This window comes from Phaseolus vulgaris, chromosome 3 (genome assembly GCF_051622355.1).
Source record: "Phaseolus vulgaris cultivar YP4 chromosome 3, ASM5162235v1, whole genome shotgun sequence".
NCBI classification, from domain to species: Eukaryota; Viridiplantae; Streptophyta; class Magnoliopsida; order Fabales; family Fabaceae; genus Phaseolus; species Phaseolus vulgaris.
Window position 1 is genome coordinate 45,811,641 of NC_143500.1, and position 69,781 is coordinate 45,881,421.

The 69,781-nt window shown below is 32.6% G+C and overlaps 9 protein-coding genes across 17 annotated transcripts; 3 read left to right on the forward strand and 6 right to left on the reverse strand.

Moving 5' to 3' along the window:
* Positions 1–1,247: 1,247 nt before the first annotated feature.
* ARK3 (armadillo repeat kinesin 3) lies at positions 1,248–6,614 on the reverse strand. Of its 3 annotated transcripts, XM_090299616.1 has the most exons (11): positions 6,427–6,614; positions 6,062–6,178; positions 5,619–5,750; positions 5,377–5,508; positions 4,683–4,842; positions 4,499–4,591; positions 2,996–3,121; positions 2,758–2,883; positions 2,272–2,415; positions 2,008–2,136; positions 1,248–1,922 (listed from the first exon to the last, which is right to left on the reverse strand). In XM_090299616.1, the coding sequence occupies exons 1-11, from the start codon at positions 6,610–6,612 to the stop codon at positions 1,756–1,758; spliced, it is 1,512 nt and encodes a 503-aa protein (XP_090155742.1). In that variant the 5' UTR covers positions 6,613–6,614; the 3' UTR covers positions 1,248–1,755. The 3 variants fall into 3 exon arrangements, with proteins under 3 accessions (XP_090155742.1, XP_090155741.1, XP_090155740.1); XM_090299615.1 differs by lacking the exons at positions 1,248–1,922; positions 2,008–2,136; positions 2,272–2,415; positions 2,758–2,883; positions 2,996–3,121 and having other exon boundaries at positions 4,499–4,845; XM_090299614.1 differs by lacking the exons at positions 1,248–1,922; positions 2,008–2,136; positions 2,272–2,415; positions 2,758–2,883; positions 2,996–3,121 and having other exon boundaries at positions 4,499–4,845; positions 6,412–6,614.
* Positions 6,615–11,259: 4,645 nt separating this feature from the next.
* Positions 11,260–11,899, reverse strand: LOC137805947 (zinc finger A20 and AN1 domain-containing stress-associated protein 7). Its single transcript, XM_068605822.2, has one exon. The coding sequence runs from the start codon at positions 11,821–11,823 to the stop codon at positions 11,380–11,382; it is 444 nt and encodes a 147-aa protein (XP_068461923.1). The 5' UTR covers positions 11,824–11,899; the 3' UTR covers positions 11,260–11,379.
* Positions 11,900–24,467: 12,568 nt separating this feature from the next.
* On the reverse strand, positions 24,468–28,019 carry LOC150028870 (uncharacterized). Its single transcript, XM_090300161.1, has one exon. It carries the CDS (start codon positions 28,017–28,019, stop codon positions 24,468–24,470), a length of 3,552 nt encoding a protein of 1,183 aa, XP_090156287.1.
* Positions 28,020–31,157: 3,138 nt separating this feature from the next.
* On the forward strand, positions 31,158–35,207 carry LOC137808029 (uncharacterized). 2 transcript variants are annotated; one of them, XM_068608923.2, is made up of 4 exons: positions 31,158–32,145; positions 32,360–32,596; positions 32,685–32,902; positions 34,669–35,207. In XM_068608923.2, the coding sequence occupies exons 1-4, from the start codon at positions 31,876–31,878 to the stop codon at positions 34,844–34,846; spliced, it is 903 nt and encodes a 300-aa protein (XP_068465024.1). In that variant the 5' UTR covers positions 31,158–31,875; the 3' UTR covers positions 34,847–35,207. The 2 variants fall into 2 exon arrangements, 1 of the variants encoding a protein (XP_068465024.1); XR_016519213.1 differs by having other exon boundaries at positions 31,211–32,145; positions 32,669–32,902.
* A 539-nt stretch (positions 35,208–35,746) lies between these two features.
* Positions 35,747–37,779, reverse strand: LOC137808030 (chalcone--flavanone isomerase 1B-2). Its single transcript, XM_068608924.2, has 4 exons — positions 37,407–37,779; positions 36,952–37,110; positions 36,158–36,381; positions 35,747–36,053 (listed from the first exon to the last, which is right to left on the reverse strand). Exons 1-4 carry the CDS (start codon positions 37,513–37,515, stop codon positions 35,871–35,873), a joined length of 675 nt encoding a protein of 224 aa, XP_068465025.2. The 5' UTR covers positions 37,516–37,779; the 3' UTR covers positions 35,747–35,870.
* A 3,346-nt stretch (positions 37,780–41,125) lies between these two features.
* Positions 41,126–48,231, forward strand: LOC137808031 (protein TPX2). Of its 4 annotated transcripts, XM_090299620.1 has the most exons (18): positions 41,136–41,471; positions 41,673–41,828; positions 42,658–42,744; positions 43,372–43,513; positions 43,816–43,921; positions 44,586–44,636; positions 44,992–45,089; positions 45,176–45,251; positions 45,345–45,407; positions 45,564–45,647; positions 45,792–45,847; positions 45,936–46,014; positions 46,978–47,040; positions 47,130–47,192; positions 47,373–47,450; positions 47,574–47,618; positions 47,790–47,866; positions 47,994–48,231. In XM_090299620.1, the coding sequence occupies exons 1-18, from the start codon at positions 41,282–41,284 to the stop codon at positions 48,010–48,012; spliced, it is 1,533 nt and encodes a 510-aa protein (XP_090155746.1). In that variant the 5' UTR covers positions 41,136–41,281; the 3' UTR covers positions 48,013–48,231. The 4 variants fall into 4 exon arrangements, with proteins under 4 accessions (XP_068465027.2, XP_090155746.1, XP_090155744.1 ...); XM_068608926.2 differs by lacking the exon at positions 47,574–47,618 and having other exon boundaries at positions 41,126–41,471; XM_090299618.1 differs by lacking the exon at positions 47,574–47,618 and having other exon boundaries at positions 41,160–41,471; positions 44,586–44,728.
* A 2,305-nt stretch (positions 48,232–50,536) lies between these two features.
* LOC137808032 (Nucleotide-sugar transporter family protein) lies at positions 50,537–53,863 on the reverse strand. The gene is made up of 3 exons (XM_068608928.2): positions 52,373–53,863; positions 51,300–51,377; positions 50,537–51,166 (listed from the first exon to the last, which is right to left on the reverse strand). Exon 1 carries the CDS (start codon positions 53,504–53,506, stop codon positions 52,448–52,450), a length of 1,059 nt encoding a protein of 352 aa, XP_068465029.1. The 5' UTR covers positions 53,507–53,863; the 3' UTR covers positions 50,537–51,166; positions 51,300–51,377; positions 52,373–52,447.
* A 2,833-nt stretch (positions 53,864–56,696) lies between these two features.
* NUDX14 (nudix hydrolase homolog 14) lies at positions 56,697–60,362 on the forward strand. The gene is made up of 7 exons (XM_068608929.2): positions 56,697–57,083; positions 57,385–57,490; positions 58,388–58,465; positions 58,964–59,056; positions 59,146–59,238; positions 59,401–59,499; positions 59,938–60,362. The coding sequence occupies exons 1-7, from the start codon at positions 56,878–56,880 to the stop codon at positions 60,172–60,174; spliced, it is 912 nt and encodes a 303-aa protein (XP_068465030.1). The 5' UTR covers positions 56,697–56,877; the 3' UTR covers positions 60,175–60,362.
* Positions 60,363–60,678: 316 nt separating this feature from the next.
* Positions 60,679–67,056, reverse strand: CCS (copper chaperone for SOD1). 3 transcript variants are annotated; one of them, XM_068608920.1, is made up of 6 exons: positions 66,668–67,056; positions 66,558–66,584; positions 66,399–66,471; positions 65,706–65,840; positions 63,240–63,463; positions 60,679–61,210 (listed from the first exon to the last, which is right to left on the reverse strand). In XM_068608920.1, exons 1-6 carry the CDS (start codon positions 66,872–66,874, stop codon positions 60,947–60,949), a joined length of 930 nt encoding a protein of 309 aa, XP_068465021.1. In that variant the 5' UTR covers positions 66,875–67,056; the 3' UTR covers positions 60,679–60,946. The 3 variants fall into 3 exon arrangements, with proteins under 3 accessions (XP_068465021.1, XP_068465022.1, XP_090155743.1); XM_068608921.1 differs by having other exon boundaries at positions 66,266–66,471; positions 66,668–66,872; XM_090299617.1 differs by lacking the exon at positions 60,679–61,210 and adding an exon at positions 61,514–61,659.
* Positions 67,057–69,781: the final 2,725 nt, after the last annotated feature.

The window sequence follows — 69,781 nt, forward strand, 5'->3', positions numbered from 1 at the left end:
AAAGTAATACGAATATAGAAAGGAAAAATGTGGAAAGAATAACACACAAGATGAAAATATATACTATTATTGTAGTCGTAAAAGGTATTGGTCTCATAGTTGTCGTAACCCAAAAAAATATAAATACATTTGGCTTATGAAGTATGATGATTTTGATTGTGATTCTATTTTTTTAGGATTTTCTAGACCCTTTTACAAATACCACCAACAATTTTTATTAGGTAGCTTAAGCTAAAAATATAGCAAACTGGAACAAGCTTAGACTTCCTAAAAAATTCTACAACCCACACCCAGCACACAAACTTTTCCTGCAGAAAAAACCAGCAAGATTGATGTGATCCTATGGATGTTCTTTACCATGATTTTGTTAATTTTTATGTTGATCAGGTGAAAAAGTTGTCAACATATAAATGGATATATTCAGAAATTAAATGTGATGAGAATCTATGAAACTTTATCATACTATGCCTTTTTTTCCATGTTGATTAGAGAAATATTTTATATTAATATTGGTGGCTTATAGTATTCCTATATATGATTAATAAATATTTACACTAACGACAATAACAAACATATGTGTGTGGTTAGTGGAATAACTTTTTCAATTATTAAGAATAATAAAGCTTCTGTTTTTAATAATGTAAGCAGTCATTATTACTATTATGATAATGCAAATATAATTGAAGGCTCCATGTGAACCTAAGTTGCATGTTAAAAATATATTCTATTATCTGAAGTTTCTAAAATTTATTTAAGTTTCAATGATATTTAAACAAATAAATACATGCTGAAACAAACATTAGAAGAAATATGAAATATCTTTTTATCGCTACTTAGATAAAAAAAATTGTGTAGTAAAAAAACGTGTAATGTAAGTAAACACACATGTTATCGTAAGGAAAAAGTTTACGAATCAAAATAAGTTTATTTATTTTTACATTTTTAATTGGTTAAGTTAACCTAAGTTTTTTATGATGTAAAAAATAGTTGATAATTCAAAGTCTTGTTTATTTCAAATAATTGAATAATTTTTTTAATCTAGAGATTTATCATGTATAACTTGTTTTAAAGGAAATTAAATAATTAAACTATTGTTAATAAATATTGGAAAGAGATTACACTTCTACAGTAAATATATGATGATATTAGTGGATATAGTTAATGTGTGATCTAGTTTTACTTTTTTAATGATTTTTTTCTACCTTTTTATCACAAAAAATTAATAAAATTAGTTAGAGGATTTGTGTGATCTTAACTCTAATATCAAAATTGTACTCAAAATCCTATAAAAAAACTTAAGATCATTACATCCAACAATGCTACCAAACAACACCTTGCTGATAAAAAAAAAACACCTAATAAGCTCAACAACAAAAAAAAAGAAGCTTCTATGAACAGCAGAATGTCTCCAACAAAGATAAACAAAGTCTCTTACATAGTACTCTTACATAGTACTCATTTTAAACAACTTCAGCACATAACCAGTGGTGCTCTTACATAGTATTCTTCTCTAGAAATTGTTTTGGTGACTGGAGTAAGGTGGTGGATTCTCCAAGCATACAACATTGCACTCCTCCCCTGCTACATACAACATTGCACTCCTCCCCTGCTACATGTATTTTGCTTGCTGGTGTGTATTGAAAATTCCAGCAAAAAATACTGAATAAAGATGCTTTAGTTACTACAAATGAAGATTAATTAATCCAAAGCAATTAAAATGATGAGGAACTTCTTTGAGTTTCTACTGCACTTAATTTATTCAACATTATTCTGTTCCGAACGCCTAATTTCAGGTTGGAATGCGGGGTTGGAGATTAGTGTTTCACGTGCAAGAATCCTTATGTCTTCTCTTGAACAATCTCTTGAGACTCGAACCAACTCTCCCATTGCACCTCCACTAATCATGTCTCTTGCATTTGCTTCTGTATCGTATCAAACAAAAGCTCTTTGTGACATGCCATGTTTAGTATCTAAATCGTAACTAGATATGATGCATTTAGTGCTCACCATGTTTTGCCAAGTGGCAGAGAGCAATCTCAATGTCATGCCTCACTAACGAGACTTCATTACTTGCGTTTTGCACTATCCATGGAAGCAAACCGTCCACAATAAGTGAAGATCTTCCAACCTTTGTCCCTGTATAGCGCACCAAAACTTTGACTCAAGCAATAACAATATCATCGATAAAGAACATGGATATATACTATGATAAGATACTGGAAGTAATGCATCTATCTATCTATCTATACACACACTTATAAAAGTTATTACCTTGAATAGATGCTTTAGACTCGCATTTTGCAAAGTTGGCTATTGCGCGGGCAACCTGGGTATGTACATCGGGATGCTTGCATCTGGTCATTCCCAACAGTGCCTTCATACCACCTTCATCCCTTATCTTTATTTGTAGTTTATCTAAATAGAGGAACACCGAACTTGTAATGTTATACCAACAATATTCTACTTGATGCCTACACTATAATTGCATCCTTAAAGATAAATTTAATTTATCCCATATACAGCTCCAAGATCTATAATGAAACAACACTATCACATCTAGCAAGTGAGATTCTTACACCACTAGATAAAAGACTTTTAACAATAGATTAGAAGGACCGTTTACTGTTGTTGTTGATTTAGTTGTCGTTAAAAAGTCAAACAATGTTTATTCTGATTTTTTTGTGAACAGTATAATCTCAATCTGCAGTTCAGATAAACACGGCAACATAAAAAATGATGAGATAAGATCAATAGTACCATTGCCAAAAAGATTAGCTATTGCTCCAGCAACTATTCGAAGAGTCTGAGGATCTTCAGCATTGGCTGCTGTCATGGATAGTAAATTAATGCCTCCTTGAGCCGCAATGAGATCTTGATTGGTTTCTGTTCAGACACCAAATAAGGTTGCACATACCAGGAAGAAAAAGAAATGAATCAGTGGAAGTAAATACTTATTTAAGTTACTAGTTGCAAAGAAAAGGATGTGGAAGTTTACCATTCATTGCCAAATTTGCTATGGCGCTTGCTGCAATTCTATGTGTGGTTTCATCTTTTGAGTTCTTAAGCAGTGTAAGCAAGGACGTAAGTCCACCTGCTTCTACAATCTTCTTCTGGTTTCTTTCTGCAACATCAGGGTTGATAGATGTTATGGCTAATTTATTTATAATATCAGTTGCAACAAATAGACTTTCAAGTTATGTTTGTTGAAATATAAACTTTATTTTAGGCCTAAAAGGCCCAATTTCTGTAAATATGTGTAGCATGTTCTGCCAGGAGCATGGTTGAAAGCGAGAGATTACCAGAGGCATTTTGAGCAAAACCCGTGGGTGGTGCAGTTTAACTTTCTAACAGGTCTCCAACAAGAAGTGTATGGGGAAAACATCAGAAGAAACATGGAAGCCAAGGATATGAAAAATCCTATGGATGAAGAAATTAAAGTGATAAAAAGAAATAACACAGGGGAGCTAATTTCACTTCCAAAGGGTAATGTCAAGAAAGAAGTCAAAAGATATAAGACAAGGTTGTGTGAAAAGGCTTCTGTCAAAGAGTTGATATTAGGTATTTGCTCTCTTATATAAATTATTAGATTAACAGCTCGAAATAATTGGAAGATACATCAAATGAGTATAAAATTTGTCTCTCTTATTGCAGTTCCTGAGAAGTCTACATTAAACAACCTCAAAAATAAGAATTTGTAAGTACCTATATGAGAGAAACTTCATCAAATGTCCACACAAGCATGCACTTCACATCAAAGACCAAGTATGTTTCAGGAATTTAAGAGTTTGAGATATTTGACATTGGTCTCATGTCTTAATATCTCTAAATTGAAGTAAAGTAAGAAGACAAAGGCATATTCATCGCTCAAGAAGGCTATGCAAATGAGGTGATTAAGAAGTTCAAGATGGATGACTCTAATCTAGTTGACACACCAATGGATGTGGAATCAAAATATCAAAGCACGAGGAAGGAGAAAAAGTAGATCCAACACTTCTTAAGAGCTTAGTTGGAACCTTACACTATTTAACGTGTGATTTTCTCTATGTAGTTGTAGTTGTTAATCTACATGGAGAATCCAAAATCACTCATTGGAAGGCAACAAAGAGAACTATTTGGTAAGTAAAAGGTTTGGATTGTCCTGTTTTATCTCTGATGATTACAATATTCTTAATTATAGTGATAGTGATTAGGGTGGAGAGGTGGATGACAGTAAAAACACAACTCGTTTTGTGGAGAAGTGATCTGTTGTACAAATATTCTCTTTCTCCAAAATTCTAGTCTTTAACATTCTCAAATATTCCTTTTACTACTAAAACCTCATTCCAACAATATTATGCCAAACAAGAAAACAGAACTTCATCAAAATTGAAATTTACTCATATCCACAAATTCATTGACCCCAAATCATATATGCAGAAGGCAAACACGTCAATCCTAGATGTTAGACTGCTATTTTATACATACAATGAATTTAAACTTAAGTTGGCAGGACTGGAACCTTCACAAGCTAAATTAGCTATTATTTTCACGGCATGGATTTGTGCATCAGCATTTTCTGATTCAAGCAATGACAGAATCTTCTGCAATCCCCCTGCAATCGATTTTATCAGCTAAAAATATCTTCTAAATTTAAAGTAATTTACCAACATAAGTTTTCAAGATACAAGATATGCAATAAAAACTAAATAATAAATAATTATTGCCATGTTCACAGAGCTTGGCAACCGAGGCCTCCTCTCCATTTCCTGAAGCTTGCTGTGGATGTTTAACCAGGAAAGGGGGAGAATAATCTAAACCACCAGCAACTTTCTCAAATCCACCTCGACGACATTTTTGTTTTGTCTGCTAGATCAAATTGCAGTCACAAATGCTTTCAGTAGATAGACAAATTACTAGGTCAAGTAAATTTATGGCTTATTTTCTGTAAATGCACCAGAAACCCATGAAGAATTTGCAGAAACATGATGATGAGTACAAGTCGAAACATGTCTTAAAAACGATGAAGAGACTAACAATGAGACAAGCAGTGAAGGTTTTGTGCAGTGTAAAGAAACTATTTAAACTTTCATGTCTTCAAAGAGGAGAAGAAAAAGTGCATGATGTTGCCATGGCTTGGATTACCATTAACATAAATATGATTGCAAAATATAATATTCGTAGACATTAAATAGTAATAATGATACATGAGTTTGTATCATCCCCTTTTAAGCTTTTACAATCAAGTACAAAAATCACCATTTAAAACCTAGTAGCTTTAAAAATCTTTAATCAACCCAATTCAGTCAAAACTAATAACATAAAAGTCTTATTTCCCTTTTATAAAAAACAAAATAAAGTCAATTAATTACGATATTCGTGCACTTCAATATGGCTTACTTTTCCAACTTCAGAACCTAATTGTAGCAGTTGACTTTGCAATCTGGCTATTTCTCCTTTGAGTTTCTCCTTCTGGTGTGCCTCATCTTCCAACATCTTACGAAGTTTTGAGATATCTGACTCTCTTGATGCCTATTTCAGGAGACATATGCATGTACGTGTAAAGCTAATGCAGAACTTAGACAAATGAGGAAGGCACATGGAAAGTGAAAAGTACAAACGTTGGGGGCACAAAAACATACCTCCAACATTTTCATTTCTTCCATTTGATTTTTCAGATGATTTAGCTCCCCTTCGGTAGCATTTCTTAAAAGAGTCTCTTTCTGAAGTATTTTTTTCAAAATGACTACTTCCTCAGCAGGCACAATGGCCATCTAAGATATCATAATTCACTTGTGAGCATGAAATGTTTTACTACTGACAATTGACTTACTATATTATCATATTGTAATCTAATTTGGCTTCTCAGGATTATATGTTAACTCCTCCAATGTACGAGCAAACATAGTCGAAATAACTTAGGAACTAATTGAGTCCTAAAATAGCAGGGAAAATTAACGGGACCAACAAGTCAGATGTGCTGTTCCTGAATTCCTCACAATGAATTGATGTTCTACTTTGTAGTGAGGGATGTTTTGTTGTTATATTAGCATAAAACAACATATTGTACAACAAAAAATACTACCTCTACAGTAGATGTCATACAAAAATCCTCGTACTTTTTCTTATTCTCCATCACCTTCTCTTCTAGCACCTTAATTGATTCCTTATTATAGTTTTTCTGATATTTCATTCTTTCCTTCTGAGAAAAGGAAACGCGCATCAGTACATATTTACCAAGAAATCATCAAATCAAATAATTCATGTTTGTTACTAATTCAACTTAATAACATTACTTAAAATCAGGATAAGCATCAAAATCCTTATGACAATTTTGCATGCGAGAAATTGACAATTTACTTTCAAACATAATAACTTAAATTACATGTGATACTATGGGTACAAATTACCAGAAACTATACGATTGCAACATACATTAGACAAACCAACCTCCAGTGAATCCGAATAGCCTTTCTGGGCCTCTGATATCCGATGCTGTCCTTCTGTGGTGAATCCTTCAATATCCTCCTGAAATTCCTTCTGCTGCCTTTCGTACTCCATTGTGAATTTGTCTAGTTCTATGTAAACTTTTGTAATCAATTTCTGCTTTAATTTTACCATGTTTTCCACCTTCATAAGCTAACAGTCACATATATGTTCAGCATTGTTAAAATTGGCCTACATATCTAGAAAAATGTACATTAATCACAGCAGCACAATTTGGTATGTACTATAGAATGGTGAAAGCTAGTTATGGAAACGGTCATGGGACCTTCCTCAGTTATACAAAAAGAAAGTAGGAAGTGCCACTCACTGGCGGTGTATGAATGTCTATAAATAGCCAATAAATTGAAACCCAGTGCAGAGAAAAACCATCACTTTCTTACTCCACGTTTCAAATAATTTCTTCAACTAATTTCTATATCCTCTGCCACATGTCCTGTGTTCTACCATCATATACCCTAAAATAAAAAATAAATGCATCCAAATATTTTAGTACTGGAAGTCTCTCCCCTCTGCCGTGGAGAAGCTCCAATAGTATATTATAGTAATGAGCAGTGATGTTCTAGTATACTACGTAGATTTTATTCATAAAAATTAAAGATGGTTTTACCCCTTTAACAAAACATGCCATTCATACTAACCACATTTATACAACTGAGAGATTAACTTAAGACACATTAACACAACTCTTTTATGCGTGTGTGAAGTATATATAAACATTATCAGTGATCAGTATTACTAATTCCATGTTGTCCTAAGCTTCACCATGCTATTTGTTAAGTATTAATTATTTTCAAACAAGGAAACATGAAGGTTGTGACAGAAACAGGTTGGCGGTGTCTTTTATACCTTTGTCAGCATCTAACACATAAAATGCCATAATATACAATATCTAATGCTTCATGTTTAAAAAGTTAAATAATTCCTAAAAAAAGTTCCTATTTTAATGAAGAAATAATTGATTTTTTGTATGTTTCTCAGATATTAAAACACATTTATTTTTTTAATTGATATTTACAAGGTATTGGGAGGATTAGTAGGAAGATATAATATGAACTAAAAAAAATAAGGGGAAGAAAAGAAAATATAATTCTTATATTCAATGAATCTTACCTCCAAATGAATCACAAATAATTTCACTACAAGAAAATCATGAAATAGAAACCAATTTTAGAAACCAAAATTAATTAGTTGCTATAGTGACTAAATTAGAGACCATTTTATAGACTAAAAATTTTTTTGGTTTCTAAATTAGTTTCTATTATTGTTAAATAGTTTTTAAATTGGTAGTAAAATCTCGATAGCTAATTAGATACCAATTTATAAATCATTTAACAATAATAGAAACTAATTAAGACACAAAAAGTTTGTTTAGTTCTAAAATGGTCTCTAATTTAGTCACTATAGCAACTAATTATTATTTTTTTTCTAAAATTGGTTTTTATTTCATAATTTTCTTGTAGTGTTTAGTGAGTTTTGAGTCACTACAAAATATATGTACACTATTGTCTGAAAGTGCATTAATCATGGAAATATTCAAGGCAATATAGTAATTCAAATTTAAAGAAAGCTTGTGTATTTAGGCTGAAAAAAGGAACAACAACAAATGAGAATCTCGTTAAGTGTGTGTTGAATGCATTGCTTTCTAGGTTAATATCATAAATATATCAATAAATACACTCATTCACAAGCTCTTATTTATATAACTATCACTCTCATAAACACAACACATCTTCATTTTCATTGTTTGGGTAATTCTGTTTAGAGCGATTAGTGAGTGAGTAGAGTGAGAAAGCAAGTGAGGTGTGCCATTTTGATGAGTTGTTACTGCATCATCGAAGTTAGGTTAGACATTTTCAAGATTTTTCACCGTGTCAACGGATTATGCCTGAAAAAACACGTAGGACCTAATTGATTATGACCTAAAAAATAGTTGATAATCGATTAAGCATTAAGCATAATCGATTAGCCTATATTTTTAGGAGGGTAATCGATGACGTGTTGTGTGTTAAAAAGGCCTTAATCGATTATGTTGTTCAAAATTTTACATAATGAATTATGTTGTTCAAAATTCTACATAATCTATTAGGCTCCTAAAAATAGTGGTAATCGGTTATTTTTTTATAAGGCAAAGCATAATCGATTATGTTCATTTTATTTTATTTTTTTACAGATTTTGCATTTATTGTTTTTTTATGATTTTTTCTTTGGTTTTTCAGGTGTTTTGTTGGTGGAAATTCTTTAGGCACAAATACAAGTTGATCTTCCTCCCTTCTTGTTTGTTGTTGTTCTTCTCTTCTCTAGGTATGTAATTTAATTTTTGAATTTATGTTTTGTTTGTGTTTTTTTTTTAATTTTATATTTTGTTTGTATTTATTTTTTTATGTGTTTTTTTATTATATATTTAATTTGTTAAATTTATTTTATATCTTACAAATTCAAATAAAAAATGATAAATCAAATATAAATTATATTTTTTATGTTATTAATTCATATATCATAATATTGTTAAATTTTAAACATACACAAAATTTTCTTACCCAAATTTATGTCATTTACATTTTAAAATATATTAACTTCTTAATAATAATAAAAATTGTCATTAATATTAATATTCTTATATAAATAAAATATACATACTTAATATATATATATATATATATATAACATAATATAATAAAAATTAAATAATTATAAACAATATTAAAATTAATTAAATACATTAATTTAACTGATAAAATTAATTTAAATTAATATAATAAATAATAATATAATTATATTTAAATTTATTTATTTATTTATTTATTTTAATTTTATATTATTTTGTTTTTATTTATAATTATGATTTTATATTATTTTAATTAATTAAAATGTGTATAAAATTAGCTAATATTTTATTTTTCTATTTTTTTATATATGTTACAATTTATACTTTTAAAAATAATTTAAAATATTTTTACAACTGTCACTCACTTAGAAACTTTGAGAGGGATTGACCTCTTAGCAGCATACTAACGGTTTCTCCAACATCACCCTTTTACACACCATTACCTAGTTAAACCTAGTTAAGACAACATTAAAACAAGACATATAACAAGACCATTTACGACAAGAATCTTAAACTATTATAGACCCCCACTCCCCATTCAAACCCACCAAGGATACAAAATTCTTCTCAAAAAACAGCACTAGGAGAAAATAAAAGAGAAGCTATAAGAAAAAAAAAAACTCAAAACATACAAGATTGCCTCCTGCACCCTATATGGATAAAAACATATGGATAGCTTGCCTTGGATAGCTCAAACCAGAACAAAAAATACTGGACCTTGGATATCATTCATAAGATACTGGAAAAAAAAGGTGCATGAATCATACAAAAAACAATCCAATTGATCAACCACCAAAGCATTCCCCAACATGACGTTATGCAGCCATGCTGCAGGACAAAATTGATTCATCTGCAGCAGACCTTCCCATTGTGTTGAATTCTCTCATTCCCTGCCAAGCCAATTGCTTGTCCATAGTCCGTAGGAGCAACCAAACATAAGTACCTCAATTTCATATTCCACTTTCCCGCAAAACTTCCTATAGCTTATGGAGCTTGCCTCTACCCCCCCATTTTTAAAGACTGTATATATTAGTGAATGTGCAATACCATTTAGAAATAGCTTTAATTAACCATTACAGATATAATATCTGCTTTTTATAATAGTTTTTCACGAGTTTGAGTATCCTAGTACTCTTTTATTTATATAGTCTTTTTTTAAAGATTAAAAAAAGTTTGGTTTATTACGTCTCAATATCTCATCACTGCACATGTAATCTGAAAAGAAGTCCCTCATTAAATTTAGGGTTTAGTTTAGTGCTTGTTTTTCTTGTTATAAAAGAAGAAGAATATCTTTTTAATAAGATACACACAAAAATCACCTTTTTTTAGTTTTTTCTTAAAGTTCTCTTATTAATTTTTTTTCTAATTCCAAAAAATAGTATCACTGCTTTAAAATTGAAAAGATTCATTTTTATTTTTCATTTTAATTATGAGTTGTTATATTTTTATTCTAGTAACCCGCTATTCAATTTAAAACTGAAATGGGTGAAATAACGTAACCCTTTATTTAAGGGTTTAGTGGCCTTAGGATTAGGTCGTGTTAAGTAACTGCCTAAGGTAGAAAAAAATGCTCCACTCTTATCGCAATTTAAAGTAGTTGATATGGATCACTTCTAAATAAACTAATACGAGTTAAGGGGTTCCTGTGTCTTACGAACTAGCATATTAAGGGAACATGACAGGAAATTCTTAGAACAATAGCCAATTTTAAAGAAAACAGTACCACGTGAAAAGGTTAAAAAGTGCCATGTTATAAACATTGAAAGGTAGTTTGATACTTCAAGAAACTTTAAGAAAACCCAATGAGATTAAAGAAGGAAGAAGAATTCTAAACAGAATGGATACAAGAAAAATTAGACGTCGTTTTCTTTTGTTTATTTTACTTCTCTTGATTGAAAACAAGGTCCTTGGGTTTATTTTCTTTCTTTTATTCTTAGCATTCAATCTCGACAAATATGAGTATATTATTATTCCTTTTTGGCCTAGGGAAGATGAGTAACCTAGATGTTTTTCAGATACGCTTTAGATGTTTTTCTCATCAGAATCTTGATAATGCACGTAAAAGTAACAAATTACTGATGTAAAAGTAAAGTTTTAATACGAAGACATCTAACGAACTGCATATAAATCTTGTACTAAATATTACAATTGAAACATAGATTTGAAGCTAACACTATTTAAACAAAAGGAATTAAACAAAAAGAAGACTATGAGTACAATCAAAACTGCTTTTAAAGGACTGTTCAATATAACATAGAGCATGAAGGATAGATGAGCAACCCAAGAAGAAGCTAAAACCTTTGAATCTTGTCAGCCTTTATAACAGGATTTTGCTTGGCAATCTCTTCACGCCCAGCACTCTTGAAGTCATAGGTGCACTGGTGCTTCTCCGGGTAACGGTGCACCCCGCAGAAGGTGATCCCACACTTGCACAAGAAACCCGTTAAACCCACTTTTCTGTTGCAACCCCCGCATCGATTGGTCGGTTTGGAAGGCCCGGCCGCGCACGGCGAAGACACCGCCAAAGATGATGGTTCTGCCGCGTCAAGAAGCGGTGGCGGCGCGGCGGAAGGACAGAAGAGAGAGTTTATTGCAGAAAGCTGGTTCTGGTGTTGCTTGTAGCATTTGGAACAGAGGTTTTCGTTATCGGGATTGCCGAAGAAACCGCAGTTGTTGGCGCAGGGCTTGGGCTCCGAAGGAGGGTAGCTGGTGCCGTTGTTCTGTTGTGAACCCATGTTTTTGAATCGATCGAACTATGTTTTGTTTCTCTAACGGGACTATATGTTGTGAGATTGTTGTGAGATTGTTGTGAGATTGTTGTGAGATTGTTGTGAGATTGTTTGTGTTGAATTGTGGCATTTATAAAGACCGCAATTACGTGTTAGTGTAATGCTGGTTTGATAAGATTTGCAATCTGGATTCAAAAAGATCACGAATATGTGTATCCACTAGGCAAATGCACGCAAATATGGTTATTTTATTTTAATTAATTAATCAATAACTATTCCGTATTTATTAATATATGAAAATATACGATACTATTTTTATCTTAATCATAACAAATATAGGTATACTTTTAAATATACTATTTTTAATTTACCTTATTCTGGTAGGATTCATGTTATCCCACGCGTAATTCTTGAAAAAACCTAGCTATTTTCTTTATATTTTTTCCTTGATTTTATATTTTTATAACTGTTATCTTGGGAATATTTTTCAAATATCTCTATTCTTTTTATTATTATATATACTTTTAATTCGTTATGAAACTTATTAACAGAAATATTATAAAAGTAAAAATATGTTTATAAGATAATTATTATATTATTTTATAAAATTATTTGGTGTAGAATATGATTTCTTTTTATCTATAGTATCTTGTGTTAAAGAATAGTGTTTCTTATCTAGAGGAGACTAGGTTTGAAAAACATTGAAATAGATTTTTCTTCTATTTTCATACTATCTATTACCATTATTATTAACTATCTCAATTTTTTTTTTATTATTGTCATCATCATTTTTATTATTATTATTATTATTATTATTATTGTTGTTGTTGTTGGTGTTGTTACTATCATTAACTCTCTTATTTTCATTATTTCGTATATTATCATCTTTATCGTAATATAATCACATTAGAATTATTATAACAATTATTTTATATAGAGTGAAAACTTTTGTTACCATTTTTCTACTATTATAAATATTATCATTCTTTTATTATTATTATCATAATTATTTTCAATATTATCATTTATCATTTATCATTATCACATAATATGATTTTTTGTTATGATATCATTTTATTTTTACTACTGTTCTTTAAATTATAATAATTATAATTTTTTATTGATGTTGTTATTCTCACCATGATTATCATTATTATTATTATCTTTATCTTTATTTTCTTGTCAAATTTAATACAGCGTTCTTATTAGCACTACTCTTCGCATTATTATTCAATCAATATCATAATGCATACTAAATTTGATATATAATCAATATTTATCTAAATTTTATCTTTCTTGCAGTATGTCTTACACTATCAAATTTTGACCATTAAACGAGTCTTAAATTTATTTACTCAAATATTAATAATACATAAATTATATTTACTAATTGAAATTTTTTATCTCTTAAATATTGTTGTGTTATTATTAAATATAATTATCAATTAAATTTAAAATATGTTTAAGATATAAATGGTTAATAATATTATCAATTAAAACTAAATAACTTAAATAATTTTATTTATTTTGATTAGTTATTTTATGTAGAGAAGTATTAGCGAGATCAAAGATAAACATTCTTTTCATATTCGTGTTCAAGATTTGTGTGTGAAAGAAAGAGAGGGAGAAAGGAGTTAATTATTACGGTCCAATTAAGGTAGGTTTGAAAATAATTAATAATTTTCTGAAAGTAAGTGCACCAAAATAAATTTAAAAGAAGAAACAACTTGAAATATTTTAAAATTTCCATTATCCAATATTGGCATTCTTTGTATATTTGACAAGGTATTAAGGCTGATTATTTTAAATTTATTTGAGTTCATTATTAATATTATTGTACTGCAGAAGCTTTTCACATTATTAATTAATAAAAAAGTTACCTTTGAAGTACTTTCTTAAAATGTATTAAAATTAATAACTTTATTATATGTGTCAATTTATAAATGGATACTGCCATAAAAAAATTCTATTATATTTTATTCATCAAAATTGTGTTTTTCACTATGCATTCCAATTAAATATATTATTATTATAGATTTAATTTAATTTAGTCGTTTATAAAAAAAAGTCAATTCGGCTAATAAAGTTATTAATAATATATGACATAAAAAGGAAATACGTAATTCAAGATGCCTTTACTTGTATTAAGTAGTAACATTATTAATTATTAGAATTATAAATTATATTAAAAGATAAATATTTTTAATTTATCAATTATTATTCTATAGTTATTGTTTATGTGTTTTTTTTGGTTGATTATAATAAATTCAAAAGACAATATAATTAAATAACAAAAGATACTATCTTTAGGATTTTCTTTTAAAATAAGATATTTTGTATATATGTGTGTGTTCTACTATATATTGTAACAGAATAATTTTTATATGAGCCATACTAATTAATTTTCCATTTAAGTGCTACTAATTTTAATTTTTTGAATTTATAAAATTATATAATTATTGTATCTAAGATTTTTTGATTCAGTATATTTTGATCAAATCTCGATTAAATCTTATGTGAAATTTATTTTATACAATAATAAGTTAGTTATTTAATTTTGTGGAGTAATCAATATATATTTAAACATAACACTAACAAGAAAATTATAAAATAAAAACCAAATTTTATACACTAAAAATAATTAGTTCTTATAGTGACTAAATTATAAACCATTTTAGAGATTAAAAAAAATTTGGTTTCTAAATTAATTTCTATTATTTTTAAATGTTTTCTAAATTGATATATAATTAGCAACCAAGGTTTTTGCTACCAAATTTATAAACTAAATAATTGGTAGCAAATTAGATACAAATTTAGAAATTATTATTTTTATCAGCAATAAAAATAAATAAATGGGAACCACTTTAAGGGTGATTCAACCCTTATGCAAAATACACAAACACCAACTTCTAAACAATTACCTCCAAACTACCTAACAAAACACCTTCCCGTATTAAAAACATCCTGAAAAAATAAACTAATTTAGAAACCATTTAAAAATAATATAAATTAATTTAAAAATCATTTTTTTAGTTTTTAAAATGTCTCTTATTTAGTTACTATAACAACTAATTATTTTTTATCTCTAAAATTGATTTTTATTTCATGTTTTTTCTACTGCATTTTATGTAAATATAACAATAATTTTATAATTTAAGTAAAATGAAATACTTTTTATAATTTTATAATTTTATATAGCGAATAAAATTACTTCTTTATTAACAATAATATTAGCGTTCTTTATAAGTATAATAACAGTTTTATCATTTTATAGTTATATTATATGAAATATTTTTTATATTTATGAGTGACTAAAATTAAGTAATTTTATTAACTATTATAATTTGATATTTTGTTTGAATTTTCAAATTTATTATTTGAAATTCATTTATAGAATATTCAAATAAAAAAATTAATATTTATATTTTTTATATTTATTTTTATTTCATATTAAATATATTTTTTATTTTTTATTATAACATGAAATTGAGTTTTTGTCTAGTAAGGTTTAAAGTTTAGTCAGAAACCAAAATTAATTTTGTGTAAGAATATATGAAAAAAACATATTGAAGTCTTTATAATATAAATAAATAAATATAAAATTGATAGTTTTAAAAAATATGCATTCGTATGTGTTTAAGATAATTTGACACGGTCAAACCTTTTTCATTTTCGTCTATCAGAACTATTTCCTTTTTATGAATTTGATTTTCTTTTGATTATAATTTTTTCACTTATTATAGTTGTTTTTTTCATTATATTTTTAAATTAACTCTTCAATTTCTTTATTTTAAAATTGACCCTCGTGCTTTCTGTTATGGTTTAATATGTGGTTATCCTATTTTATTTTCTATAATTTTGTTTTTTAGTTGATAGTTCTCATTGTCCTTTTTGTTTTTATGATATTTTTGAAAAAATAGATAGTTTCAAAAGTATTTGATAAAGAGCTAAATGATTAATTTTTATTGGTTGTGCGTTTCTATATTGTATTATCTATAGTTGGTTCACACATATTCTTGATTATTTTACTTTTAGGTTAATGTTCTAAAATAATATAACAAAAAAAGTTGTATATAATTTATTGTTAAGGGTTTTGACATCACTTATGCCATTCCTATTAATATATACTGTTCTCTATTATTATAAATATCTTTACTATAATATTATTTTTAAATTATTTTATAGTAGTCTCGTCCCGCATAACTTATTGAGTCAAGTGCAGAGCGAGGCGAGTTGACGCGCATATCTTAAAAAATAATATTTTTGTATTTTTATAAAAAAAAAATCAGTTTCATGGTTTTAAAAATTCTCTAGAATATAAATTTGTATTATGGATTGTTCAATCTAAAATATTGTACCATCCGAAACACAAATTTAAACTTCTAAATTCTATAATCCGTGAAGTCTTTAAATTTCACATTCCATAAATAAAGAAAAAACATTTAATGAAAAATGTCAAAAGATAGTTTTAGTATTGAAGTATGACTGTTAGGACAAATGTTCCTTTTATGCTTCGTAATCGATTGAATACTTATCTTAATTACTATGAAAATATCAGGTTTAGGATTGCTCATATTTTTCGTGAAGGGAATGTGTGTGCTGATAAGTTGGTTAATTTATGATTTATTCATAAAGAATTATTTCATTAGTATAATAGGTTTCCATCTAATATGTTCTTAAATTTTTTTATTAATAGGTATAGTCTACTTATGTATCGTTTTTGTTAACATATGAATTTTGGTCTAATCCCCTCATATTTTTGTATTTTCTTTCTTTTTATTTTTTAATAATACTTTTTTCATGTGATTGCAAATGATTGTTGTTACTTGAGGTGTCAACCTAGTTGAGATGTCAAGTAACATAGTGATACCTAACATGAAAGTTTTTTATAAAAAAAAAAAAAAAAAAAGTATGAGATGCAAAAACAAAGACATGAAGGTATAGGAAGAAACTCTTCTCAATACCTAATTCATAACACCTTTATGAAAATCGATAGTGATTTTTTAATATTTAAGAATTTTTTTGTCTTTCTAAAATGCATACATTGTCAAACCTTAATTTTTTTATAATAAAATTTAAATATAGTATTATATTATAGTAAAAAATAATATACCTTTAAAAAATGTATGTATTTAATGAATTTCTTTATTAGTACAATTTAAATTCAAATTTCACTGAAAATAAAAAAATTATAATAATTTTTTTATACATATTTTATTACACATATGTTATGAGAATAATAATGTAAATTATTTACCAAATTTATATAAAAAAACAAAATTTATTCTAAATTTATATTTAAAAAATTATTTTTCATTCAATAAAATCAACAGATACTTCTTACACAATACGGATCAATCCAAACTATATTTTACAGACCAAATATGATATGGACTAGTTTGCATTCTCATCCATAAAGCAAATACATCAAGCTTAATTATATTATAAAATCGAAAACAAATATCACTTTCATTAGACAAAATTTCATCAAGCGAATTGATATACTATTAATTACTATGATGTAGAAAGTAACATTTTATTATTTGTAATAATTTTTTTTTAAAAAAAATACAATAATAAAAAAACAACAAGCAGAGTCCTATAACTACCCCTTGTGTAAAAGATACCCATATAATTCGCTGTTTAATTGGTTATAAATGATTCCATACCCTTTATTTCGCGTCTTGGTGAACGATGTGTGAGTTCTCAAGTTTTCATGGAGCAAATTGTTTTTCAAATTTTAGAAATGGAGGAAAAATAATTTAATCGATTAAAAACATCAAAGTCAGGTTAGTCTTTGCAATTATAAGTTAATTTACCATTTTTCCCCTATTATCTAAAAGATGAAACTCCAAATATTTAACATCTTATTTGTCCTCCCACTCTAACCTATCTAGAATAATCTGCAGAAAGAAATGAAGGAGAAGAAAATAAGAGACGAATGATGTCTAATACATTTTTAATATGTTATGTGTTTCTGACGCAATATTTATATTATATGATGTTATGTATAACGCTCGAGGCATATTTTATATAGAGGGAAAAAGAAAAGGAAACATAAAATGGGCTCCGTACCACAGTCCAGAGAAGGCCCATAAGGAAAAGACAATTTCAAGACTTTTCTCATGCTAAGTGGACTGCTTCTTCCTGCACCTCCATCACTTCTTCTCATCTTCATAAACTTTAAAAATCCCAAAATTACTCTTCACTAGAAAGATAATGAGAGAAGCTTTGTTTTACATTTTGTTATTAAGTGAAAAAAAGTGCATGGTGCTTGATGTTGCTTTGGTGGAGGTGGTGACAGTTGTGGGGTGTTGTGGTGGTAGTGGTGGTGACAACGGTAGAGTGGTGCCAGTAGTATTGTTGTGGCGGTGACTTGTCATTCTTAGGTAAGTTTTTTAATCTGGTGCCTTAAATACTTAATTTTGGATTGGTTAATTTGTTGGATCAACAAATCACACAATCCGTAACAATTAATGTGAGGCAATCATGTTCTGGATTACATAATATGGAACTCAGTTCTGGATTTGGAATAACATTTCGGATTACTCAATCTGTAATAAAACATTATGTTATGCATCAGGTAATCCAAAATATTTTTCTAGTTCAAAACTAAGTTTCATATTATGTAATCCAGAAGATAAGCACAAAATTAAAGTGTTCCGAATTAGTTAATCTATATGTATACGATATCCAAAATGAACCAAACTCATACTTTCAGATTGTGTAATCTGATACTAAATGAATTATGGATTATGTTCTTACAAAAAGGGACCAAGAACACTCAAACTAAAACAAGATGGCCTTTTACAGATCTTCTGATTTCGGGCTATACTCTCGGGTTTCTATTGGGCTGGATTACTTCTTGGGCTGGACTCTCAACTGGGCTAGGCTCGCGGTTGTTCCTCTCTGCTGCTTCTCTCGGCTATTCATCTCGGCTGTTCTTCTCGGCTGCACCACTCGGCTACTCCTCTCGGTTGGTATTCATCACAGGTGGGGGGATGTACCTGCAAGTCGCTCCGATGCCAAAGTCAGAAACAATGTAATGGTTTTTCAGATAAAATCACTCTTACCTTTTTCTTGTGCTGACCTCCTATTTATAGGGTTTCGTTGATGAGCCTTCAACAGTACTTTTGGACTTTCTTCTCACACCTTTTTATTACTTTTACACCCCCTTGTGCAAGTTCCTTATTTAAATTGGGCTTTATTATGATTTTTATTATCTTTTCAGGTTTCGGTTTAAACCTCTCGGTTTCAACCTTTTTCCCTTGTTTACTCAATGTTGTTCTCGGCCTAAACCTCTCGGTTTTAGCCTACCAGTACACTAGCCCCCGAGACAAAAATATTTTTATTTCAAGTTTTAAAGAAATATTTGTGTCTTAATATAATATAATAATTTTTGACGTTTGATTTGATTTGATATGGAACGCTTTGATTTCTGCGCTTTATTTTGGTCAGTTTTCATGACTTGACAGGAACTTGCTATTTTGACCGTTAGATGACATATGTTTGAATGGTGCCACATTGTTTATATCGTTTGAAATTCTAGGGTTTTGCCTGGGCTATAAATAGGTTTGCCATTGGGTTTTTTATGATTGTGAGCTTTGCTGCTGTTTAGAAGGAAGCATATTGTCAATCTTCGTTCAATTCTTGCGAAGGTAATGTCTCTCTCAAGTTCTTCTGCTACTGATGAATTTTCAAGCGCGGGTGGTGAATCAACTGGCCGAGTGGTTCGAGAAGAAGTTCCTCCTGAGTCAAAATCTTCTTCTGCTACTCCATCTTGTATGAATGATTCAAGTGGAGCTCCTACTATTGATGTTCCTCAAGAAGTCGATTTTATGTTGCCTCGGAAAAACCTTCGTCCGGGTTATCAGTGGGTTAACCCTAGGGTTCGGGAATATTTTTCGAAGTATCGTTCTGCTACCGAACTTCGTAGTTTTCTTTCTCATTCTCAGATTTATTATTCTGATATTGAAAACGATATTATTTCCTTTCGGCGTGTTGGGGATGTTGATAATGTTTGCCATGGCCGAGAAGATGATAATTATGAATTTTTCTATTTTTATGCTTGCTTTTTTAGAGACCTTCATATTCGATTGCCTTTGAACAACTTTCAAATAGGCGTTCTTAATTTTCTTAATGTTGCCCCTACTCAGCTTCACCCTAATGGTTGGGCTGCCATGCAAGCCTTTAGTATTTTGTGTAAATTACTGTCGCTTTCTCCTAGTCCAGCTTCGTTCCTGTATTATTATAGTTCTCGGCCTGGTAAACGACCAGGATGGCTTTCTCTTATTAGTAAATCCAACGTTTGCTTCCTTAAACCTTTTACATCATCTTATAAGAATTTTAAGGGAGGTTTTTTCAAAATTCTAATAGAGCCGATAGGGAAAGAGTATTTTTTCAATGGAGAGTCTCCAAAATTTCCTCTTTACTGGACAAGAGATCCGGTGAAGTTTAATTCAATATCTTTTCACTCAATGGGGGCGGCCGATCGTCATGTTATTGAAGTTTTCAGTCACCTCTCGTACCAAGTTCCCACTCGCGCCTTGCTACAATTGTACACTTCGTCCCATCCACGAGAAGATCTTACTGGTAGGTGGTTGTTCTTCATGTACTTGTTTGATAGGATGTGTTTTTTAACTTTGCTAAGTTTTTTATTGATTTTCAACTTTGATGGCAAGCACAAATTTGAAAGCTCAGTCTTATTTTTCGAAGCTGCTAAACAAAATAGGTGATGTAACTCCTCGGCGCGAAAATGTGGTGAATCCTGTTGTTGAAACGGAAGAAGCGGAGCGTGTTGCACCTGTTGAAATGGTTGAAGTTGCGCATCATGTTGATGTTGCTGGGCCTTCGAAAAAATCAAAGAAACGAGATAGAAGCAGCAAGAGATCACACTCTTCTTCTCGGCGTCATCGTCGTGTTGAGAATGTGTCATCGGAACCACTTTCTGAAACCATTTTTTGTGCATCAACTAAGTATGCGAAGTTTGTCCAAACTTCTTTTAATGAATCGTCTTACAATATGTTGAAAAATATGAATGCTGCTTCATTGGCTGATTCGATTATTGAATTGTCGAGTAGAAGTTTGTTGATTGGAAAAATGATGAAGGAGAAAAATGGAAACTGTGTGTCTTTATCTGAATTTGAGAAATTGAGGACTGACCTTGCTGAATACAAGGAGAAAACGAGCTCTTTGTTCGAGCAACTAGAAGAAATGAAGAAACAAAAAGGTGAACAAGAAGTTGCAAAGGAAGAGTTTAAAAAAGAAATTGTTGAATTGAAGAATGAAAGCTCGAGGTCAAGTGAAGAAAACGCTCAACTCCGTAAAGAGAATCAACTGCTGAATGAGAAGGTGTTAGCGTTATTGTCTACGAACGAAGCCGACAAAAATGCCATCAAACTCATGGATGAAGAGATAAGTCAGCTGAGGACCAACGTTTTTGAAGCCGAAAGCTTTATATTTGAACAACATCAACTTGGTTTTGAGAAAGCGCTTCAACAAGCCAAATATTTTTATAGGATTCCACTTGATGAAGGCAACTTTGATGTTAAAAAGGATTTTTACAAGGGTGAATTGGTGCCGGCTAGCGAAATCCCAGACACAGATGCTGAAGATGTCAATATTGAGAGCTAGAAAGGCGTAGGTGTGCTTGCCGAAAGTATATTTATTTTGAACTACAAATCCATGTATGGATGCTTTTTGATATGCTAATCCATGTGGGGGGATTCGTTTTGTTAAATGTACTGTCTTTTTGAAAGCCTTAATACATATAAAGTGTTAGATTGTCAACTGTTATATTGTTTTGCATTATTGGTCGTATTCTACATAATTGTCATCCACCGAGTTAATTGTACTATTCTTAATGCGATGATGTTGTTCATACGGCGAGTACCTGTCGGTTTTTATCCGAAAGTGGTTTCGAAATAACGGATTCTTTGTGGATTTTGTAATCTATGAACGCATGAAATCAAATTGATGTAAAATATTATAATGGGTATTGATTCATAATTTATTAGTGGTTTTATCCAATTTATTATCAACAAAAGTATGGTATGCGAGTGAATTTTTTATTGGAAATGGAAGCGTTCGAGATCACAAGTTTTTATGAATATGCGAATTTTCGGATGGATTTTCTCTTAGAGTGAAATCATCTAAAGCCGAAAGTTTTATGAATACGTTTCTTTTCGGGTGGGTTTTCACTTAGAGTGAAATCATCCAAGACCGAAAGATTTATGAATGTTTCTTTTCGGGTGGGTTTTCACTTAGTGAAATCATCCAAGACCGAAAGATTTATGAATACGTTTCTTTTCGGGTGGGTTTTCACTTAGTGAAATCATCCAGGACCGAAAGCTTTATGAATATGTTTCTTTTCGGGTGGGTTTTCACTTAGAGTGAAATCATCCAAGACCGAAAGCTTTATGAATGTTTCTTTTCGGGTGGGTTTTCACTTAGAGTGAAATCATCCAAGACCGAAAGATTTATGAATACGTTTCTTTTCGGGTGGGTTTTCACTTAGTGAAATCGTCCAAGGCCGAAAGATTTATGAATACGTTTCTTTTCGGGTGGGTTTTCACTTAGTGAGATCATCCAAGACCGAAAGTTATGAATACGTTTCTTTTCGGGTAGGTTTTCACTTAGAGTGAAATCATCCAAGACCGAAAGCTTTTATGAATACGTTTCTTTTCGGGTGGGTTTTCACTTAGTGAAATCGTCCAAGGCCGAAAGATTTATGAATACGTTTCTTTTCGGGTGGGTTTTCACTTAGTGAAATCATCCAAGACCGAAAGTTATGAATACGTTTCTTTTCGGGTGGGTTTTCACTTAGAGTGAAATCATCCAAGACCGAAAGCTTTATGAATACGTTTCTTTTCGGGTGGGTTTTCACTTAGAGTGAAATCATCCAAGACCGAAAGTTATGTAAATGAACGACACATTGTTAATGGATAATGCTTCTTCATTGATGGATAGATATATATATACAGCCTTCTTTGTACATCTTCAAATTTCAACTAAAATAAAACTTTAAATGACTTGTATTCCATGTTCTCGGTACTATTTTTTCTTCTAGAGTTTCTAATCTGTATGCTCCATTTTGCAAATTTTCGAGTATCCTGAATGGACCTTCCCAATTAGAGGCCAATTTTCCATGTCGCGGATCTTTTCGTGCATCAGTTCGCATTCTCCATACTAAGTCCCCCTCCTTAAAATCTCTGAATTTTACTTTCGCATTGAACCTTTTCATTGCTCTTCTTTTTACTGCTGCCTCTTTTATCTTTGCTCGTTCTCTGAGTTCTTCAATGAGATCAAGGTCGGTTCTCAAGCATTCATTGTTAATATTCCAGTCTTCTATCTGCCTTCGTAACGTTGGTTCATTCACTTCTACAGGTAACATTGCATCCGTCCCATATGTGAGGTTGAATGGTGTTTCACCAGTTGAAGTTTGTGGTGTACATCTATATGCCCATAAGATCTCTGGTAACTTCTCTGCCCACAAACCTTTGGCATTTCCTAACCTCTTCTTCAATTGTCCCAAAATAACTTTGTTTGCAGCCTCCGCTTGTCCATTCGTCTGCGGATGTTCAACTGAAGTGCTTGTTGACTTGATTCCCAAATCTGCATAAAATTCCATAAGTTTTTTGTCAATGAATTGTCGGCCATTATCAGTTATTATGGTGTGTGGGATTCCAAATCGACATATTATATTTTTCCATACAAATGTTTGAACTTGCTGAGCTGTTATCTTAGTCAGTGCTTCTGCTTCTATCCATTTCGTAAAGTAATCTACAGCGACTATCATGAATTTAGTTTGTCCTCGGCCAAGTGGAAATGGACCGAGTATATCAATTCCCCATTTTGCAAAGGGCCATGGAGAAGTAATTCCTTGTAACGCCTGTGCTGGTATATGGTTCAAACTTCCAAATTCTTGACACTTCTTGCATGTTTTAACATAAATTTCACAATCTTCTCGGAGTGTTGGCCAATAATATCCAGCTCTGCAAACTTTTGTTGCCATTGTTCGGGCTCCACAATGTAAGCCACATATTCCTTCATGAAGTTCTTTCACTACATACTGAGCTTGCTCTTTTGAGAGACATTTCAACAAAGGTATCGAATATCCACGTTTGTAGAGTTCATCTCCAATTAACACAAAACTAGCTATTTTTTTGGTCATTTTTGTATCCAATTGAACACCTTGCTCTTGATTCTTTATGGCTTCCAAATATGTTTCTATCCATTCATCTGTTGTTGTGGTGACGTTGCAACATTCTTCGAAACCGACTGTCGGGTGACTGAGGGTTTGTTGTATAACCGAATTGTGTTGGAGTTGCCGTTGTTGACTTGCCAATTTGGATAATGAATCTGCTTTCATGTTTAGCTCTCTCGGAATATATTTTATTTCAGCTTGTTTGAAACATTGCATGACATTTAATACCTTATGATAATATTGCATCAATAATGGATCTTTTACCTGATAATCTCCTCGTACCTGTCCCACTGAGAGCTGAGAATCACTTTTGCAAATGACGTTTTCAACTCCCATGTCTCTCGCCAGTAGCAGTCCTGCAATAAGAGCTTCGTATTCGGCCTGGTTGTTGGATGTTCTGAACTCGAATCTCAATGTCATCTCTATTTGGAAGTTGTCTGGTCCTTCAAGTACTATCCTTGCTCCGCTTCCTTTTTTGCTTGATGCGCCATCTACATACAATATCCACTGCTCCTGCTATGCTGTTGTCGGCATCTGGATGATGAAATCTGCAAGGGCTTGATTTGATTGGTCCTCTCGGTTCATACTTGATTCCATATTCGGAAAGCTCCATTGACCATGTCACCATCCTACCTGCAAGTTCTGGTTTTCTCAAGATTTTTGATATTGGATAATCTGTCCTCACAATTATCTGATGATTCTGAAAGTATGGCCGAAGACGTCTTGCGGCGTACACCAGGGTTAAGGCGACTTTTTCTACTTTGGGATATCTGGTTTCAGCATTTTGGAGGGATCTACTTACGAAGTATATTGGTTTCTGGTCTGGATTCTCTTGGATTAACGCTGCTCCTATGGCTTCATTGGAAGTTGCTAAGTAAACTATGATGGGTTGGGTCAACTCAGGTTTGATTAGGATTGGTGGTTCAGCAACCATGCTTTTGATTTGAGAGAAGGCTTGCTCACATTTTTCATTCCACTCAAAGGTTTCAGATTTTTTTAACAGGCTTATTATCGGTTTAGTTTTTTCGGCTAAGATCGGTAAAAACCTTGACAATGAATTTAGCTTTCCCACTAACCTCTGCACCTCTTTCAGGTTTTTCGGGTTCCCCATCTTCATAATTGCTTCACATTTATCAGGATTAGCCTCAATCCCTCTGTTGGTCAACATAAAACCTAGAAATTTTCCACCTTTGACGCCGAATACACATTTTTCTGGGTTGAGACGTATATTGTACTCTCTTATGCGTGAAAACACCTCCTCAAGATCTCCCAAATGTTTCTCCACTTTCTCTGACTTCACAACCATATCGTCCACATATACTTCCATGTTTCTTCCAATTTGATCTTTGAACACCTTATCCATCAATCTCTGATACGTTGCTCCGGCATTCTTTAAGCCGAAAGGCATGACTTTGTAACAATAATTTGCCGTATCTGTGGTAAAAGCTGTTTTGGGCACATCTGGCTCATACATCTGTATTTGGTTATACCCTGAATAAGCATCAAGAAAACTCATCATTTCTTGTCCAGACGCCCCATCTACCAATCGGTCAATGTTGGGCAATGGATATGTATCTTTCGGACAAGCCTTATTTAAGTCTGTATAATCTGTACACATTCTCCACTTTCCATTTGGTTTTTTGACGAGCACCACATTGGACAACCATGTCGTATATTGAGCTTCCTTAATGAAACCGGCTTGCATTAACTTCTCAGTTTCTTCCATTGCTGCCTTTCTTCTCTCTTCACCCAACTTTCTTCGTTTCTGAGATATCGGTCTTGCTTCTCGGCATACCGACAACTTATGACAAATTACCTTTGGATCAATTCCAGGTATATCAGACGGTGCCCAAGCGAATAAGTCTTTGTTGTTGCGTAACAATGTGACAAGTTTGTTTAACAATTCTTCGGGCAAACTTCCACTTATATAAGTGCATTGCTTCTCATCCCGGCCTAATACCACAGCTGTAGTCTCTTCTTTCGGTTCCAACCTTTCATCATTTAATCTCGGGTCCAAATCCGCCATTGCCACCATTCTTTCGGTATCTTTGTGTGTTTTTAAATTCATCTTTAGACCGGCTGCATAACATTCTCGAGCATCTCTTTGATTAACATAAACTGTTGCTATCTCCCCCTTTTCTGTTGGAAATTTCATTGCTAGATGTGGCGTTGAAACTATTGCTCCCAACTTATTCAAAGAAGAACGTCCTAACAACACATTATACGACGTAGAAGCATCCACCACCAAATATCTGATTTTAATCTTTTTAGTCTTACTTCCTCTTCCGAACGTAGTCATCAAATCCACATACCCTTTCGTGCTGACTCTCTCCCCTGAAAAACCAATGATTTGTTCTCGGAAAGGTACAATGTCTTCTTCTTTCAGATGCAATCTTTTGAAAGTATCCCAAAACAGAATATCAACTGAGCTGCCTTGATCAACCAAGGTTTTCATGACGGCATATTCGGCTATTTCAACTGTTATCACCATAGGATCGTCGTGATCGGGATCAATTTCTTGGAAATCTTCATCTGTAAAAAGCATTGGTGGCAAAGTTCTTCTTTTAAAAATGTGGTTAATGGTCCTTATACTTCTCCAATGTTGTTTCCTTGCTGATGATGATTCTTTTCCAGAGAAACCACCTAAAATAGTGTTTATAAACCCCCTGACAGGTCTCCCCAAGCTTCGTTCCCTACTTCTCCTTACTGATTGTGTGTTTTGATAAACCCTGTCATTTCTTCCTTCTGATCTTCCACCTCTTCTATCATCTCTTTTTTCTATTCTTTTTTCTCTTTCAAATTTGTCTGCCCTTCTTCCCCCTGTTTCAATTCCTTTCAATCTTCTCTCCGAACTGGTCCTCAGTCTAACATTTCCTCCTTGAACAAAACGCTTCAACTGCCCAGCCTGAATCAATTCTTCTATTCTATCTTTCAACCCGACACACTCCTCTGTATGGTGGCCATGATTTTTATGATATTCACAATGTTTGGTGTGGTCGGCCCTTTCCGGTGTTCGCACTTTTCTAGTTGGTGGTATTATCTCTGCCGCCATGGCTTCTTGTAAGACTCTTGTTCTGTTTGTATTTAAGGGTGTGTATTGCTGGAACTTTCGGCTTCTGAATTCTTCCCTGGCTCTTCTAGCCATAGGTCCACTTTCTTTTTCTATCACCTTTTTTTCACCTCCATCCATCCTTGCCTGGTTCCGGAACTCTCTCAGTTCTTCCATTTGCATGAACTTTGACGCTCGTTGTCTTAGCTCATCTAAACTAGTCGCAGGTTTCTTGCAGAGACTATCAGCAAACGGTCCCGGCTTTAATGCTGTTATCATATGATGCATGGTAACCTCTGGGCTGAGGTTTCGAATTCCCAGGGCAACCTTCCCAAAGCGTTCCATGAACATTCTTAACGACTCTCCCTTTTCTTGCCTTATATTCACCAAAGCAATCGAAGTTAAACAATGGGGGCGACTAGTTGCGAACTGAGCTCCAAACTTTTCCACCAATGTATCAAAACAATCTATGCTCAAAGGCGGAAGGCGTGTGAACCAACTTAACGTTGTCCCTTTTAAGGTTGTAGGGAACACTCTGCACATAATAGCATCGTTCCACGTATATAGACTGATCTGCGTGGTGTATACCGCAACATGTTCATTAGGGTCTGTGCTTCCGTCATACTTGTCAATAGTTAAACTTCTCCAATTGTCAGGCAATGGAGTATCAACTATAACATCACAGAAGGGATGTTTTCTTGAAGATGCTCCTGCAAAAACTTCAGAATCTCCAAGGAATCTTCTTTTCGTTTGGGAACTTTCATTATGATAAACCCTCTCATTGACTTGTGCTCTTGGCTGAACAGTTTCAAATGATGCATTCAAAACTGTCTCCTCTTGTAATTTCCTCCTCATGCGTGCATTTTCGGCTCTTAACATACTCAGCTCTTCTTCATTACTCTTTTTTAACGTCTCGAACTCTTTTTGCAGCTGCACCAACATTGTCATTGGCATACTGACGTTATCTACTTACTCTCCGTCTTGTCCTTCTCTCTGATCCATCTTGTCTCCTACCTTTCCTTCTAACTAGTTCTCGGCCCCACGGTGGGCGCCAAAATGTTCTTACAAAAAGGGACCAAGAACACTCAAACTAAAACAAGATGGCCTTTTACAGATCTTCTGATTTCGGGCTATACTCTCGGGTTTCTATTAGGCTGGATTACTTCTTGGGCTGGACTCTCAACTGGGCTAGGCTCGCGGTTGTTCCTCTCGGCTGCTTCTCTCGGCTATTCATCTCGGCTGTTCTTCTCGGCTGCACCACTCGGCTACTCCTCTCGGTTGGTATTCATCACAGGTGGGGGGATGTACCTGCAAGTCGCTCCGATGCCAAAGTCAGAAACAATGTAATGGTTTTTCAGATAAAATCACTCTTACCTTTTTCTTGTGCTGACCTCCTATTTATAGGGTTTCGTTGATGGACCTTCAACAGTACTTTTGGACTTTCTTCTCACACCTTTTTATTACTTTTACACCCCCTTGTGCAAGTTCCTTATTTAAATTGGGTTTTATTATGATTTTTATTATCTTTTCAGGTTTCGGTTTAAAGCTCTCGGTTTCAACCTTTTTCCCTTGTTTACTCAATGTTGTTCTCGGCCTAAACCTCTCGGTTTTAGCCTACCAGTACAGATTACTTAATTTATATAGTATAAATGTGATTATATATGGTTGTTGTATGATCTCAACATATAATTTTAAAGAAAAATTATAAAAAATTATGTACCATTTGATATTTATTGAATTTTTTTTATCTTATTCCGGTTAAGTCCCTCTGAACAAGCATTAGTATACATTAAGAAATTTAACTCCGTAATATTTAATCTTTTAGTTTCAATATCATGCAATAATTAGTTTGTCAAACATTGATTAATTTTGCATCCAATACTAAGAAGTATACGTTAGCTGATAAGGTTGTGTATAAAATGGATAGGCCTTTGCGTTGCGTTGCGGAAGCGGCAGTGTAAGATGTGACGTAGAGTAATGGTATTTGTCCCTTATTGTTATTGGAAACAACAAAACAAAACAAGCTTCACCAAAGGGGAATTTCATTCCTTCAAGCCTTCAACCAACTGATACTGTTCAGATTCAGCACTTCTAAGGTCCCAACCCTATCTTAGACAATACTTTGCTTAATCAATAATTTTTTTCAGACAAGGTACCAAGTTTAATACATTATAGCTACTTTCTTAAAAATCATATAATGTAATATCAACTTATAGTTTTTGTTCATTAATTGAAGGTTACAATCTGTCACAATAGTGTTTGGTCATTGTTAAGCTCTCAATTATTAACACTTACCTAACTCAAATTATTCTCTCTTGTCTAAGACACTTTTTTTTTTCTCTTTTAAAAGAAGACACTTTTTTTTTATGGAAATAAGGATTTAATTAATTTCAATTATATCACGATAATCAACCACCTTTGTTTGATACTACTTCTCTTAATCAACTAATCATATCAATTTGAATATAGAGTATACAACGGTATGTTGACTTTCATTTTATTTATTTTTCTTTTAAAGCATCTAATATTTATATAACCTTTGTGTCTTGTCCATTCGTTCCAACTAATTAATAAGTGTTTTATTTTAAACTTACTGATGTTACTTGTTATAGGTAGAGCCTTAACAATTGTGTTGCTTTTATTGTAAGTGATTCTTTCTTACCTAGTACCAAGCATTCTCATACCCTTGGAGTGTAAAGTCAAAAAATGACTAGTTACTCTTACATTTGAAGGTCTAGTTTTTTTTTATCACAAAGTGTTAGTGAGATTCATTAGTAGTTTCTTAATAACATGCATTGCAGCTGTCGAACATCACTCAACTTAAGTTTCAGAAGCTAAATGAAGCATTTTCAACAACCCATTTACAAATAGGTTAACTTGTATCAAGAAAACAAGAAAAATCCAACTTTAGTTTAAAATTGCTTTTTGTATTATATACTTAAAGATTAACACATATTCATCATTTAGAATTAAATTTATGATCAATTATTAAAAATATTAATTGAATCCTAGCAATTGAATAATTTATTAATGTAATTATAATTTTTTTAATACCTTATAATGTATCTCGCCACTCATACAATCTTTATATACAAAATTGATTTGCCTTTGAAAGTTTTTAAAACGTGCGAAGAAATTTTTAACCATTGAAAATAGAATAATTGTTATTACCCTATTACGGATTGTTTCCTTCTTATTTACGATTTTAATACTATACATATATGATTAAATTCAGCTAAATATATAATAATTTTTTTAGAGTTGTCACCTCCACCACAAAGAAACTCTCCATGATAATTGGTTAGATTAATTGAAAGGTTGTTTTTGTTTGAGTAACTATGTGTTTAATCTCTTAATAAGACAAATATTTAATATATTTTACCAATATCACTAAATTACAATAAAAAAGGAGAAACTTTTTTTATTAAAAGTTGATGAACCAATTATTATTCTTATTATTACACTTAGAATATGTTTGACCCAATTTTTAAGTCTATGTTTTGAAAAAAAAAATCAAGAAAAAGTGCTAGCCAATCACTTTTTTTTTTCTTAAAAACTCTTAAAAACAGAAGGTACTAATTTTTAATAGAACAAAATTTCAAAGTATATGTTTTATTCATAATAGGTAGGCAGACCATTGGCTCATTTTGGAATTTCATTCAACAAGTAACAAATTCGATGTATCTTGTGCCCAAAAAAGAAGAATATACACAAATTCAACAATTTTATTTGCTAACAAGAGGATTCTGTGATGGAAAATCAGCAATTTAATAGTTTGTTTGACATTCGATTGCTTAGATTTTGTATATGTAGTCAAATTAATATCGTTCTCTATAGCAAAGTCTCTTCAATGTGATTAGTTAAGAACCTAAATAATTCTTTGGATTATAAATATAATGATTGGATGAATGAATAGTTGAAAGGAAAAGCTAATATATACTGTGCTTGATTCCTACCGCCCAAGAAGCTGCGAGGTAGTTGCTGGTGCCAGCCACGCTTCCGGTCGGTGCTACCACACGACCACGTGTCAAATTTCCATTGGTTACACGTCCAAACAATGCCGAGATGTCGGTTCCTAATGACACTGTATCTTTCTCTCTCCTCGCACAAACAAAAAATCGCACTATGCTGAAGAAGCTACGTTACATTCCTTATCTTCAGAAAATAAAAAACAAGAACAAAAAAACAACAAAGAACATAACTCAACCCAGAGATACTTAAGCGTGACTTATTAGCAGAGCAGCTTTATTTTAATTTACTAATTAAAAAAGGAAAAATAAATTATAAATTAATTGTAATTATAATAAGGGCCAATGAATGAGGTCCACGTAGCAGTAGCGGCGAAGGCAGGACCAACCAAACCAAACGCCACGCCTCCTCTTTTGAAAGTAATCCATGCCGTTGCAAGTTGCAACACCCGTCACTCCAAATCCGCGTGGCTTTCAAGGGAGAAACGGCTCCGTTTCGAGCAAGTGATTTATGTTGCTGTGTATTATCAGCTTTTAGATCACCTGGGAAGAAAACCAAAACCGAAAAAGGGTGCTGCTGCCTGCTTCCTGCTGCCAATTTCACGTTATCATTCTCCAAATTAAACCCCCATTCCCTCAATTGACGAGTTTCTCGTGATCCTCCTCTCGCCATCATCGTCTTCCTTGTGCCCTAATCGATTCCCTCGTTGTGGGTTCTGATCGTATTGGGCTCTACAACGCTGTCATCGACCGTGATCAATCATTCATAAACCAAAAGCAAGAAATCCTTTTTTTTTTGCCCAATAAATTAGTATTTTTTTTTTTTGCATTTTCCGATGACGTATTACGATAATGACGGTGGTGGGAGAGGGGAGGTGGTGCCGGACGTTGCCATCACAATCCAACCCGATGATGGTAATGGGTACTATGTGAAATTGAGGCCCTGTCCCGATGACGGTTCTCCGCTGGGTGCGGCGGTGGAGCCTTCTGTGAAGACGATAAGAGCCACCGTGTGGTATTGGTTGAAATTGGTGGTGTTGTTTTTATGCCTGGGGTTTTTGGCTGTCGTTGTGCTTGTCTGGATTGGACCTTTTTGCATGGACAAGGTTTGTTCTTTCTTCCCCCACTCGCTGTTATGGATTTGAGGATTGTTTTTCCCTTGTAAAGTTTTGATTTTGATGATGATATAGCTGGATTGCACTCTTTATGCTGCATAGTGTAGAATAATTGTGTTTTGCATTCTTTTTGTTGTCTCTAACATGAAACATAGATTAAAATGTTTGACTTATAATGGATGATTTAATTTTTTATTTTTGGCAGGGGGTTATTCCGATATTAAATTGGGAGACAGAGACTTTCAGCACTCCAATATTAACTGTTTTGGTGTTTGCCTCCGTAGCAGTATTCCCAACCCTGCTCTTGCCATCTACACCTTCTATGTGGGTGGCTGGAATGACATTTGGTTATGGCTTTGGGTTCTTGCTAATTATATCTGCAGCAGCTATTGGTGTATCACTCCCTTTTATCATTGGCAAAACCTTCCACCATAAAATTGAAGTACATGCTTTGTCTTGAATCAGAGTTGGTTTGTGTGCAGGTTTTTGCCTCACCTTTATGATATGGATTCAGTGTTTTGTGTATGCAGGGGTGGTTGGAGAAGTATCCAAACAAGGCTTCTATTCTAAGGTCTGCTGGTGGAGGGAACTGGTTTCATCAGTTCCGAGCTGTTGCCTTAATCAGAATTTCCCCATTCCCTTACTTAATCTTCAACTATTGTGCTGTGGCAACAAATGTTAAGTATGGGCCTTATATTGTTGGATCCTTGGTAGGAATGGTGCCAGAAATATTTGTTGCAATCTACACGTAGGGTTTCTCTCTGTCTCCCTCATTCACTTTTTTAAGTTATAGTAAGAAAGTTTATGTGTTTTTTTGCTTGGTTATATGCATGCTTAGGTTAATTATTTCCTGACCACTTTTTGCTCACTTTTGAATAACTCTGACTCTTGCTTGATTATGTTTAGAATAATATGGTTGTTTGTTTGTGCAAAACACATAGTTCATCTGTTAAAAATTGCCTCGCTCTGATATGGTTTGAATTTTCAATAACTGATACAATTTAGAGTCCTGCCAAACCTTCATCTTGCATTACCTTGTTTTCTATTTCCCCTTGTTGCAATATGTTTCTTTCATGATTATTCATTCATTATGGAATAGTTCTAAAACTTATTTGGTGAACCGATGAATCTTCAATATATTGATGAGAGTGAGATAAACCTTCCGATTTTCCTTTTTTTGTGAGATGGATAATTGTTTTTGCTTGTGCTTTTTAAATTTCTGGTTGTATTTTGCGGTAAAGCTTCTCTATGCATTCTTCCAACCAAACTTGGGGATTCTTTTATGGTCATCAAAGTTTGACACTAGTGCATTTTTTAATAAATGAGCATCTTCATATTGTGTCCTCACATTTTGATATTCCTTGAATTTGACCAAGTAGTTAGTGTTTCGTTAACTTGATTCCCTTGTTAGATCTTAATTAGGAATGCTATTAATCACACCAGCTTTATATCACCGACCATTCTATGCTTTATGTAGAAGATATTGATCTGTTTCCATGCATGACCTATGAGTGTGGCTTCTTAAATACATCAATATACTGGGCTTGTGTCTGCTAAATGATCATGGTCACGTATATATGGAACTAATTTACACAAAAAGGCCTGATTGCATCGTGCATACCTAGGGAAGCTCCAACTACCAACCGGTTCCACCAATCAAAACTCAAGGCTGTTAATTATATTTGGCTGTTCTACCTTTTCTAATACCATTGCTGTTTTGTCACCTATACTATCATAGTTTCTGTGTCGCACTTGATAAAAAAAGGGCAACCATAACTGCCATACAATCAATTCAGCATGCAGAGTTGTTATTGAATGTCAATGGGATTATTTTATGTCACCAACTCATCATATTGTAGTATGGTAAGGAAAACAAATGTTAGTGCAACATAGATTGTTTGATTCTCAAAATACCTAAGCTCTGTCAATGAGGGTTGTCAGGATAGGATTGAACAAAATTGAGAAAAGGTCTAGGAATTATGGTTTGATATTTACCTGTGGTTTTTCATCTGCAAGTTATATGTAACTGTAAGCCTTTGGTTGAGGCTTTTAGATTGCTCTGACCGCCCTTCCTAACTTTTACTAACCGTAAATAAACTTGTGTTCTTATGGATAAAAGGGCTTGCACCATTACGTTATATTTTGCTTTGAGAATGTATCTTTACTTGGTCAGCAATAACACTGTTGCTGTTAATTCAATGTTAGACCGTTGGACCTTTTCTTTTTTTCTCTTTAGTTCCTCGTTTTTTTTTCTTGAAAAATTGCCTTTCGATGCCCTGCTTTTGAATCTTTTTCTTGCAAATGCATTTTATCTGATAATGGTAATGACTTTGATCATTAGTTAGTGTGCTTTTTTCAACTTTGCATCTGACGCGTATTTTATGTTACATCTGTAATCCATTGTTTCAAATTGACCCATTTCAAAATAAGTTGGTTGGTTATGAAAATCGAAACTTCAATTCAAAGTATCTGGATCCTCTCAAACTCATTGTTTAGTTGCCTATTTTTCTGCAGTGGAATCTTGATTCGTACATTGGCTGATGCTTCGCATGAAAAACATTCTCTATCTGCCCCCCAAATTATTCTCAATGTTGCCGGCTTCTGCATAACGGTAGCGACGACCATCTTCATCACAGCTTTTGCTAGAAGACGGCTTGATGAGTTGCAGAGGGAGGAGACATTGTTGCAATAGTATTCCACAAGTTTTAGTCTGGTTTGTTTGTTTCCTTATATGAAGCAGTTCCTACTATATATGAATCAGGTCCTACTATAAGGAGACATTATCCATTGGAAGAGTCGACCGTCAAATGTATTATAGCCAGTGGGGGAAGGGTTGACCAAGGATATTGAAGAAACAGACTGACATGACCAACACCTATTTTAGTGCAGCATTTCAATTCCTTGTTCCTTATACGGTTTACAGAAATTTTGTTTCTTAGTTCTACCTCATTTATCATGCTGTATATGAATGAAATTCCCGATTTATCATCATTGATTTGAATTCGGCAAGATTCGTTTGTGTAAATCCTATGCCTCAATGTTCCTGGACTTCACATGGACTTTTTATTTCTTTACTTTGTTTTGGTTGCATTGGTTTATCTTTCCAAGTTTCACATTTCATTTACTAGGTAAAATTAGGGTGGCAAACCGATCGATCAGTGGATGAACATATTTATTAATCTATTTTGATCCTTTAAAATTTTAATTAAAAGTCTGATCTAGTTTAATTTATTTAATAGAAATTTAATTCTCTAATGAATAGAGTAAAGTTGTTTCATCATATTTTTGTTCTTAGTAAGTTCACTTTTTCTTCTTTCTTCTTTGAATTAGTTTTACGTCTTTCTGTACCTAGATATGCATAACTTCCATGTGAGGTATTTGTCGTAAGGTATTTGTCTCTAGGATTAGTTTTTTAAGTTTAAGATCTAGTAAGTCTGAGACTCATGTTAGGTCATTTTTGTGTTTTTTATGAGTTCGTGCTAAAGGTTTCATCTATTTAAAACGGCAAGTACTCATGGTAAAATCTTATTATCTTATTTTTATTTTTATTACATTCAAATCTCTTTTGCTTGGTAAATGACGCAGATAAAAAGGATTAGGAATGTTTGGTTTACATTATTCAGATTAGGAATACATTATTTAGATTACGAATAACTTGGAAAGTGCACCAATGGCTTAGGGGGACAACATTGTATGTATGAAGCATTTCTCATTTTTCACTCAGTGTTGGAATTGTCCTCTTTCAGAAACTCGTAAAATCTTGTAGCCAAACTCTCTTTCAAAGCAGGAGAAACAGGAATCTCGCCAATCATAGTCTCCAACACTGCCTCTGAAAGTGCCTTGTTCTCTATCACTACATACTCATTTTCTGGAATTGTGTCATCTTTTGAGAAACTAAGCTGCAATTTGAGGGGGAAAATGTGTCATTGAGAAGAGTAAACTATATATGTGCACAGGTTCATTATACTATTCAATTTCACAAGCAGTTGGTGATCATACTCACCCCCAATGTTCCAGTGGGTGATTGTCTATAGAAAACAGTTGAGCCTGGTGGAAAATTTTGATCCTTGAATGCATATCTGAATTCTTCAATAGCTTTTTCTTCTGCTTCACCATAACTTCCAACGGATTTCATAAAGATCACACAGTTCTCAGATACTTTCCTTACATATTCAGGTCCATCCAATGTTCTTAACTTTGACCCTCGAATGAATTTTTCAAAGGGACCTGATTAAACACAATCATTTATAATTTCATATGCCATTCATCAAACAGTTTTACAAATAAAGTGACAACAATTTAATCGTATTCAAGAATATAGTGGTTGGACATGAGATTCAATTTTTCTTGTTCATATTATAAAAATTAACAACTAAGAAAAGTTATAACTTGTTAAGAGAAAAAAAATTCTTACTTAATGACTATCCACTATCTTACATAAAATACGATAATGAAGTCGATATGCACATGGTTGAATATATCAAACAAAACTAATTGTTTAATTGAAGAAATGATACTATTTTCTTAAAAAATAGTTATACAAGACAAAATCCTGAGCACAAGTTATCTTCAACGCATGTGTAAGAAAATTATTTAACTTTGAACCAACAATTTTTACAGTAAAAGAAGTTAACATATTATAAGCTCAAAAAATCACAGCCAAAAAAAATATTGACAACTCTTTCAAAAAGTTTAGGAGATTAGAGTAAAAAAGCTATTATTAATTTATAATTACTAGAAGTAATAGATTTTTAAGGTGTGGAAAGTATGTCATTTAATTTGACTGATATAAGGTACCTTTGATGATATCTCTGTAGAACTCAAGAGACTCCAGCAATTCAGCTGCATTCTTGCCCTTCCATTTGGCACAGAGCCATGCCACAGCCTTCTCTTCCAAATAAACCCCAATTCCAGTGAACTTCACAAACTCTCCTTCAATATTCAACCCTCTCACCCCTATGCAAAATCAAATTGATCAAGTAAATCAAAGAAAAACAAGATAAATGAATTCTTTTTTCTAGTCTTAATTACTTTTTAACATGCTCAATTTTGTATCTTCAAGCAACAACAGTCTTAACTCTAGCAAGTTTCAAGCAAAACTTTTTGTTATCTCAAATCATGTAAAAGTTGAGACTATCATTAAGAACATGTCTATAAGAACATGTCTCTGTTTTAACTTATTGAGAGTGTTTTAAGAATAAAATGGCCAAACTTAAACCAGTACTAAATGATGAAGGTATAATAGAATCAACCTGCTCCACCAAGGAAATAGGATTTGGTAGAAGAAGGAGGTGTGACAACTGCAGGGAATTGAAGGAACTCCACTGTGACACTAGTGATGGATGGTGGTGTGGCCATCATAAGAGCAACAAATGGAGGATGTTGTATGTGTTTTAACTTGTTGAATAACTGAGATGGCCTTCACTTATTTCAACTCTCATTACATTCTTAAATACACCAATGCTCTTTTCTAAATGAATATTTAAAAAAAAAATAGATGGCAGAAATGATGGATTACCAACTTCTAAATTAATATAATTCTGGGTTGGTCGATGAAATCACATAATCACTGATCCCCGTCAAACCAGACAACTCATACTTCAGACTTTTCAAAGAAATTATGATATTTTAAACAACTACTGCACTGGCTACTGAATTTTATACAACTTATGAGAATTAATGAAGTTCATAAGCAGCTATGTGGGGTACCAATAATTGGTAGTGAATCTATTCTTAATTTATGCACTGCAGATGCAACAACACAAAAGCAAAGACAGTAATTATCATCATCTTGTTACATTTCATCAAGAGATAAAAAATATCATTCATTCTCTCCCTCCCCAAGGGAGAAGATTCCACTTTAAAAGAGATGATTATGCATGTTCTCGCCGATTCGAGGTCCGTCAGAATCTGGGTGAGCTCCGGATAGTTTTCCTTCAAACTCTAGTCAGCCTTCCTGAAAAAAGGGAGTTACATAGGTAGAAAATGTTTTGATTCTCAAGTCAGTAACAACATAAAATTTTGTGTATGTAGTAAAAATAGTGCTAAGATTTTAGTTGAGAGTACTCTCTGTGAATGGTCATGTATTTATAAGTCTTCATGGGTTTGGATCTTTGACTCTGGCTTCTCCAGGTTTTAATGTGGCATATTTCATAAAATTTGAATATTATGTATATAAATCAAAATATTTGGTAATATAATTAGAGCATTTATGTAATATATATTCATCAACCATACTCATATAATAATCAATATCAATCACCACAACCCTATTTCATACCAAAATCCTCATCAACAATCATATGGATCACACATGAATTCATACACCCCAGATATCCAAGAAATGTCTTTCGAAAGACTTGTATTAAGTAAGTCCTATCAGAGGTTAACATATGCCAAAACCTTCTTTTTCTATCGACAACAAAGAATAGAACCAATACAGCCAACGACTTAGATTACCAACGAATCCAAGAAAAATGATCAGGATAAGTTCAATACAGCCAAAGTCGTGCATCTCATATATCACAGTGTGCATTAACTCCTCCATCAACTTCTCATCACCTGATATTATGTGACTTGGACCATCAATGAAGTTAGGGGATCTCTATTACAACATAGATTGTGATGCATATCCACCACTCATACAATATTTAAGATTTCTCAAATCAATTACACATATGGTAATTTCATACACATTCCATCATTCACACCATTTAATATTATTTAGAAATTTCACACTTTAATTGAATATACAAACTTATATTCATTTTATATTTATAAAAAAAATATTATATAATCAAATTCATAAAAGATACAAGAAGAAAAGAAAGAGAAAGAAAGAAATTTAATTAATAATAAAAAATTTAAAGATCATTTCAAGAACAATCCAACCATATAACTTCTAAACAATTTTAAATGATGAATGCAATTATTATTTTCTCAAGCATTTTCTTTAATCAATTTCATACACTCCGATCATTCAAATTCATTTTAATTAAATCTGCATAATACAACTATCAGATTAATTTATTCAAATCAATTATCCTAAAATTCTATTTAAACACAAATAGCTTCTCTCTCCCTTACGTCAAATTATTTATTCTTGAGAAAATTTTAACTCAAAAAAATAACCACTTCAAAATCTATAGACCTAAAAGCATATTATTCAAGCATTAAAAAATAAATAAAATTTAGTATGTGATAACACAAGAGGAATTTTTTTTCATAATTCTACCTTAAAATCCTTTTGTAAGGAAGAGTATTCCCCATTTATATATTTGTTCATGTTCTATATTTAGTACATGCAAGACTTGTTTTTTCGACTTGGTATTTCCCAATGTAAAAGTTGTGGGACCCAGCTGTTCACTACTGCGACAAGACAAGAGAAAGATCCACATGCACTAATACACTACTTTCATTTTTTTCAAAATAATAATTAATTAAATATGATGAAATTAAATTTTAATTGTTTCGAGAGAACGAATACACTACAAATAATTTAAAGATCTATAAATTTTGGTTTATAATAAAATTTGAAACAAAATTTATTATTACTGTATTGATTTGTTTGTAGGAAAGTTGAATGAAAAATAGAAAAAAATACAAAATTTTATAACATTATTACGATTATTCTTATTATATTACAATTTTTTTAAAGATTTTTAAAACTCAATAAAAATATAAAATGAATTAAAATATAAATTAACGTATACTGGTAGCTTTTAAATAGATACTCAATCATTTATTTATTTAATAGAATGACATTTATACTCAATACTTTAAATATACATATATTTTCTTTATGTTTAATAATGTAACACTTATTCAATTTTTTAATAACTTTTTTATTTTATATATTCTGAAATTTTAATTTTATAGTTTTTATGTAAATTTTAAAGAATATGATATTTTAAATTAAATAAAATTATTAATGTCAATATGAAAAGAGACGAATATTATTATAAAAGTATAAATGAAATGAATTTATATTTAAATGTTATAAAAGATATGAATATCATTTTATTAAAAAAATAAAAGAGAGATACATCTCTATTTTAAAACTAAATGAAATTAAGTATTTAACATGTAAATATATATAAGCATAAATAGAAAAAAAATATTGTAATTGTTTTAGAAAAAATAGTGTTAATACAAATTGACATAGAAAAAGAAAGACAAAAATGAGCAGGCGCCGAAATTACAGAATCTCTGAACAGTATCACCGTATCCCAAATCTTTAAAATTAAACTAATTCTACATGAAAACATAATGTCACCCTAGAAGAAACAAACCATGGACAAAACAATGAAATTCCCCATATTCTCTAGTTTTATTCGTTTCAAATAAATAAAATATTACATAACTCCACCAATTTCGTTTTCTTTATAAATCCTACACTGAACTCTAAATTCTAAATTCTTTAAAAATTATAGTTATATTCAAATTTTATGCCTATTCACTCCTAACAGGGTTCGTGTGTTGCAGTCACAAATTTCCCATATAAGAGAATATATATAATTGTCATTTATTGTAAATAAAAATATTATTTTATAAATATAAATTAATTAAAAATAAAAATATATAAGCAGTTTTATTCAATTTTAAAGATTTTATATAAGTAAAATTAATATTAAATTAATATTTTGATTGATAAGAAAATCTTATAAAAGAGTATTTTAAACAAAATTGAAAAATTAATTAAATAAACGAAAAAGCTGCAAGGGACTCTGTGCTTTGTCTCCTGCTGCCACCTTCCAAGTAAAGAATGGTAGTAGTACATTCCTCTTCACCACGCACTAAAATATTTCCTTTTAAAAATATAATTAATTAAAATTAAAATTATAGAATGGTATGGTAGTACTACTTTCCTCTTCTTCACCACGCACTAAAATATTTCCCTATTAAGATATAAATAATTAAAAATAAGAATAAATTGTAATTTACTTAATTACAGTTTAAACCCAAACCCCTCAAAACAAAACCCACTTCCCTCTCACTGTCACTGAGAAGCTATCTCTCTATAAGCGCAAAAGAAACGGATTCTTTGTTGTTGGATTCATTGCACTCAGTTCACCTACTAAACGACACCGTAGAGAAATAGGCAGTGTCAGTGTGAGAGAGAGAGGTGATGTCGATGACGGTGGTGATGGACGAAGACGAAGACGCAGAAATAGAGCACGTCTTCGTTGCTCATGAAATCGATCTCGATTACGAGTTCGACGCTGCTCGGTTCTTCGATTTCACTCGACCGGAGACTCTAGAGGAAGCTCACCAAGCTCAACTTTGGTTTCAAAATGCCGCTAGTTACCCTCCTTCGCGTTAGTCTCCTTCTCTTTCTAACATGCTTTTCAAACATTTACATGAAGCATTTCGTTTCCTCATTTGTCGTTTGCCACATTCTGCCAAATTGCTCGCTATCTTTATTTTCTCCTTTTATTTTAGTTCTTTTCGGTCTGCACACTCTCTTCTACTGTTGTTGCTGAAATTACGCAATCTGTGTGGTTGTTTCTTTGCTTCAGCGTTTGTGAGAAGGCTGGTTGTGAGAGAGGATTTGTTCTTGGATGCTAGCGATTCGCCAAAATCGGAATATCTGGACTGCACCAGTAATCTTGATGATGAAAAATCCAGTGTTCCGTTAGGGACGGGAGTTTCGGACAGGGCTTTTGAAGATAATGGTATGCCTTCAATGCCGTTTACTTGTTCTATTGAGTTTTTCTCTAACTTTATGCAACTCTCATTCTCACTGAAATTAGTTCAAAACTACGTTGCAATCAACTTGCTTTCTTATATTTGTATATTCTACTTGTCTTCCCAGTGCTTCCTTTTGCCTGATGAATTCTTCATTTTTTTTTTATTATTTACACCTTAGGTGATCCGATTGAGCAGTAATTAGCTGTTATACTGATATCTATGTTACTATGGCTTCAACATTGGGTAATAATAATTTATATTCCTGAAGCTCTCTCCGCAAACTAACAAAAATATTTATGGTTTCTCTTAAATAAACTGAACCGAGCAAGTTTATGTATTGTTTTTGTTAATGTGAATGAATAAAAAATAATGGAAATTGGGGAGCTTTTTTCCCTCGCCCTCTACGGTACTGTCTCTCGGTTGGTAATCATGTGGACCTTTTTGTCTGAGCTGTGCATTTAGATGTTGTGTGTTCTAGCTGCTAGTTGAAGTTGAACCAATGTAAAATTTTATGGTTGTTGAATGTGAACACATTTTCACCACCTGCTACTTAGCAGATAGCAAAACTTTACCAGTCTTGTTTTGTACAAGCCTTAGGCGTAATTTTTAAATTATCACACTCTTGTGAGGTCCTTCTCATATAATTGCAACAGTGACCTGTAAGCAGTACATATGTTTATTCCTCTTGAAGTGGTAAGTTGGAAACTCTTACGTAATGGGCTTAAACCAAGATACAGTTGTCATATATCCAAGCTTTCTGCGCTCAATACATTATCTAGACTTGTTGGTGATGCCTTCTTCTGTAATTGTTAGGTCCAAAAGCACTTGGTGGAAATATCTCTCAATTGTTGGTTGGAGTTCTACAAAATGACAGTACGAGGCCACTACAAGTACCTACAGGTAACAATCTGATAGCAATACCATCATCCAGATGTTAATACGAGGAAGGAACGTAAATCTGCTCAGGGGCTTAGCATCTTATAATCCTTATTATTATGTGAATAAAATTAGCATCAATTGATTAGTTTCACGAATGCAGTTTTGGAGTAATCAGTTTCTTACTAGAAATTAAATATACAGGCCCAGGTGCTAATGATATTGTTTGACGTATAATCCTTATTTATTTTGCAATTGTCTCTTGTGCTATGGTTATTCCTGGTATGACCGTGGTTTCAATTTTGCTAAGGATTAACTCTCCCAGAAGATTAAGGTGGAGACAATGTGTGATCTCACCTTACCTTATTTAGTTATGAAAAATGATGGAGCAGGATTCAAATACCATACCACGGTCATTTAGGCTTATACTATATCAATAACTACTCTCCCAAAAGTTTAAGCTGCTAGATGGAAGTACTCGAGTGGTATTATATCTTTAACACGTGGCATTATTTTTTTACTCAGCTTCTGATATTTATAACATTGCCTTTGCAATTCTTTCTCATTTTCTCTCTATCTGCCTTTTCCCTCTTTAATCTGCTTCAACTTGTTATCTTATTCTGCCTGAAAATTGCATTTGTCTTTTTCTAGGACTTACCTTTGGCAGTAAGACAATAAGCAACAGTTTGAATTCTAAAGCTAAGTCTGCCGGTTCAAAGAGTTCAACATTAATGAAACCTACCACTAGTCAATTGGCCAAGCAAAATCTTCCTGCTAAAAATGTTGGTTCAAGGTGAATATTAGAATAAATTTCCAATTTTCATATTTAAAGTGACATGGTTTTTTCCTTGGGGGTGAGGAGTAGAATGGGAATATGAATTGCCATTTGTTTTGAAATGTACCATTTCATTGAACTATACTACAACATTTTGCTTGAAGCGGTGTAATCACTAAATCGAGCGAGCATTTTATTCTCAATGAAGTCATATTTTTTAATAAGTATGGTTGTGGGAGTATTATTACTGTATATCTTTGATTTTTTTTTTCTGCAAAAAAAAACAGATAACCTTATATCTTCAATTCTTCCATTATCAGATATCAAAAGCTGCTAACTCAGAATGAACAAAATTTATCTATCTCTTCTGGGCTAGAAGGTCAAGCTGCCAAGAGGCAAAAACTAGAGGGTGGTCTCTTGTGTAAGGTCTGCAAGTTGCCCTATTTTTTCTTTTCTAATTTTACAATACTTAAAGAAACTGCCTTCATATTTGTCTCTTTGATTGTAAATAGATATATACCTGAAATTGTTCATAAAGCTGGCTATGTAATGCTGTGAAATTTTACTCAATTTATAGCGAGTGGAAAATGATGCATCTTCAGAAATTTTTCCTAACATTATTACTTTTGGATGTATCAAAATTGCTCTATGGAACTTAAGTGCTTGGTTGATATTTGTCATGGGGGTACCGGTCAAATGCATTAGTAGAATTACAATTTTAGGGTGTGTTTGAGTTAGGTTTTGGAGAAGGGAACGGGAGAACAAATTTCTCATTTCTAATAAATATTCTCTATTTTGATAATTTTTAAAAATGAAGAAACAAAAATATAGATTAACATAAACTTAATGTCATAATCTTTTGTTTATTTTGTATATTACACAAGTTTCTTAATTTAAAAATAAAAAATGCACTCGCTCTTTCGGTTACCTCCAAATGCCACTCCCAAACATACTTAGTCTTCAATGTTTGGGTGGCAGAGTGAAGTACTTGAAACGTGGAGCAGGAACTCAAATGCTGGTTAAGTAATGTTGACATCACTTTATTTTATACAGGGCACATGAAATGCTTACTGTGTTGTCTCTGTGACAGGTTTCAGATGTGAAGCCTCAAACCAATTTTTTCCACAAGACTCGAATGAGGGTATGAATCCTAATGCAGAATTGTTGAATCTTCCCTTGGTAAATGTAGATTATTCAAAAATTGTCAAGTATCCTCTTCATATGAATTGCACGGTACTCATATTTTTGTCCTTAGTACGTTATTCCTTATTTGATTTTTCCAAAAAAGAAGTAATAAAATTCATTTTATTTTCTTGATACAATGCTGTTCTTGAGTGGGAATTCGTTAATGGCTAAAGGTATCCTCTATTAAGTACCTAAACTGCAAATGGGAAGAGTACGGATTTTTTAAATCTTATGGGAATATGATCTTGTTTCATGAGGGGGCAGGAAAGAGGTTAATGTGATATACTCTATGCATTTGTATGTTCTTGTAGGATGTCATGGTTGAACCAAACTCTGCATGTTCAAAGCTGAGGCTTACTATTCCAAGGGAGCCTGACCTTAGAACAGCACAGAGAGCACATAGGATAAGGTTTGTGATGTGTGATGTTCACTGAAATTTTGATGAATTTTCTTCTTTTAAGACCATAGACATTAAGAAATAATTGTGGTTTGCAGACCTAAAAATGTTGTTGAGGCAGACCAAGTAACAGTTGCTGCTCCCAGATTCAAAGCTCGCCCATTAAATAGAAAAGTTAGTTCTTGTTGAAGTATAATTTTTTTTGTTTGTTTGATTAGTTTGGTGCATTGTTCTCGTCATCTTCTCTAAATTATGTTCACAATCTAGATTCTTGAGGCTCCTTCATTGCCACCTCCCAAAAGGAGCACTCCACGGTTGCCTGAATTTCAAGTAAGCTCGAGTTCTGATATTTAGTTTCTCTATTTATCCGTACTTATGATCATACTATTATTATGAAAGGAAAAGAACTGAACAAATAATCAGGAAAACGATTTTGTTTCTACGTATTTATCTTTAAGTTCAGGTTTTTCTGTATTTACTTTTCAGGAATTTCACTTGAAGACTTCGGAGAGGGCAATCCAACACACATCTGTTACGCCATCTACGCTTCACTGCTATGACTCTGATAAGGTTAATTTAATCATTTTCTACAATTTTAAATATTAACAATTGTTATGTATTTTTTTTATTGTTGATATGCGTTTCCTTGTTTTATTTTCCTGTTGCACGATAGATATGATTAGCCTATCTGAAACCAAAGTTATCTGGTTGCAGGTTTGGGACAAACATACTACTGTTTCTTTAGAAAATAGAATCAAGGATTTAAGAAGGTAATAAATTTGGTGATACTGATAATGTACTTTCAAACTTTGACTGTTCATAGAACAATTGCACTAACTACAAAATACTCTTCTGTAGACCTACCGCAGGAGGTGCACCAACGTATGATGGATTGGGGTTTACACACATTTTTAAAGCTCGGCCAGTTAATAAGAAGGTAATGAGACGTCAATAATAAAATTGGATAAGGTACATGATAGTAAGTTAGTAACTTGTTAGCAAAGAATAAAATGTGAACCATAATTATATTTTCTGGTGGCATGATGAGATATGATTTTAAAATTTTTCCATTTGAAATAGTTTATACAATCTTTATGCTTCAATGATGAAAATACAACGAAACTTGCACAGGCTGTAGTGTTTTTATTGCATGAAACAATAGGATTTATCTCCTTCATAGTAGTTTAGTGCAACATTAAATCATAGACATATCTTCACCATCAAGCTGTTTATTATATAAAACAATATTCATATTCAAGCCAGATCTAACTTAAATATTTATAAAAAGAAGTTATTCCTGAATTACCTTAACTATGATATACTTGGCTTATAGATGCACTTAGTTCTAGTACTGACTTCTTTCTCAAACTTTGCATCTGGACCTCAGTATTTGCTAAGCTATATAAACATAATTAAACACGGAATTTAATAATAAATGGAGCACTATACTTTAGCCCATCTTAGTTAAGATAAAGTTGTAAGTGAAAAACACCTTATATAATTTTGCTAGATTCAATAGTATCTTTTCCATTTCCATTGTCATTCTTCTATATTTTTACGTCAAATTTTCTTTCAAACTCTAATTTAAGCAAGTCTTTGGAAGAAAGGCGATTCTTTTTTTAAAAAGAGTCCAGGATTTACATGACATTATTTCAGATAGTATCAGGAGAACTTTCCAGTAGAAAATTTTGTAAACAATCCTAAAGGCATTTAAGTAAAACTAGTGAATAGATAACTCTATTTAGTTCATCTTATTTTCTTTTCTTTATTATGTATGAGAGTAATCTGACTTCTGAAAGATACCCACAGAAGTCTGAAATTCAGATTCTTTTGTTCCCCTGTTGTCTGTAATTTTGTATTTAATTTCATCTTTCTTCATTCTTCCATTGTCTGACTACAGATACTTCAAAGTAAAGGAGATGGTGTTTTCCGTAACTGCAGACAGGAAACAACAGTCCCAATGGTATGGCATAGTGTTTATTGATTTTTTCTTCCCATGATATTTTTTTAGTAGAAAATTTTAAGAACTGCACCTTGCTTCAATTCATACAGGAATTTGATTTACAGTCTGAAAAGGAGGTTCAGCAAGATCCGCCAATTGAACTCTTTAGCAAGGTGATTTTTTTTAGTTTTTAATTTATATTTCGGGCTACCTTTTTGCTTGATGTACTTTTCTTGAGTTAATTCTCGAGCCTTACAGCATGTAACTTTGCCGCTTGAAATTTCAGTTGATATTGTTGCTAACCATAGATATTTTTTAACGATTTCAATCTTACAACTTTCTTGAAATGTTAGCTGTCTCTGACATCTGAGTGCCAGCCAAATAATGGATCTCATTTCAAACTGCCTCAGCATTCCGGGATTTGTAGAAAGGTTTACCCTCTACATTACTTTTTATTATATATAATTTAACCTACAATTTCGAATTGCATGTAAATGATGTTGGATTACTTTTCCTGTTGGCATTATATTGAGTTATTTGTTTATTGGTGCAAGGACTCAAAAGAAAATATATTAAATTCTTTTCGTCCAGACCAAGAGGTAATAGTATATTTAGAAATAACAGTGTCTGAAGAACACGACTTCTGTTAGCATTTTCTTTTCATATAACTTTTTATTTTTTAAATATTTGAATGTCATATTTCTATCTTTTAGTGATTCATCATTAATGACAAATTTCATCATTTAGCTGAGCTCAGACACGTGTTGCAGGAGAAGACTTTTATGTTTGGGGCAAATCAAACTTCTCGAGGGAATGGCGGTTGCATCAATCTGATGGGTGGAAGGAGGTATGCGCAGTTGACACCACTCTTCATGTTTAATACGATTGTTAAATCAGAACACAACATAAATTTAACGCATATGTATGTGTGTGTTTATGTATATATATTCAACACTCGAACTGAAATATTCCAGGAGCTTGGGAATTCGATGACTATAAGCAAATGAAAACGTGCAACCTACTTAGTTATGGGCATCAAACTAGAATTTTTTCTGACATGAGATTGACTGTACATAGTTGAATCTGACCGCGGATGATAGGTGTATATGTTTTTTCTGTACACAGAATCTTACATTTTTTTTCTAGGTGCACAGCTTGTATCTTCTATAACTTCCCTTGATCATAATTCAAAAATATATCATTAAAGGCAAAGTGTTGCATTCTCTTATGCTTATGTTAATTTCGCTGTTCATAGCATTAATTTATACGTAATTCATTTATCCTACTTTCTGGAATGGTATATGTAACTGGCCATGCCTCATCGACTGTTTTATTAAGATTCATAGCATCAAAATCTTGGACTGACACCTATCTCAGTTTGGAAATGGATCCTCTGCAGTTTTAACTCCTACACTTTACACATTTCTTGGTCAATTCTCATTCAATTTGAATTAACTTTTTGAACGGTGCCTTTTATATTTCGAAAAGTTTGGGACCAGAGGGGACCCAAGACATATATGTAAGATGTGGGAAGAAGCTTTATTGAGTTCGGGACCAGAGGTGACTCGAGACATATGTAAGATGTGGGAAGAAACTTCCAATAAAGCGTTATTATCTAATCTCAGCTCTATGCACTTGTCATTTCTTCTTTCTCATCTAGCACCTCAATCTAAAAGGACCTTATATTTATTGATCCTCTATTCGGTAAGAGCCTAAGAGGCCCACTATTTCATATCAATCAATTAGTATATCCCTGATTAGAATTTGAATATAATTAAATGTCACTAATACAGTTGGCCAAGAAATTTGCTCGAAACAAAGTACGTGTACTGATGTAGTTTCTGTTTTTATTCTGTTTTCTACACTTTTATAACTGTGAGGAGTGACAGAGTAGGAAGTTATTTTCTAATAAACTCAATTTTAACTTAATTTTTATTTCAATTACTTTATATTTTAATTTTTTAGAAATAAAATGCTTCCAGATATGTTTTAAATATATTCAAAAATAACATTTTTATTATAATTTTCCTAGAAATGACTCTGGAAATATATTATCATTCCCTGAAACAAATTCCACTGTATATATTTTCGTATTAAAATACTAACACAGAAATTGTTTATTCTTGCCGTGTTCTCTCGGGATCTTTAGGAACTGGTTTGGTGACTAAAGACTCTAAACCAATTTATCTGCACATGGTTTGATCACTATGGAAGGTTAAGTCTTAAGCAGTAGTATTTTTATTGGCAGGCACCGGAATATCAATGAAAACTTTACTTAATGCCGTCGCCAGAATCCGCTTTGGCCGGACTAACTTTTTTATTATATCACGTTATAAATAATATTGATCAATTTATTTCGGGCACTTCCTAAGTCTTACGGGATTATTACAGATAAATGTGTAGATACTAGAGACAGAATCCATAAATTTGTAACATTAAAAATTTAATATAAAATTGTTTTAAACATAAATATAATTGTTCTTTACGGGTTTCTATATTCTGAAAACATAGGATGACTTTTTTTCTCATTTTCAACACTATCAAAAATCTCTTTGGTAATGACACGAGATCTTCTACCTCGAGATTCTGGTAGAAGAAATATATAAACTGTAATCAATTTAAGATGATAATAGTGAAAGTGTTACTGTGAATACAGGTTATTAAAGACATAATAGATAATTAGTTATTATGAATGAAAAAAGTGGAAGGGTTGAAGGTTGAAATTGAAAACGTGTTGAAGTAGTTTCTTTCATTCAGGAAGTTTTATTTTTAATATTTTCTGATTAAAATAATATATATTATCTATTTATGAAAGCACTAATTTATTTGCTCTCAGAAAATAGAAACAGAAGGTTCAAATGTTACAAGTTGACCTTTTTTATATTGTTATTAATTGTCTAATCGATCTTTATTGAAAACCTTGATAATTCACAAGTCATACATAAAGGAAAGTGTATTAAAAGTGTGGACAAACAGTAACCACTGAAGGAGCCATGTTTGTGTTACACTATAGAAGCTGAAAAATTTAGTGGAGCAGTTTCACCCACAACTCAATATTAATATAAGCCCTCGAATATGTCTTGGGTCAGACTGAACCGAAAATCCTAATTGAAGATTTGAAGAAGAAAATGAGTCTCATCTTCAGCGTGTCTATGTAAAAGTTGACTGAAGATAGTTCAATTATTTCTTTAAATCATTGATGTACACCTAAGATTTTACTGTTCTCATAATGCCTATTTATTAAAACTTAGGTAGTTATGAAGAGTGATCAATGTTTAAATATTTGTTATATTGCGTTATATTTCAATAAATTGTCACTCACCAAGCTTATTTATGACGAGAATATCTTAGTTAAATAGTTTATTTTATTTATCAATAAAATATTATTTCCATGTGGAATATGTGATTTTCAGTTGTTTAGAATTTAAAGAGTTACTCATCAATATTTGAGCAACATTGTACTTTGCTTTCTAGGGTAAACAAGAGCACGCTCAAACGATTCCGGAAACATAGGATCGATGGGAACCAAAATCTTATAAATTCAATCTCTTGAAAAACATGAATGTTTTCTCCATACAAATGTCCAACAAATACAGGAATTGAACTATGATCACGTGCTCTATTAATTTAATATTTTAGGTAAGAAGTCACATGCCGCCTTGGCGTAAACAAAATCCATTGGCGGCATTATTACACACCTAACATCGACCTAGTACATAGTCAAGTGAAGTCCCAAAACAACTTATGAATGATGCTAATTTATTAAGCTACATCTATAGTGAGATTAGCAATATCCTAGCAATACTTAAATAGCAATTTGACCGGCTTCAAACATGGACATTTAACAAGTATGGAAATTTAACAACCAATATCATAAATAGATATATTCAGAAAGACACAATGCAACTTTCAATCAGCTTGACTAAGATGGAGTAACAGCAGCTAGTTTCATACGTTAGGCCAAATGGATGCAGGAATGCCATTTTTCAATATTTTAGATGGTGGTTGTTGTTGTTGAAGTGTAACCACATTCAAGCTTAAAGCACAGTTTAGGACACAAGTGATTGGTGGTGGTGAGTGTGAAACATGACAGTCTTTTCAGATATGCCACTGTTCACTTAGTTTAGCGGCCACAGTACGCATTGACCTAGCAAGCCAAGCAAAATAGAAATTAGCACAATCGGGTTTCAATTTGAATGTATATTGTGCCTGAGATATCACACGAGAGCATAGGGAACCAAACTTAGCTTTTGGAGCTATACTCAATCGGAATTACTCACCATAAGAAAGCCAAGAAGCATGCTTCCCAACATCAACTCAATTTATACAACTCAATGTGTTCAATTGTACATTTGAACCTGCACAACAATTTCCATACATTTTGAACTAAGCAATGCATACACATCATCTTATTTCATTTTAACTGCTGAAAATGAACTAATGGCTCTTTAAGCAGAGAAATAAAATCCTGCTCAGATGTTAAAAGATTTGTGCTGCAAGAACGAAATAATTTTCACTAAACTTGCCTATATCCATCAAGTTGCTGTAAATACTAATACACTCAGAACAAGTGGCCATGATATATAAACTTCCAAAAGTTCCTTTGACTGATCATCTGAAACTCGCCAGATTATGATTAACATTGACAAGCCTTAACATTAACTAATCTATCACTGGGACTGGTTTCAGGGTACTTTGTTTACTTCATAATCATAAGTACTTTTAGAGTAATTAATATAGTTGAAACTGCATACATGTGAAAGATGGAGGAGCAATGGATGACTATGTATAGAAATGAAATTGTAAGCTTAATTTCATGAATCGCAAAACAATACAAAAAGAAACTATAATTCCTTAACAAACGAACACACACAAAAGAACAATGTCTGAATCGTTAATATTACTGCATTGACGAAGCATCATTATGAAGCAGTTGGGTGGAGGAGCTCAGCTCTAGATGGCAATAAACCGAAAGAGGCAACCATACAAGCAGTTGGGTCTAAGCTCACAATCGAATCTCAGAAAGCACCAAATGAGGAAAAGACAAAAATGAAAAAAAAAATATTATGTGATTGGCAAAATGCAGCGAGGGAGAATTTTCCTCCCTCCCGAAATACACATAAGTTTTCGTTCTTTGAACGTTTTATATATAAGCTTACACAACAGGTGAGAGAAAATCAGAAACCCAACCCAATCCAAGAACAAGAAAAGTAACCCTTCCCTCTTTCTGTTTCTCCATCATTCCTATACAGTCCAATTGCTGTAACGAACTCCGTCCAATATCCATGGAAATAAGATAAATCGAAGTAAATCGGCGCAACATTAAAAAAAGATATAATAAAGAAAGCAATACCCGAAGTTGCAGGGGTGGTTAAGAATGGCTTTGTGAAAAGCCAGAGAAAAAAAGAAACGGCGTCGTGCGAATCAATCAATGAGTCGTAACTTTGGATCTCTTCTTGGCCTCGCTGTAAAGCACTACCCCCATGATCGTAATTCCGAACCCCACCATTCCCATAACCGTCACCGGATTCCTGAAAATCAAAACCGAAACCACCGCCGCCACCGTGGCTTTGGCATTCCCCAACACCTGAAGCGTCAAGGCGCTGGTGTGCTTCGTGACCAAAAAGTTGGTCAAGTTGACCAAATAAGCAACCGTGGCATTCCCGAGCAGCAAGAACACTATAAAAGGGTCTCCCCTGGCTTTCTCCACGGTGATAGCGAACACATTCCCTTCGATGTAGAGAGTAAACGGCAACAATATGAAAGCCGCCAAGGGAGCCATGTAGAGAAGCAAGTTCATGGAGTGAAGCTTCTCCGCTTCAGATGTCAACAGAATCCCCTGAACCACGGACTTCAAAGCGCGACCAGCAGTTGAACCGACACACACCAAAAACCCGAACAGATGAAACAAAGGCTCGCTATTGCTCGCAACCACGATCCCAAAGACAACGGGCAAAAGCGCCAGGTAAACCTCCCCGGTTTCCTTCTTGCAAGTGATTACGAAGGCGAAAATGGCGGTGAAAAACGGCGTCGTCGCCCCAATGGCTTGGTTGAAGGATACGGGAAGGTAGCGGAGCGAGGTGTTGCCGCAGACGACGGAGAAGCAGAAGATGGCGCTGAGGGCAAGGATCTTGAGGAACTGCTTCTTTGAATGGATGTGTTGGAGGGGAACGATTTCGAGGAAGTTGATGGAGGCGTAAGAGTAGGCGGCGCAGGATAGCATGTGGAGCATTGTGAGGAAGATGGGGAAGCGATAGCCGTAGAAGCTGAGGAGGTACTTGTTCAGGAGGAGGACGCCGATGTTGGAGAGGTACCAGGAGGCAATGATGAGGGCGGTCAGCACCGTCGGCGATAGGCTTCCGCCGTTGGATCCGAAGCTGTTACGGTGCTCCCCCGGCGGCGTGGGCGGAATGTCGAGCACCTGCTCCGTACTGTCGAGGCGAGGATTGCTCATTCGGCGCGTGGTCCATGTCTGCGCCTCCACCATCGCCCACAGCACGCTCTGCTTTCGGAGATGCTAAAGTTTAGTTTGGTTTGAGCGGCCAGATCTGAAGTGAAGCGGAGTAAGGCGATGGTGTTGTGGGGAGGGAGAGTAATATTTGATCGCAGGATGGTGATGGGAAATTTTGGGCCGTTTGATGGAGATTAAAAGGAAGAATAATAAATAATAAAAGAGGGATTGGTTGAGTGTTGGGGTGGGCCAGGGTTGTTTTGGGTTCCGGAAAGATGGATGATGGCGTACACACCTTACACCCTCCGCTTACTCTCTCCTACACATCTTCATCTTCGCTGTCTGTCGGTGTTCTGTGCTGTAACATCTCCATAAGAATAACATCTTCTTCTCCTTTTTTTTTTCTTTTTTTTTTTACTTTTTCCTCTCAAATTCTCCAATTACCTACTATCATCTAATTTAACATGAATAACTATTTCAACTTTTTATTGTTCCAATTTTAAGTGAAATTCTGTGCACTCTAGATCTGTCATTCTAACTTCAATTATCCCTAAATATTAGTACAAACTAAAAAAATCCTTGTAACTCTAATAATCATCAATTAATGTGAATTTAAAACTTTCCTTGGATCTAAGAAGTCAAAGAGTTCTAACATGCTTTAATGGGAAATAAATAAATAAAAACTCAAACATTAAGAAACAAACGCTTGTATATTGGTGTGTGGATTTTTGAATAGCAACACCTTTGACTGCTGCTCTAAATTTGAGGACTCTTCTTACAACGTCATTTTGTTTGATTCCATCATTTGCACAAAATCCATAAAGTACAACTTAACGTTTCTAATTAAACCACTTCTTTAAGGCTAAAGACGTTAAAAACCATTTCTAAAACAATTACTTATTCAAAAAAAATCTATATAATATACTTACAACTATTTTTCACGCACGTTTAATAATTTTATATTAATTATTAAACATTGTTTTCACCTGGTAAAAGAAAAATATTGTTATTAATTGTTTTATATTTACAAATTAATAAATAGTATTCTCATAACAATTAACCAAACTTTTTTATTTAAATACATTAAACTTTTGTTCTATATCACTGTCTTTAATATGTTGAAACTGTGTATTTATTACAACATTTGTTTCCTTGTACACTTGGCACACTATCTCCTTCTATTGCTTCCCATTAAGTCTGAAGAGAAATTGATTAATTAATTAATAATGCAGACAGAGTATGGCAATTCCAATATTTTAGGTCTGATTATTTTTTAGGGCAGTGAACTACTGGTGAGAGTGAAATGCTACTGCTGCATTGTGACAATAAAAGAACAAGTTCAAGAACAACCTCAAGATACCTCCATGAAGTTGGATTATGTTTGTTACCTGGGTTTAACCTATATATAGTAGAGTAGAAGTCTCTTTTTTTTAATGTAAAGAATAGAATATTGTTGGGAGTAGTTTTCTACACCTTGAAACCAAGAAAAAATAGGTAGAGGTTGATAATGTTATATAAAATTATCTTGAGGGACTAAAAAAAAGTACATCTATATAATAATGCTATTATTATTAATAAAATAATAATATAAATGTAAATGTAAATAATAGTAATAATAATAAAGAAAATAGTAAAAATGATAATATTAATAAAATAAAATTATAAATATATTATTTTATAAACAAATTAAATTTATTATATTAATTATATAATATTAAATTTTTATAAACTTTTTTATTTATTTTATTTTTCACTTTTTTTTTATTAATTCTAACTAGTCAACTTTTTCTGTTTTTCTTTTCTCTTATTTTTCTCAAATCCACTCCACTCCCTAATTGAAACACATTGAGCAATTACCTTAGCTACAAATAGCTACAAAATAACCTGGTATAAGACACCTTTACAAATTATGATGTGTATATAAGAAAGAGAAACATGTTTCTGAAATTAGCCTTTCCACATCTTGTACCTATAATTCTTATGTTATATTTAAAAATAATTCAGTTACTAGTAAAATATAAAGGCAATAATTGAAACCCAAATAATAAATAGTTTAATAATATCATATTATTATATTTTACTAACTAATATAAAAGATCTGTAAGTGTGTTATTTAATTATGATTTGGTTTTCCTTTATTTTTTTTTATCAGTGATTTTAGTTCCTACTTTTTCTAATATCTATAATTTGGGTTAAATCATCAATCTTTCATTTTTTTTCATGTTTGTTTATTTATTTTCGTCTAATCGAACTTTGGAACTAAAATCTATAAAAACCAAAATAAGAGATCAAATTGGCATATAAAAATTAAATGGAGATCAAAACTAAAATTTAACAAAAATTTAAATACGATATAATTTATTAAATTTAAGTATTTTTTTTCTTCTAACCATCTAAAGAATATTACTTATTAAAATTTATAAAATGTTATTTTTAGTTTTTGGGCCATATATTATATACACTAATGGAAAAACATGTGTATATGTATTCACATATTCATTATATTAAAATAATACAGTTTTAAAAACATATAATATTATTAGAATGATATTAAAAATATTAAAATAATATATCTGGACAAGTATTTGTTGTTTTTAGATGTGAAGAATGAAAAAAAAAATATTTTAAATTTAAAGGAACTAACCATATTACATTTATGTTAAATTTGAGAATTTCAAAAGATGTAACATTGTTAATGATAAAGGGTTAAAATAATGTCTTTTAAAATTTAGGATTTTTTTTAATTTAAAAAACTAAAGTAAAAAGTATCCAATTTTGAAAAGTAAAAATATATTTAATTAAAAATATAAAAAAAATCAGGATAAAAGAAGTTTCAATATTGTACATATTGCATAATTTTTTCATAAAAAAAATTATGAATTATGTAACATGAGAGTGTTTTTTTAATTCTACAACTTGAAAAATACCTTTTTATAAAAAAAAATAGTTTTTATATTATATATTTTTTTCATAAAAAAAATTAAAGGATATGATTTTTCAAATTGTACAATTTAAATGTCAGTTTACCTTTGATTTTACAGTTTGGAAGTTATGGTGTAAGATGGAAAAGACTTCCTTTTTTATATAAAAAAACTTTTAAATTACACATTTTTTTTGTAAAGAAATTTCAGATAACATCTTTTAAATTATACATTTAAAAAAAAACATAAAACAACATATAGATTGTACATTTTAAAAGTTATTGTTGAAGATTGGACATCAAAATATAACGTGACGAGAAGGGCGGTGCAGGAGAAAATATAGAGGTGAAAAAAGAAATTTTGCTTAACATTGACCGGTTAAAGCATTTGCAGATTTGGGCTAGAAAAGGCCTCGTTGATAAACCAAAAAATAACAATTTGGAAGTGATTTGTCATCTTCTTGCGGAAGCTGAAGCATAAGTTTCAATGGCTACGCATGTTGGTACTATATGCGGTGCGCTGAAAAGGTTCACTCGGCCTCACTCCTCCAATTGGGTTTCGAAGAAGAAAGGTTTCTGCTGCAAGATGTCCACCGAGTCACCTTCTTTGACTCACACCATCACACTGCCCAATAAACCCAACGAACCCGTTCACATTGTTGCTGCTTCCGGCGTCTCCCATTCCGATTTCTGGTTGTCATTTGTATTTTCTCTTCTTCTAATGCGTAATTTTTAATGTTAGAAAAGCATAGATATACTAAAAACGATCCAGTTCATTTTGTTTTAAAATTTGAATAGAAACTAGTAGGTTTCATTCGGTTAGGTGCTATATTTTATTGGTTCCTGTGAGAAACAATTGTAAAAGAATATTGACATGCATGTATGTAGTTGTTGTTTGAGAGCGATAACTTGTTTCATTTTGTGTGTCTTGAGTCATATAACATTAGTAGCATTGGTCCTTTAGGTTTGATTGTTCACGTTTCCCTCCTTGCAGGAGTGCTGTTGAATCCTCTTTATTCAAGCAGTGGTTGCATAACTTGCAAACGGAGAATGGGGTTCTAGCTGATGGCACCATGACTCTGAGACAAGTTCTAGTTCAGGTAATCAAGATATTTAGCTAAAACTTTCGATGATGATACTTTGTTCGTGAAGGAATCTGCATTACTTGGGTGTGTGTGACCTGCATCACATTGGTTTAAAATTTGTGACAATTTCACATTTAACACGAAAGATTGGAATCTGATATTTGAGAAACTAAACACCACATGCATATCTCAAGGTCTAGAATGCATGGCAAGAAACTTAATTCATGATGTTTTAGTGTTTCTTTTTAGGCTTTAACTAAGATTGTAACCCATAGAAGTCAGTCATTTCAGAAGATATATTTTTAATGCTTTTGTAGACTATCAAGAAGCAGATGTGATCTGATATGAGGCTTTGAGTATGGGTGAAGGGCAATGATCTTGCCTCTGACGGGCTGAATTTTGAATGTCTCCTCCACTTTGGTGATGGATGGAAATAATGGAGGAGGAAGGAGTGATAACGAAACCCCCATGACACATTGGTACTAAAAAAATTGAGTATGCTAAGGTTCAAGCAATGAGGGTAACTGGGCAAGTATATGCTCTGATGACCCTACATGGGTTCAATCCTACCCTTGTTTTATGGAGGAGTTGCAGTGTCCAATTAGAAGTCTTCTTCCTTGACCTAATAAGTCTGGGGGAGGCTATAGTTTCCTCTTAGAAGGTCTCTCTATGCGAGATAGTAAATCTAGGGGCCATCTCATTGACATTAATTGGGAAGATGGATTAGATCCTATTGGGTTTTGATGCTGCTGAGTCTTGGATTGGTAACGTTGCCTGAACAGTATTTTTTTTTTTCATCTAAGGATTTGTTTCGAGGGAATTTATGTAAAAGGATATTTACATTGTATTCTTCGTTTATTCATGTTTCCTTATAATTAACAATAATTTGGTGCAATTATTTTATATAAACAGGGAGTTGACATGTTTGGAAAGCGCATTGGGTTTCTCAAGTTTAAAGCGGACATTTTTTATAAGGAAACGGGGAAAAAGGTATGAGATGGTTTACATAAAAGCTTTTCAATAACACATTGAATAAATGCACTACAATATCTGAGCCCAAGCCTATAAGCAGTCATAATGTTTTGCTTTGTGAACTGGAGGATATGGATTCATTCATATCCTGGAAATAGCCTCTCTGCTTGTGTGGGTATAACTATGTACATCTAACTTCCCAGACCGAATTAGGTGCCCTTTTTGTTGTCCTACACCTTGCAATCTCACATAAGCTGGGGCTTTTGTGAGATTTTCATATGCTTGGAACAGCATTGTATGTCCACACACATCATGCGTTTGAAAAAGACATGAGGAATTTGATCTGCCTATAGTAATCTCATGGCCATGTATGAAACACATCCTCTTTGGGGATCTAAGATGATTAAGACCTTGGACTTGCCGACTGTATAACAAATATTTAACCAGTTCAATTATCTACATTTAGTGCTGCCAATGCTGATCTCATTCCTTTATACTAAAGTAAGCCATTATTAGATTCCAGGCATTGTATTTGCAAGAGGACCAGCGGTGGCGGTGCTGATACTCCTGGAATCAGATGGTGAAACATATGCTGTTCTTACGGAACAGGTAGATGCTGGTGCCTTGTAGCTTTTTTGTTTTTTGATTAATTAGATTTATAACTGAATTTTTATGTTATGACTGTTCTTATTCATAAGGCAAGGGTGCCTGTTGGAAGAATTATTTTGGAATTGCCTGCCGGAATGCTGGATGATAACAAAGGTGATTTTGTTGGAACTGCAGTTTGTGAGGTCTATTTTTCTCTCCCTCTTATCAACTCCTTTTTTTTATACATAGCGGTGCTGAAAGTGCACGTTTTATGGCCTTTTTACTTGTTTGTCCGACATTTATCTTTTCTAGTAATGTAAATGTCTTAAACTTTACACGGTTTCTTGTATTTATGACTTTGATAGGTTGAGGAAGAGATTGGTATCAAGTTAAATGTAGAAGACATGGTTGACCTCACTGCTTTCCTTGACTCTAAAACTGGATGCAGATTTTTTCCCTCTGGGGTGTGTTTCTGAGACTTTTGCCTTTTGGATCTTATTGCTTTTTCAAATTTCATGATGCTGCTTTGCAAGATTTTGTAATAATTTGGCATGGCAATATGAGTATAGTTTAGTATCATATCGTTGTTAAGTTAATATGTTGCATTCAGTAAACAATTAGCAAGCAGTTATAATCTAACTGTTAATTATTAAACCTTGTAGACAAGCCTTATACCGCCACATCTGGAAGATAGTTTATTAGTCCATAATTTTGTTGAAATGATTTGCTCCGTGTAAGCTTATCAAATTAATTGATTTCTAAAATGTTTCAAAATTATTCTTAAGAAACTATTGAAAGGATCTCATCACTACATTCCTTTATACATTTAGCTGACAGATTGTCCTTACTGCTTATATCACTTGGAAATCTAATTTTCACGTTTATTTTTCTTTCGTGATAAGGGAGGATGTGACGAAGAAATCAGTATTTTTCTGTACAGAGGGCGTGTTGAGAAAGAGATTATCACACAACTACAGGGTAAAGAGACTGGCCTTCGAGAACACGGGGAGCTAATTAAGGTATGCGTAGTACCATACAAGAAACTTTGGCGCACAACAGCGGATTGCAAAGTCCTGGTGGCTATTGCACTGTTAGAAATGGCTATGAAAGAAGGGCTGTTACCTACTTTGTCTGCTTAATTAACTAATAGAAGTAGAAATATATAAAATTTACGAGTCTAACTTTTTTTTTACGATTATTATTGTTGTGCTCTGCACTATTTGGACCTTGCCAAGAGATTCTTAATGGTACCATTGCCAAAAGATGGTATGTTGCTAACATGACGTTTTATCATAGAAAGTACATGTAAGAGACTATTTTCCTATCATTTATCTCTTAATCAAATTCTAACAGTGAAGCATTTCCAAAGTTCTTATCAAGGGGAAAGATTCTCATAACCGTTATTAGAACAGACATTAATAAGTCAAACTTTAAAATAAATGCAGAAACCCTTTTTCTCGTGAGTTGAGTAATTTAACAAACTATAGCCAAGTCTCATACTGTATTTTACAATCATTTTTTAATTGGAGAATCAACAATAAAATATGCTGTGTATGTTTTAAAGGTTCTTAGATCAAATAATTAAACAAGGAATTATATTAAAATGCTTGCAACCATACACAATAATCCTGAACTCTGAACAATTTTTCAACTACATTTTTTATTATAGAATTTTATTAATGTCGAAAAATTATTAGAATGTCTAACTACATTGCAAAGAACTAAGAGATTTGTCAAATTAACAAGTACCTTAAAGAAAAAATAAGTTCATAATTCTGGTGAAGAAATTGACTGTAAATTAAAGACAGATGAATTAGTTTCCAAAAGAGATATGTAATCCTCATATTTGATAGTGCTGATGGGGGACAAGACAAATAAATAACAATGCTTTGCCTTCAGTGAATTACTTCATCAGACCTTGCTGGAAACAAAATCTTTATCGGTGGCATCCCATATGGTGGTGCCATCACACGTACAGAGCTTTTTATAGTTCTCACCAACTCCTGCACTTCTGGCAATTACTGCGGCAGTTATACCATGTTTTGATTTATCTTCAGTTGCATATACCACTACAGATCGTCCAATAAGATCAGCCACTCTCAGCTTTTCTTTGACCCCACTGTAGAAGGCATCACCTTTTTCATTAGCTTCTAGTGTTCCCAGGTCGCCATGTGGCTGAAAATCCAATAAAACAGGCCTCGTTATGTTTGGTTTGAAATCTAAAATTTGAAAAGAATTTTCCTTATAAATTAACTTTCCTGTTTCGAACCCAATATAAAAAAATACGGTTTGAATTGACTTTTTTTAATCATACTGTGTTTGAAACTAAAGTCCGCTGAAATCCAACAAAATGTGAACGAGTTTGTATTTCGTCCGAAGAATTGTAATTTAAGTTTAACTCAACTTTTTAAATTGATTTTAATATAATTTTATCATTTATAGTCAATATAGGATCTTCATCATGTTATAATAGTGTCATTAACATTTTTATCTTAAACATTATTTACCTACTACTCCAAACCCCTGGCATGATTACGAATGAGGAGCTGATACATACTGAAATACTAAAAACCACCATAGTGTCAGTTGTTGGCCCCCTAGTCTCCTCCCTCAACGACAAGCTCCTAGACATAATGACGTAGATCATGGGCCAAGTGCTAGTTAGTTACTGTAGCAATCAAAGACAGCAAAAATTATCTTCTTGATTTACCATTTTCTAACCTTTAGATTTCCTTCGTGAAACTTATTAACATGTTTTCTGTTCTGGTTCAAACTTTAAGTGAACTCAAATCAGAGTATTTGAGTCTGCCTTAAGACCTTGATTGCCTACTTATTTATAGGGAGATCCCTCTTGAAGTTTTTAGGTGAAAACCTGGGTACTTGTAAACAACTTTACATGAAGCGGAAAACTAAGGGTACTACAAAACTAATTTTCTCTCTTTATTCCATAGAACCCTTGAGTTTTGGTAACAAAACATCTTGCCAAAATCTTTCTATTAGGTTGGCCTATATGCGATCAACAATTCGGTTACCTAACTACCTTAAAGAAAGATTCCAAGTTTTAAAACCAAGATGTGAGCATTGGATCTTGACCGAACTGGGTCAAAGGGGCCTGGAGTCACTGGACTCATGACCTGTAATTAGACTACACCCGATCTGTTTAACTATAAGCCTCCTAGCTTTTTTCCAATCGAGGCGGAAAGGCTTTTAGAGTGTTTGCTGGCCTTTGGGTGCTGGACCTGGTTATGAGCATTTTCTGAGAGTACATAGTTCCTCAGTCTCAAGTTAAAGGGAAGAAGAGACGGCATTAATTAGTATCCACGCTAGGAGGTTCAGGGGCTGACCTCTTTGAAACTTAGTCCTCGGATTAATCCAAATAAACGGGTTGGATTATTTTCTGAGGGTACAATTTTAAAAGTATTTTGTGTAGCCTAAGGAAGAAATTTTGAGGTATTCTATGCGCAACTTCCTTTCTACCCACCCACCTCCCAGACGCGGAATGAAATTTCCACAGGAACCAGGAGCCGTCAAACATCACATTTGAGATGAAAACAGCAGCCTCAATCAACAGAAATAATACTACAAACTTAATTGACATCATGATGCAACCCTACACTATTCGATTAAAAAATATTCACTATCCTAACATAACTGTTTCGTAATAATATATACACCAGTCATCAATCCTTAAAAAGAAAGATTAATTATTAAATTGGGCCTCCTTACATTTATTTCATACTTTTCGTTTCAATTTCTATAAAAAAACTCAACATTATATAATTCCTATACGAGCAAATTGTTTATGTTTTAATCCCTTCCAATATACCAAGTAACTTATTTAGGTTTTCTATAACTGCTACAAAACTGAATCTGGCTAGAGTAAAATTGACAGAAATTTCCTCAACCACCAAAAATCTAAAACAATTAATGGTTTTTGTAGTGATTTTACATTAATTTTGGGCGGCTTCAATTATGTGGCAGATTTAGAGAAACTATAGCTAACAGATTTACTTGGTAACCGATGGCTGGGACTAAAACATACATATTAGCCTGTTTAGGAACTAAAATACATGGTTTCCATGTATATGGACTAAAACACAAATTGTGGGCAAGTGTTAGAACCAAATGAATATTTAAACCTAGAAGAAATATGTTTAAACCAGGTAAAGAAAACAGAAATTTAAAGGTATGTGGAAAATCAAACCTCTTTGGTGTTTTCCTCATTTATCGGATTGAATATTTTACCAGTGCTTGCTGCACCTCTAGTCAAATCTCCAAACTCATTAATAGACCAACCGTGCTTTCCTGGTGACAGACCACTAAAATTGGCTTCAATCCTAGCTAGTTCCATATTTACTTGAGCTAGGCGAACAACACCAAAAATATCTGGACCTTTGAATTCGGAAACAGCAGCAGATATCAAGAAATCTGAAAGGCAAAAAAGAAAGATTTAACTAAATCAGAAGGTATACGACAGCTGAAACCATGAAAACAGAAGTAAAAACATATTGCTGACAATCATATTAATCAAATGAGTCCCATAAACACAATTGCCATATTGTGTAATAAATGGTGTAACAGGATAATTAAATACAAGGAAATCAGGAGACATCACACAACTAAAAATATTTATTTAAAAAATAAATTGATAAAACATCAAGTATCTGTTGCAGTCTAAGCTAAGCAAGAACAAGGTTATTCCAAATGGGGGTTGATAAAGAGAATATACAAAGAAGTCACAACAACTAGGGGAGAAACAATGAGAGTATGACAGATGAATACAAAATTTAGTGAAAACATGAAATCAAATACCATTATACCTAATATTGCTTAAGGAAATACTAAAGCTGTTTACAACCTAATTTGAATAACAAATTATGCTGCCTGCTGTGTCAAAAACCAGCAGTGTCCTTCATTCTTCACCGACATATTGATGGTATATGTATTACAAAAGCACACGATAGCTCATATTTCACACATGACTTTTTTGGAGTGTCAGAAACATAACACAGTCAAGGATTTGTGGGTGGGGGCAGGGAGGATCCAGTTTAAACTATTTTCTTAAGTCAAAAGAATGAGACATTGATGGAAGAGTTGTTTTTACTCTATAATTGCTAGCGATTGACAAAAAGAACAAATAGAAATCCTATATATGATATTCTACTGCTTCAGTAAATAAAAACAGATAAATAATAAAAATAGTACAATGTAGAAATAAGTAGCAGAGAGAAGCAGTATCTAGGTAATATGATCACTTCCGATCTTCAACCAGTAATGCATATAGGTATAGACTTGAAAATATCTCCCGATATGGATAGGAGATTGTGAAACCTTAGATAAATTTATTTTATAAAATAATGGTTGATATAACTGCTCCATCCCTCCAACTCTGTTTTGCGTTGCCAAGAACCAAATTGGACTGACGTTCAATAGCACATTGATGCTGAAATTCACATTTCTGGCAGTTCTTCTACTTACTCAGCAACATCATTCACAAAGGAAAGAAACTAAAAAACAATGATCGATGGAGGAACAAATAATCAAAGAGGATGCAACACTAAGCCGAAGAAGGCAAGAATCGAATTAGGGTCTGATTTGAGGATGGGGAAGGGTTATTCAGCCAGTGCGCCTTGGTTGAAATATCCACAATTTGAAGAAGTGCTCACTGCCATCCAAGCCATGAAAATGCCTGCCACTTGATCCGACAATCTTTCCCTCTTGCCTTTGGGATCCAGTATGACCAGAACCACAGCCACAGCCACGGTGGACATGATGTTTGGGAACAAATTGGTTGGAAGGGGGGGTAAATTGGAAAAGAGAAAGATTAAGTGAAAAACGGAAAAAAAAATCTGAAATGTCAATTTTAAAATAAATATATCTTAACAGTCAATAATTGTTTCCCACAGTCAGAGACATCCTCAAGTCTCCCAACCTAGCCTCAACCTAATACATGAATGAAGGCATATACATATAGAAACAAGGTCAATGAATCCTTGCAATTGAAGGGAATATAACAAATGTCTATCATCAAGCCTTAGCAGTAAATTATTCAACAATGTTGAAAAGAAAAGTTAAAGCTTCTAATTTTGATTTTTTGTTCGATTAGGTATAACAGACTTGGAACAAAAAAGTGGACACTAAGGAATATCTATTAGGTGTACAGGTTGTATGCCTTCATATGTTACCAGTTTTCAAAGAAAAGAAACTTATTCTCTCTCTGTGACAGTGAAAGAAGAAGTAGGGACATGAACTACTGTGACAAGGATGCATTTAAAGGAGCATACAAACTCAAGTTTTAAGAGGTGACAATAACCACATTAAACATCCCACTCCATAATTATGACACTCATTCCTCCAAATAAACAAATAAAGAGTAAACCCCAAACCTTCATCTTTGCAGATTTTACAATTTCATGAAGATGATTAACTTAGAAAAGGTCATACTCTACATTAAAATGATTTTGGTAAAATTGACTTTGAAATAAACTCTACATTAAAATGATTGGGATGTGTGTCCAAATTAATCTCACTCACATTTTTTACTTTGAAAAAGTACAAGTGTGTGAAATTGGTTTTGGGCGCTAACAAAGCATGCAAAGTCATTAAGGAAAACTTAGCATTGCAAATTTACAATTCAAATCATGACAAAGCAAGAAATTGACTAGCAAACCTTCCGGTATTCCTTGTCCAATTAGCCGGGCTTTTCTACCAGTCTGCTCCAAGGCTTCAGTCATAGTCTTAACCGGCGATGAACCAAGAATCCTTACAACCTGATTGCTCAAGTCCACCTCTACGTCCTTAACTCCTGAAAAAAAAAATGCGAGGCCCAAACAACGTGAATTAAGAAATCTAGGGGGTGCTTAAAACCACAAGAATTGTGAATTGATTTAATTTAATTTCAGTAAATCAGCTCAAAATAAACCTGTTCTGGTCTAAAGTTCCTCTACTTACGTCAGAGTTTACCTAGTCTCAGAGCATTCAAGTGTGTACAACCTATGGGAATATCTCCCTCTTTCAAAGTCCCCCTTAGCATCACTATTGGAAAGTTTTTAATTGTTTCCATGATCTTCTCTAAAATCTTGGGGACAGAGACTACGTCCATATTTGTTTCCCCCATCACAATCCAGATTGTGGGTAGAGACCACATTATAGGTCATGAAAAATTATCTTAGAAAGAGAAACTGGGAATGGGCTTGGTAAGGTAACTACTAGAGCTAATGCACGATATACCTCAAATCCTGTCTGACAAACTTTGATCGGTTGGAGATTACTAACTCCAATTCCATTCATTCATGGTTCCAAACACGTTGAAGGCAGAAAATAAGTGACACAAGCTGGTCCAAGCACTTCACGAAACACTTACCATTAATCTCGTGCAGCTTATTTTTGACAGCATTAACACAACCTTCACATTTCATATCCACCATGTACTCCGTCTGACATCACAAAAAAGGAAATTGGAACTAACTAAGAATTTGACTTAACCGAGCCAAAAAGTGAAGAGAGTGAACATCTAACTGACCAGTAACTCGGGCAAAACGGAATGAGGCTGCGAGAGAAAAAAACGGAATGATTAGATTAGAGGGGAATTAAGTAATTGAGAGAAAAGAAAGAGAGATAAGAAAGAGGAACCTGAGAAGAGAGTTTGCTGTCCATGTGGAGAACAGAGGGAGGGGTAGCAAAGGTTTTGAGAAGGTGGAATGAATTGGGGGAATTGGAAGATTGGGAAGAGCGAGGAAAAGAAGAAGAAGAAGATAGAGAAGACGAAAGAGAAGAGAAGGCGAAGGCTGCAGGAATAGCTGCTGCAGTGGTTGCTGCTATTGACCTCAGAAATGCCATTTCACTCCAACTACTCTTTCTTTATTTATAACACCTCTCCCCTTACCTCACAAAACAAAATGCACTCAGGTAGGTAGCTACCTACTTCTATGTTTCTCTCATGCCACTTCATTCTAGATGGATCTACACATCTCCACCTTGCACTTAGTTTTCACTTTCATTTGGATTTTATTTTTTTGTCCATCAAAATTGCCTCAAAGCATACTACAAATGTTTTCTTCCTGCAACCTCAATAGTTTCTTCTTACACATCAATAGTTTTTAAATTCCAAAATTACTTTTCGAGATAAAATGCTGGATTTTTTGTTTACTTTTAGATTAAAATTATATTCAAAATATAGTATAATTTAAAAAGTATTTTTTAATTATTAAATATGTTTTGAATTGTAAAATTTAAAATATAAATTATATTTCAAATGATATAATTTTGAAATATAATTTTTAAATTGTATTATTAAGAAGGTGTTTGAGAATCTAAAAAACATTTTCGAAATTGTACAGAATATAATTCTATATTTTAAATTATAATTTTTTAAAGTACTTTTTATTCTAAATTTCTTTTAAATTTTAAATTTTAAAATATAAATTTATATTTCAAATTTTAGAGTTTAAAAAATATTTGACAATCCAAAAAATAATTTTCAAATTTTACAATTTAAAATATAAAATTATATTTCAAATTTTTTAATTCGAAAAATCTTTTATAAACTCTCAAATACATTCAAAATATAACTTTTGATAAGAATAAATTAGGTTTTTTTATAAAACATACAGAGGTGTAGAAAGAAAACGGCCAGACCACAATGTTTGAGCCTCAAACACTCTGTCCAACAACACATGGCTTTTTCTTATAAGCAAATTATCACCCTAATAAATGTGAAATTCTCTTTTTACCCTTTCTTAGCAATTTAGATATCCTAATTCTCTCCTAACATTACATTACATCCCTTCTTTTAGAGTCTATACAACTAGTCATAATAAATGTGTATTTATTTTTGTTATAAAAAATGGTTCAAACTACAAGTACTCATAATAAATGTGTATTTTTGTTATAAAAATGGTTTAACTACAACTACTCATAGTAAATGTCTACTTTTGTTACCAAAAAGAGTTTCAACTACATCCATGAAAGTATTTTCTACTTTTTGTTATGTGAATCTTCCTCACGCCATTTTTGGACCTTCCTCACACCATTCAATTTTTATTTTTTTTAACATTTCGGATTAGACAATCTGTTATATATAGTTAGATCGGGAATATCATATTGGATTCTACAATCTAGTATATTATTAGAAAAATAAATATGAGATTGTACAATCTGTTATATATAGCTGGATCGGGGATATACATATTGGATTCTACAATCTAGTATATTATTAGAAAAATAAATATCAGATTGTACAATCCAGTTTGCAATATAATAAATTAAATGTACATACTGAGTTGAACAATCCAGAAGCTAAAATCGAATCTAGGATTGATTATCAAATATACAATTCAGTATACAAATTAAATTCACAAACCAGATTGTACACGTCAATATGCAATCTCGTATCGGATCGGATTTTAGTTTCCAATGATTCAATTTGGTGTGTACCTTTCCAATGAGATGTGTTATGGATTACTCAATCAGTACAAATAAATGGATAACTTTAGAATTTTAAAATTATATGGAGGTGTAGAAGAACCAATGGATGTGAAGGAAGAATTTGCAATCTTTTATTTTTTTTCTCATCCAAATTATGCATTTAAATTCACCGAATATTAATTATCACTCTGCTACCAAATAACTTTTCTATTACGAATGCATACAACAAATTTGCCTGAAAAAACTTGTGTTGTGCATCAGTATCCATTCAAAGTCTTCATTGTTGGGATATGTTTTGAGAACTCATCGATTATTGAATTATATTAACACACGTATACTAGATTTATTAATTCAACCTATGGTCAAAGTGATATTAATGAAATAATACACATAATTTAATTATATTAAAAAATAATATGATAACTTAACAAGGACACTAAAAGGTCAAAAGTAATGCATTTTATAAGCTTTTAACGTTCACAATAAACGTAAAAAAAATCAAATATTTCATAATGTTTAGATTTAAGGTTCAATAATATATAATAAAATTCTTTTGAAAATAATAAATTTGTTGAAAAATGATGAATACTTTATTTTAATTTTTTTTTAGGAAAAAACTGAATTTAAATTTTAATCATGGAATCATAATACTTTTCTTTAAACCATTATCAACTAAATTTTGATCAATTCTTGCTATTTTTAAAAATTTTAATGAATTTATCGATTATCAAACTAATTCAACTCAATTTTGAAGTTTAATTGAATTCACTAGTCCAATCCAATTTGTACTTATATAAGTAAAGTGAATCTAGATAGTACTTGAAACTAATAGTACAATTGTTGACGTGTCGTTAATCTCCTAACTCCTTTCTTTAAGTATACTTCCTCAAGTGATGCTCGGTCGGGATTGACTTGAAAAAATGTATATTCCGACGATTAAGTAAGTACTCTGTGTATAGAGTGTATATTTATAAACAAGTAAAAACATACCTTACACCTTTATAAATGATTTATTTATAGTGTTGGTCATGAGCTCTTGTTGTGATGAACTGAGTATCAGTTGTTCACTTATGTGTACGTGATCCTTAACTTATAATTAGGTTATCCTTAACTTATAAATAAGTAAATATCGTTATTGTCAGTTAAGTAACTTATGTGTTTTGATATCGTTACCAATACCGAAACTAGCTAATTCTTTACATACAATTCTTACTCTGGAACTAGGGGCATTGCATTGTTTTCACTTATTCTCACATAATCATACACTATTAATGGATTATTAAGGGGCCATTATATAAATAACATTAGAAACTTTATGTT

Bases quoted from the DNA above. Each gene is read 5' to 3' on its own strand.
- ARK3 (XM_090299616.1), bottom strand. From the start codon at position 6,612: ATGAAGGTGGAAAACATGGTAAAATTAAAGCAGAAATTGATTACAAAA. The intron at 5,509-5,618 runs GTATGTTTTTGT...CTCCTGAAATAG, and splicing joins AAGAAATGAAAATGTTGGAG to GCATCAAGAGAGTCAGATAT. The intron at 4,592-4,682 runs GTTTTTATTGCA...AATCGATTGCAG, and splicing joins CAATAATTATTTATTATTTA to GGGGATTGCAGAAGATTCTG.
- LOC137805947 (XM_068605822.2), bottom strand. From the start codon at position 11,823: ATGGGTTCACAACAGAACAACGGCACCAGCTACCCTCCTTCGGAGCCC.
- LOC150028870 (XM_090300161.1), bottom strand. From the start codon at position 28,019: ATGACAATGTTGGTGCAGCTGCAAAAAGAGTTCGAGACGTTAAAAAAG.
- LOC137808029 (XM_068608923.2), top strand. From the start codon at position 31,876: ATGACGTATTACGATAATGACGGTGGTGGGAGAGGGGAGGTGGTGCCG. The intron at 32,146-32,359 runs GTTTGTTCTTTC...TATTTTTGGCAG, and splicing joins GACCTTTTTGCATGGACAAG to GGGGTTATTCCGATATTAAA. The intron at 32,903-34,668 runs GTAGGGTTTCTC...ATTTTTCTGCAG, and splicing joins ATATTTGTTGCAATCTACAC to TGGAATCTTGATTCGTACAT.
- LOC137808030 (XM_068608924.2), bottom strand. From the start codon at position 37,515: ATGATGGCCACACCACCATCCATCACTAGTGTCACAGTGGAGTTCCTT. The intron at 36,382-36,951 runs GTACCTTATATC...GTGTTTAATCAG, and splicing joins CTACAGAGATATCATCAAAG to GTCCCTTTGAAAAATTCATT. The intron at 36,054-36,157 runs GTGAGTATGATC...CTCAAATTGCAG, and splicing joins CACCCACTGGAACATTGGGG to CTTAGTTTCTCAAAAGATGA.
- LOC137808031 (XM_090299620.1), top strand. From the start codon at position 41,282: ATGTCGATGACGGTGGTGATGGACGAAGACGAAGACGCAGAAATAGAG. The intron at 41,829-42,657 runs GTATGCCTTCAA...TGTAATTGTTAG, and splicing joins CAGGGCTTTTGAAGATAATG to GTCCAAAAGCACTTGGTGGA. The intron at 47,193-47,372 runs GTGATTTTTTTT...TTGAAATGTTAG, and splicing joins CAATTGAACTCTTTAGCAAG to CTGTCTCTGACATCTGAGTG.
- LOC137808032 (XM_068608928.2), bottom strand. From the start codon at position 53,506: ATGGTGGAGGCGCAGACATGGACCACGCGCCGAATGAGCAATCCTCGC.
- NUDX14 (XM_068608929.2), top strand. From the start codon at position 56,878: ATGGCTACGCATGTTGGTACTATATGCGGTGCGCTGAAAAGGTTCACT. The intron at 59,239-59,400 runs GTCTATTTTTCT...TGACTTTGATAG, and splicing joins TTGGAACTGCAGTTTGTGAG to GTTGAGGAAGAGATTGGTAT. The intron at 59,500-59,937 runs GTGTGTTTCTGA...TTTCGTGATAAG, and splicing joins GCAGATTTTTTCCCTCTGGG to GGAGGATGTGACGAAGAAAT.
- CCS (XM_068608920.1), bottom strand. From the start codon at position 66,874: ATGGCATTTCTGAGGTCAATAGCAGCAACCACTGCAGCAGCTATTCCT. The intron at 66,585-66,667 runs GTTCCTCTTTCT...TTTCTCTCGCAG, and splicing joins ACAGCAAACTCTCTTCTCAG to CCTCATTCCGTTTTGCCCGA. The intron at 65,841-66,398 runs GTAAGTGTTTCG...TTTTTTTTTCAG, and splicing joins TAAGCTGCACGAGATTAATG to GAGTTAAGGACGTAGAGGTG.